The 60948-nt window shown below is 43.8% G+C and overlaps 1 protein-coding gene and 1 non-coding gene across 2 annotated transcripts; both read left to right on the top strand.

Annotated features, from left to right (window-relative positions):
• Positions 1 to 10655: 10655 nt before the first annotated feature.
• On the top strand, positions 10656 to 44515 carry ABHD5 (abhydrolase domain containing 5, lysophosphatidic acid acyltransferase). The gene is made up of 7 exons (XM_066350893.1): positions 10656 to 10803; positions 24611 to 24696; positions 28265 to 28637; positions 35606 to 35760; positions 38351 to 38462; positions 40698 to 40884; positions 42062 to 44515. The coding sequence occupies exons 1-7, from the start codon at positions 10772 to 10774 to the stop codon at positions 42149 to 42151; spliced, it is 1035 nt and encodes a 344-aa protein (XP_066206990.1). The 5' UTR covers positions 10656 to 10771; the 3' UTR covers positions 42152 to 44515.
• Positions 44516 to 57751: 13236 nt separating this feature from the next.
• Positions 57752 to 57827, top strand: TRNAS-GGA (transfer RNA serine (anticodon GGA)). Its single transcript has one exon. It is a non-coding gene; the product is annotated as a tRNA-Ser (tRNA).
• The last annotated feature ends 3121 nt before the right edge of the window (positions 57828 to 60948 follow it).

Raw genomic sequence — 60948 nt, 5'->3', positions numbered from 1 at the left:
AAGCTACCGCACTGCCAGTTGTATAAAAGTATAGCACATAGTTTTGTACTGCACATAGTACTTGATAATAATACTAAATGACTATGTTACTGGTTAATAGCTTCACCATACTTTTCATCATTACTTTAGAGCAAACTTTTTACACAGGGGGCCAGTTCACTGTCCCTCAGACCGTTGGAGGGCCGGACTATAAAAAAAAAACTATGAACAAATCCTTATGCACACTGCACATATCTTATTTTAAAGTAAAAAACAAAACGGGAACAAATACAATATTTAAAATAAAGAACAAGTAAATTTAAATCAACAAACTGACCAGTATTTCAATGGGAACTATGCTCCTCTCACTGACCACCAATGAAAGAGATGCCCTTTCCGGAAGTGCTGAGAGGGCCAGATAAATGGCCTCAGGGGGCCGCATGTGGCCCGCGGGCCGTAGTTTGGGGACCCCTGCTTTAGAGTGTACTCTAGTTATATTACGAAGGCAGCAGCCTCATACATCATGTGCTGTCTCTTGATTGCATCATTTTATCTTGTGCTTGATTTATTCTCGTGTTGCTCAGTTCATCATTAGCATACAAAATGCACCACTAATGTTGCCAGTAAGGCCACATTGAGTGATTGACCTGGAAACAAAATTAAAACTGATTAAGGACTACAATGTTGGAAAACCAGTGATGGTTATTGCTCACCACTCAAGTGTGTCCCATTCCGCCCCAGATCCACCCTTGAAGAACTAAGCTATGGGAGCTGTTAAAGGATCAGCTTCACTGAATCAATAAGGCTTCACTGAGGCAATAAGACTAACAGACATTTGAGAAGGGCCTGTATCAGACATGGAGATGATGACCTGGATTGAGGACCTGACTGGAACCGTGTCCCTCTCAGCGTCATGACGATCACAGCCACAGCAAAAAGTCTGTTTGCCATGCTGAACAAAAAGGCTGGACCCGACTATGAAGTTGGGGGTTTTAAACAGTTCAAGAATTGTTATTCATAACATCACGTGAAAGTGAGCGGTGAGTCTGTGAGAGCTGATGTGGAGGCAGCGGAATAATTTTTGGAAACTCTAGATGTTTGCCGATCAGGGAGGAAAATTACTTGCCGGAGCAAATGTTCATTATGGATGAGAACTCCCTGTTCTGGAAATGGATGCTGGGAAGGACTTGCATCCATGAGGAGGACAGGTCTGTGCCAGGTTTCAAGGCTTTTAAGGACAGGATGAGAGTTTTATTTGGGGTCAGTGTTGCAGCTCCAGATTGAAACCCTTTGTCACCTGGCGCAGTGAGAGTCCAGGGCCTCCAAGTGAATCAGTGGGCACACACTGCCAGGGTCCTGCAGGGGCAGTAAGAAGTCATGGGTGACCTGGCTGCTCTTCCAAGATGCCCTTCTGAACTGTTATGCCAACAAAATGGAGAAGTATTGTTTAGAGAACATGCCTTTCTAGATGTTGCACATTGTTGAAAAGACTTCCAGATAGCCTCCTTTTATTGGTGATCTTCATCCCATTATCGAAAGTGTGTTTCCCCTTCCAAACAGTACCTCTTGATCCAGCCAATGGATCAAAGCAGCTTTCAAGGGCTTCTACCTGGGGACAACCTTTGCCCAGGCTATTGCTGCCACGGAGGAAGACACTGATGCAATTCTGGAAGAATTATGACATCGATGGCTGCATCAAGAACCTTGCTTGTGCTTGGGGTGATGTCATCAAGGAAGGTATGAATGGCATCTGGAAGAAAACACTCAAGAAGTTTGTCCATGAGTTCAAAGGATTGGCCAAGGATGAGGAGGTTGCAAAAAACCAACAAGGCTGTGGTTGAGGCGGCAAACAACCCTAACCTGAGTGTGGATGATGGTGACATTGAGGAGTTCCTAGAGGTGGTTCCTGACGGACTGAATAATGAGAAGTTGTTGAAACTGGAATAGGAATGTGAAGAAAAGGCAAGAGAAAAGGAGACTACAACAGAAAAAGAAGACAAGAAGACACCTCGCCCCCCCCCCCCCGCAAGAAAATGCACAGTGAAGGATTTAGCAGGAGCTTTCGTAGACCTCAAGAATCTCCTTTAAAAGTTTGAAAACACGGACCCCAACACCGAAAGGTTTTCATGAATAAAGAGGAATGTGCATGGTGCACTAACTGCTGACAAGCAAGTCTACGATGGAAATAAGAAACAAACCAAGGAGACCACCATGGACATATTTCTGAAAAGAGGGACACCTCCTCTAGAAGAGCCCCAGGCAGGTTTTTCGGGAGGCGTTCCAGAAGAAGGCATTGTTGTCTTTGGCAATGACAGCTCCATGTGTGTTATTGCCCCTGGAGACCAGGGGGACAAGATGTGGAGGTGGAAGACAGAGATACTGAGATCCTGACCCTGAAAAATGTTTTAAAAAATAATAGGAAAGAAGCTTATAGAATAATATAACTAAGGAAAATAGTTTTGCACAGCTAAATAGTGTGTTTGTGTTTTAGGGTTAAGTGTTATTACAAGAGTTGAACGTTTAAAAAAATGTCAAGTTTATAGAATTTGGTATAGTAAGCTAAGGTTAATTTAATTATTGAAGAAAAACTCTATCAATTCAGTGCAGCCTATGTGTATAGTGTTTATAAAGTCTACAATAGGGAACAGCAATGGGAAACTGATTATGATATGTTTACTTTTATATTTTTAATTATACAGTTATAAAGAGGTACTAACATGTGCTTTTAATGTTAAATATTTTGGTTTTTGTTTTTTTTGTTTTTAATACATTGTTATTCTAACAACTCCAAAGAAGCAGGAGCATACATAGATGACAAAAAATTATATTAATGTAATTTAAGTCATCTACATGTTAAAAACATTTCAATTTAAAACAATACTATATTTCTGTCATAGCTCCAGGGTTTTTAATTCAAATCCTGATTTTTATGCTATTTGAAGTGCAAACATTAGTTTTGGAATTAAATCTATATTTCAAGTGCTAAAAAATAATTCAAAAGGAAGTATTTAATGTCTTATTGTTTTTCTCTCAAGAGAAAAAAAATATTCCACTTGAAAAAAGAATAAGATGCAGGAATAATTCACACAACTGGAAAAGAAGAAATTAAGAATTGCAGTTACGTGAAGAATAAAACATCTCATTCTAGATTCAGGGGCCTGAATTGTTAACTAAGCCTGGCAATCACTCTTCCATAAGTTATAAAATGGTTAAAAATTAATACGAGACCTTTATTTTCTCTTGCTTTGGAAGTCAACCCATATTCAATATCGTTTATCTAGAGTGACAATTGTTTTCTTTTCATTTGTTTTCAACAAAATAAGATAATTACAGTTATTTGGAAAATACTTGAAAGGAGAAAAAAAGAGGCTATACCTATGTATCTATTTATCATCTATCATAATCAAAGAAAATTTTGGTTTTTTTTTTAATTTTTATTTTTTTATTATTGATTTTAGAGAGAAAGAGAGAGAGAGAGAAAGGGGGGAGGAGCAGGAAGCATCAACTCCTACTAGTTGCTTCCCGTATGTGCCTTGACCAGACAAGCCCGGGGTTTTGAACCGGTGACCACAGCATTCAGGGCAACACTTTATCCACTGCACCACCATGGGTCAGGCTAGTTTATTTTTTTTAATTTTATTTATTTTTTCATTTTTCTGAAGCTGGAAACAGGGAGAGACAGTCAGACAGACTCCCGCATGCGCCCGACCGGGATCCACCCGGCACGCCCACCATGGGGCGACGCTCTGCCCACCAGGGGCGATGCTCTGCCCATCCTGGGCGTCGCCATGTTGCGACCAGAGCCACTCTAGCGCCTGGGGCAGAGGCCACAGAGCCATCCCCAGCGCCCGGGCCATCTTTGCTCCAATGGAGCCTTGGCTGCGGGAGGGGAAGAGAGAGACAGAGAGGGAAAGCGCGGCGGAGGGGTGAAGAAGCAAATGGGCACTTCTCCTGTGTGCCCTGGCCGGGAATCGAACCCGGGTCCTCCGCACGCTAGGCCGACGCTCTACCGCTGAGCCAACCGGCCAGGGCCAGGCTAGTTTATTTTTTAAACAAAATTCTATGGCCTAAATCTGAGATCATTCTTAATTTCCTAATAGGTTGGAAGATTTATGGCTAGGAGCCTAATTTTTTTTTTTTTTTTTTAGCAGATTTTGGTTTTACTTTTACATGTTTATATGACTGGACCAACTTGATTTCCAAGTTTCCAGTTAGGGTGAAAAAGAATCCATTGGCTCTGATCCTCAGAACTGAATGTGGGCAAAAAGAGTGGATGCAGCATTCTTACAATTAAAGGTCCCACGTGTATTTACAAACGTAAACGATAGCTGTGGTCTCAATTTTTCTAATTTACTGGTTACGACATTACTTGGAGGGGCTGACTGGCAATGGGATGAGAGTGCCTGGCTGGTGAGAGTCACATTATGGCTCCAAAGTATATGTTTGGCTGGTAGCCCAATGGTTATTGCTCCACATTAAGAAGGCTGAGGAAACTAGTCGTGTCATGTTCACAGTCACTTTGCTCACTCCTTTCAACTGCCCTGCAAAAGAGGCAAATCTGTCACCCTTGTTAGAAACACAATTCCAGGAGAGTGCTTTAGTTTATAGAACAAGAGCAGAGTGAACTTATTGGGACTTTTGACAATCCAATATAGAGTCACTGTCAGCCATGGCAGTTATGTCAAGTGCTATATCAAAACTAAGGTAATGAGGTGTAACAGGAATGCCCTTGGGAGGTGCCTGGAACACCCAAAACCACAAGTCTAGACACTCAGATAAGGACTCTATCTGGACCAATAGGAGTGGGACCTCCCCACCCATTATTGGCTATCAGAACTCAGAGCTCCAACCATTCCATGCTGGAGCTTGACTGTACCATGGGTCATGCCCAGAACCCTGCCCAGCTTCCGCTCCACCTGATGTGTGCAGCCACTCTAGCTACCTGGCTTGAAACCCACGCCGCCCCCTCCATCTGTGGACATTGCCAGTGACCAGGACTTCACACCAGATGTTGGTTCTGTTGGCTTCTATCACATAAGCTCCCCTCCTCTGTGTGTGAATTTATTGGCTTATTGGAGAAGTCTCCCCTAATAAACCTGGCATTGTAGAAAGACACAAACGTGTGTGAGTGACTCCCTTTGGATGCTCCCTTGATCCCGACACTTAGTAACGGGGATGTATAGTAGGATAGTCCTTTATCAACCCACTACCACCTCACGGGACAGCCACCACCATTCTAGGGCATAAAAGAAACAGAAATGTCTTCTAAGTTCTTGCTATCATCTCTCTTGTATAATTGTTGATAAGTAAGAGAACCTCTCTATTCTCTGATTTCCTATTTATATAATGAAAATAATATTAGCTGTTAAGAGTGATGAAAAGATCAATTGTCTTAATCAGATAGCATTTTTAATTCTTTGCAGGTATTAAACTTGAGCTATAACTCAATAAAAAGAGTTGATTTGGTCCCCACAGTATACAGATTACAATATAGTTCTAAGTACTTCTGGGATTTATAAAGGAAGTGGAGAACACATCTCTACTCTTAAGGAATTATTATATTTCAAGTGAGATAGGACCAACAACCCAGTCAAAGCTGGTAAGCATAGTAATTAAAGTATAACCAACTGCAGCCACTGACAAGGATGCTGATGTTTCTTCAATGGTCCATGACCAGATTCAGATGTAGTGATCTGTTAGATTGGCTGGACTCAAGGAAGGAACACTAGGTTTATAGACAAGTTCATTATTGAGAGTTTAATTATTTTGGTAAATCATTTTTGTGTAATCTCATGTTCGAAAGGTTTTACTATATTAAAAAATGAACTTTTAATACAAAAATATATTATAGCTACATGTGTTAGTTATGACTAAGATGATCACTTCTGTGTACAGATAACTTTCCCCCAGGACAAGAATGAACATGTGCACATAAATGATGGCCTAAATGAAACTGATGAGTTAGTTAATAGTACAAAAGTAGCATACATCAATACAGACACTGTACGTTATACTGAACCCAAGAGATAGTTAATAACAGTCTATTTCCCCGAGCTGCAGCTGAAAGGTTATATCAGAGACTACACTAAGAAGAGGGAAGGGTAGCTAAGTAACACCAGATGTACATTCATCAGCACAACTAAAAAAGTCTTCATAAACTGATTTGTAGCATCTATCAAAATAAAAGTGCAGAGCAAATTACGCTGTTCTACTGAATTTCTTGAAGCTCATCATTGTTACGGAGCTACAAGTCATTTTTTCTATTGCATTCCTGCCTGGGCTGCCCCTTCCATTACTTTCTACTAGAGTGTTCTCTTTTCTTTCAGAAAATTTGCTTAACACTGGATTGTGCTTATGTGGGTGTTTACTTTGTGATAACCACTGTGCTTTGTGCTATGTATTTAAAAGAGAACAAGCCTTATTTGAGACTCACTTTCATGAGTCATTACCTTACTGGCTTGTTCTAATAACCAGTATCTACCTTTCAAATGCTTAAATGTACTTATCTATACCTGGGTACTTTTACAGAAAGTCATTATACCTTTGTCATCTATTTCTTTGTGTTTTCAGTCTACATCTGTTTATTCACTTCTCCTTGTGAAACTTAACTTCCTTAGCCTGCCATCTCCTTTGTAGCTCCGCTACACTGAGGTAGAATAGGCAGTGGTGCAGGGGTCCCCAAACTTTTTACACAGGGGGCCAGTTCACTGTCCCTCAGACCGTTGGAGGGTCGGACTATAAAAAAAACTATGAACAAATCCCTATGCACACTGCACAGATCTTATTTTAAAGTAAAAAAACAAAACGGGAACAAATACAATATTTAAAATAAAGAACAAGTAGATTTAAATCAACAAACTGACCAGTATTTCAATGGGAACTATGCTCCTCTCACTGACCGCCAATAAAAGAGGTGCCCCTTCTGGAAGTGTGGTGGGGGCCGAATAAATGGCCTCAGGGGGCCGCATGTGGCCCACGGGCCGTAGTTTGGGGACCCCTGCAGTGGTGTGTTGGTGACCAGCTCTCAAAAAAAAAAAAAAAATTGAAGTAATTGCCAATTTCTGTGGTGTAAATACTCCTAATTTCAAAACTCCAAGGCTTAACATCTAGTTCACAAATAGTTCTTGACTATTTAACAATAGACTCTCACGAACTGACAAGAGCCAGCTCCGGTCACATAGGTAAGCAACAAGATCCCGGCTAGTTTTGCACTGACTTAGAACAGCATTTTCAGTAACTGCTCATCCACTCAGACCACCACAAAGTTCTTCCAGGTACGGGTATCAGCAATCATAACATATTTCAGTGTGGAATCGATGGTGGGTAAAAATTGTTCCTTCTGTGCATCCCTGCAGAGCTAAAGCCAAATAAGCCAATTTGCTGAGTTACTTAAACCAAGCATTTATTGCATCACAAACAGATATTTCCCACTTGTCATAAAATGTAATAGAGCCAAGACAACAATTGCTGTTTGTTTCCTGCCACAAGTGCAGACTAAACAGAATGGATATTCAATAAGCTGTATTAAACCGAAGGATGCATTTTCAAAATGGTGAGGCAACATTAATGTCAGAGAGAATTACGCGTATGAACACTCCCGCTACTTTATAAACCTGCCCCTGCTACAGTGTTTCGTGGCATAAATAATGACCACATAGACAGGTTTTGCTCTTGGAAGTTCAGATACAGAAAGGCAACTGACATTTTCAACATGAACATCTTGGAGGGTAACACTTTCCTGATTAACGAGGATGCCTATTATTTCAGCATGGACTGATCAGAAAGAAAACAACCAGAAGAAAAAATAAAAGCTGAAATATGGTAGGAAAAACTCCTTTTACAAAGCACTAATTCTACTGAAAATAAAAACCCAGAGCTCCTCATTTTAATCAGATGAAATAAAAGGTGGAGAAAAGGGTCACTGTTAAATTTCACTCCTCAAATCATGACGTCAAATTCCTGGGGCCGAGCGACAGGGCTGGAAACTGAACACTAGCCCCTCTGGTCCCTTCCTTGCCTCTCTCTTTTCTCCACTGGCATTTGAGCTTGAAACAGGACAAACACTTCTATGACTTTCTTCTCTAAGTCTGGTTTTCCTAAGGAGTCATGAGAAGTATTAGGAGGACATTAGAATGGGAGCTGGTACAAGCTTGGGGACGATTGCGGGGTCATGACTAGCTGATTTTTGATCAGGTGTTCATGGCAAAGATTTGGGCCCCGCTGTACTTCTAGATACTCACCCATACACCTCCCTTCTTAGAGTCGGAACCGCTACAAACTGTGGTCACAGAGGAGGACACAGCATCATGCAACTGTCACTCTATGTCACTGGGATCCCTTTCTCCCACAGGCACGCCTGTGCTCATCTAACCGCTCCTAACTATCCTTCCCCTACATTCCAGCAACTCTCCTCTTTTGCAGGGGTGTGCTGTGTGAGAGAGCACACTTTCCTATGAACGTTTGCCTGTTGTGACCGACCTAACAGTAATATATATACAAACCACAACTCATATATAACCTTTCCACCCTTCTCGGTACCTAAGCCCCATGGTGGTGCTGGTCATTAAATAAAAACGAGAAGGTGCGCCCCAGGTTGGAACCCGCAGGAAGCGGTCTCTGACACAGTGTCATGTTCAGGGAGTGCAGCTGTGGGAAGGAGGGAGAGGGTGGGATGGGGAAAGAGAAGTTGAGCTGCGACACAGGCTTGACAGCCTCAGCCACAGAGAGTTCTGGAGCAGAAACTGGCTCATCAGACTCGTTCTGATTTGAGTGGAAATAGTTGGTCCTTTCTATCCTAACCTAGTCCATGATTAGATGTGCGCCTTCTTCAGAAGGGCATGACCTTGGTGAGGCAGTTCTTCATGGCTGGTATGGTGCCGGGAAGGAGCTAAAGGCTGGAAGAACTTGTGACCATCTAACTCCATCACAGGGAGTAATTAATGAACTATTTGAGAAACAAAAAACAAAAATCTTTTCTTTGTGGGAATTGAAAAAAAATAGATATTGAGCTATTCACATTTTCTTTTTTATTGGCCAGTTTTGGCAAGTTATTTCCTTTAAATACTTTGTCTATTTTATCTAAGTTTTCAAATTTACTAGCATAAAGCTGTTTGTAATATTGCTTCACTACTATTTTAATGTTGGTAGGATCTGTAATCCTTTTTCAAACCTGATATCGTCCATTTGTGGCTTTCTGCAGGTCCACAAAGATCTCTGTCTTAAGGTGCTGCAAGAATTGCCACCACATCTTTGGGTTTTGTTACTGAACTCAGTACCACTGGGCTCAGACTGTACTCCAGGCAATAGTAACCCCAACAACCAGCCTATCCAACAGAGAAGAAGGTGCCCCTAATCTAGATACATTCTGAGAGGTGGAGATTGTAGAGGGTCAGTTTCTATAGCGCAGATACACTGTAAGTCTCTAGTAATACCATAAAAGTGTTTTTGTATGTCCTAATCTTCCCTAAGATATTTATAAATTTGATCAAATACCACAAAATATATGTTATGACTATGTGCTCAAGGATTATGAGTGGTTTATTTCTCTAAATCACAGAAAACACCATCTCTATCCTCAAAGAACTTGCAGTATAGCTGGGAGGATATTCACTAATGTCCATTAAAAAGTAGGTAGGAAGCTGAGAATCTAAGGGCAATAAAGAGAGTCTGAATTATGGGGACTCAGAGGAGAGAAAGGCTGTAGTGAGGGAGGAGAATTAGGGAAAGAGAGCAATGAACTGCGTGCGTTAAAAATAAAGGGTGTCCTGACCGGATAGCTCGGTAGGTTGAGCATCATCCTGATGCACAGAGGTTGCAAGTTCAATTCCTGGTTAGGGCACATATAGAAACAGATTGATATTTCTGTCTCTCCCTCTAAATTTTATAAGTAAAAATTAAAATAAAATAAAATAAAGGGTAATACATTAGCACTGGTTCCCTAAAAGCACAACCCCTATTTCAATACTTTCTCAGCACCTAGAATAGAGTGGGCACATAGCAGGCACACAGTAAATACAACAGATGAATGGTAAGGCGTGGTATAATTACAAAAGTAGGCACTGTGCGATGGCTCAGCGACTTGAAAACAGACCAAGAAATGTTGACGTTTACCTTAGTGATTCCCCTTCAAGAACTCTAGTGCCTAAGCATTCTTTACACCCCTCCGTGTTTACAGAGCACGGGAGGACAGGAGTTGGTTTTGACCACTCCTGTATCCTCAGCGTCTAGCGCAGTGGATGTGGACTGACTGAAGGGTCCTGTGAGTCTTCCTCCACCCCTTGGCTACCCACCTGCAGGGAAGGGCTGGCAAAGGCCGCTATCATTTCCATTTCAACATTTCCATTCGCCATTAAGCATCAATCGGATACTATCTTGGCTCTAACAGGGCAAGGTCGGGCCTCAGTCCCAGGGTAGGAGCAGATGCCTGCCTGGTGCCCAGTACCTGACAGTCAGTACCAGCGGATGATGCATTAATATAGTCATTATTGAAATTAGTTACTACATAACTGCCAGGTGAGTCCCACCAGAACCTCCGGTTGACTGGCCCACACCGCGCCCACAGCAGAGCGCGTAAGGCAGGATGACGCAGGCGTGGCAGGTGGTTGAGGGCAGGGGGAGGATGGCCAGGCACGCGCCTGCGCGCGGCCGCGCCGCTGGGGAGTGCGAGGGGCGGGGCGACGCATGCGTGGGCGGCGGCGGCGGCGTTAAGGGCGGCGGCGGTGGCCGGAGCGGCCCAGTCGGCCTGTGAGCCGGCTAGGAGACACGGTCCCGTGCTTGCGTAGCGACGGCGACAATGGCGGCGGAGGACGAGGACACTGGTGAAAGGTGAGTGCGGCCGGGACTGGTGGGGCTCGGGTCCTCCACGGGAGCCAGGGCTGCTGCCGGGCGGGCAGCGCCGAGGACTCGCTTGGCCGTCCCTCGCGCCGCCCGGGGGAGAAGCCCGGCCCGCTCGGCCGCTGGACCCCAGCGTGCAGGGGCCGCCGCCTGTTGCGTAAGCGTCTCCGCGGGACGGCGGCGAGGGTGGCCCGGGACCCAGGCCCGGGCTCGGCGCCCGCGGAGGCGCTCCTGCGGGGCACCGTGGCCCCGGACCCCGGCCCTGCCCCAGCGCGGCCGGCGGCCGGCCCTGCACCTGACTCGGTCACAGGAAACGGCCGAGTCGCGCTGTCCACCTCCGAGCGCGGCTTCCCTCTTCAGATAGTCGCTGTGCTCTGTCCCGCCCGGGCCGCCAGAAAGTGCCGCGTGGGCCGCGCCTGTCCCCCGCCTGGAGGAGCGCCGGCGTTCCCTGGGGGCCCCGGAGGATGGAGAACCGGGCTCAGCCTCGGAGCCGCGGGGCCGGAGCGGGGGCCCGGGAAGGCGGAGCCCGTCGTGAGGGAAAGGGCGTGAGGGGAGTGGATATATGCTTTGGGTTTCAGAAAACGTTTACTTTACAAATACGTCTTAGATTTAACACAAGGTGGATAGCAGGTTCAGAATTAATAATTTTTCAAATCGCTATCTCCCCTTTGCTTCCAAGTGTTCTGGCTTACTGGAGAACTGTGTGTGCGCGCGCGCCCCACAAATAGCAGAAAACTATATGAAAGTTGGAAGACATGTCAAATGTGAAGCTCTTGGCTATACAAATATACTGTTATTCTTTTCTACTTCGAACTAATTTCATGTAGACAAAATACACTGCTCACAAAAATTAGGGGATGGGGAACGGGCAGGTAGTACTTACAGGCTTTTGTCTAGTGCATTTTCACCAATGAAATAAAAGTTGGTTTTGCATCACATTTGCATAATTGAACAACTTTCTTTATCTTGTCATTTGCTTTTCTGATGTTCTTATTTAATAAAAAAAATCAAATGCTGCTTTTTTTATATTGCTTCATATTCATTTTGAAATATCCCCTAATTTTTGTGAGTGGTATAGTAGTAGCTAATCGGTGGAAAAAGTAAACTACCAAGAACATTAGTTCCTTATTTCTCAAGGCTAGTTGTTTATGTCAGAGAGTGAAATCTACTACTTCTGTGCTCCCCTATGTATAACATTTTGATAGCAATTTTACTGATATCTGGATAAATTTGCATATGAAACAATCTAAATGATAGAAAATAATGTGAAGTTCTGGGAAGAGAATGGTATTTAGAAAGATGTGTGGCCCTGGCAGGATTGCTCAGTGGGTTGTAGCATCGTGTCCAGGTGCAAAGGTTGTTGGTTTGATCCCTGGTCAGGGCACATACAGGAACAGATCTATATTCCTGTCTGTCTGTCTCTCTCTCTCTTCTCTCGCTAAAATCAATCAATAAATTTTTTTTTAAACATGTTTATGTGGGAGGGGGAGTTGTGAAATATTAGAAACTATGTAAGTTCTTCCCCTGCGTTTCAATTAATGTAAATAAGTCCACTGTTTTGGTTTGTTTTGAACTTCCTTATTCAGGTGAGCTACTGAATGTCACGTGGACACAAGTAGGGACCTAACTGGTTGCTTCTTTCCTTGTAGTTTGTCATACTGTTTTTAGCTGTTTTGAGACTGTTTTTATGTGGACTCTTGTCTCCTTGTTGTGGGGCTCAGGAGTCCAGGGTTCAACCATGAAAGGAATTTGTGGCTTTGGGTGATGGCTGGAGGTCACTGGGGACAGACTATAAAAACTTCTTAGCAGCTGACTAGTTAGAGTGCCACAACTCAAGTGAGCCTTCTTGGTACTCTTGGCAATGAATACACTTGAGCAGTGTGCAGTGTCCAAACTAGTATGGCCTTCTGAACTGTACCAAGAAGGACAGCAAGTATGTGCTCCTGCTGGGTGTTCCCTGAATGTGCTCATATTAAACCTAAGGTTGACCCTGTGTGCTAGGTATTGCTGTTCCCCTTTTTCAATTACACCTGCGACTGGGAGGCTATGAGCACCCTGCTCGTAAGTAGGAGGGCTGAATTGGAGCCTCTAGGTGTCTGGATTTAGTCTTTTTTTTTTTTTTTTCAGTGAGAGGGAGGCAGAGACAGACTCCTGCATACACTGCCACTGGGATCCACCCGGCAAGCCCATTAGGGGCCAATGCTCTGCCTATCTCGGGTGTTGCTCCATTGCTCAGCAACCAAGCTCTTCTTAGCTGGAAGACCGTGGAGTCATGCTCAGTGCCTGGGGCCAACTCCCTCCAATCGAGCCATGGCTGCAAGAGTTAGGAGAGAGAGAGAGAGAGAGGCAGAGGTGGTAGTGGGAAGGGTGGAGAAACAGATGGGCGCTTCTCCTGTGTGCCCTGATCTAGAATCAAACCCAGGACATCCCCACACCTGGCCAATGCTCTACCACCGAGCCAACTAGCCAGGGTTGGGTTTAGTCTGAAGGTGCTTTCCCCATATCTCTGCTGCCTCTCACTAGGATGGAATTCATTTGGGGTACTTGGTTCTTGTTTCTTCAGCTTACTCAATTGACACTTATATAACCCTTGCATTGACAGAACTCTCTTTTTAAAAGAAGTGTTTTGGTTAATCAACAATAGAACTATCCCAACAGGCAAGTGGATTGTGGAAAAACAGAAGTCTTGAATCAAGTTTCTTATCCCTAAGACATTTCAGGTTTAGATGGAAAGATGACACTAACAAAGAAAAAAATTATAAAAGTCTTAGGAAGGTCTTTTGGAGCCTATGATTCTTATTTTTTCCTTTGTGACTCACTTAGTGCAGACAGACATGCCTGGGAGCCATTGGCTTTCAACATCTGGTCCTTTTTAGTTGCAATACAGTTCAGAGAGCTAAATATAACGAGAGTAACGTAGACTTCTGTGAATTGCTGTACAGTTGTCCCAGAGAATGATTATCAGTTGAGTGTAGAGGAAAGCTGTCACACATTTGCTCAGTGGCAGAGTAGACGATAAAATAGGTGGTTTGCGGTGCTGTAGTTGGCTTGTACTGGCAGCCATTGCTAAATTTTCAGGAATTTTGACACCCATTGGCAGCTTGAAATCGGCCACGTGGTAATATTTACACCATGGGAATCATCAAGTAGTATAAATAAGGGATTTTTCCCCCTCTCTTCCCTTCCACTGGATTTACCAGTCCCCTACAGGATTTATGTTAGAATTTAACTGTAGTTCTTGGAGATAAGAGAGTGGATTTCTGTCTTTTAAAAGACTGCTAAATTTAGTGACTCTTCTCTGTTGCTATCTCCCAGACCTTCACTGTCTGTTTCTTTAAAAAATCACAGAACTACTATCCCAGTGGGCTTTTCTTTTTCTCTGTAGTTATCTTTCTCGGGTCCACGTCAGTGTTTGACACTCTAAAGATGGCTACTCCTTTTGAAACTCTTACCAGACTTCCCTAACTCTTATGACATTCTGCTTGTCGCTTTTATTAGGTTCTCTTTTTCTTATTCTTTAAAAGTAGGCATTTCCCAAGATTCTATCTTCATCTTTGTTCCCATTTTTTGTCTTGTTTATTCACACTCCTTGACTCATCCTCATTATGGAGCCCTCTTCAGTAGTCTAGTGACATTTCTAATTGTGTGCCAGATGTTTATACCTGGTTCCTGTAATGGATGTCCAGACCAGGATCTTATTTCCACCTTCCTTTCCCTGAACTAAACAATACAGAATGCTCAGTTCTTCCTTTTGACTTTCCTGTTTTCATTAGGACACTTTTATTAGGGTTCTTCTGGTCATACAGATTCAGAACTATGGCATGATCTTTCAGCCCCCCTCCCCCCATTGCACTGAGTGCCAAATCTATTACCAAGTCCAGTAGATTCTAAGTACAATATCACCTTTCCATTCCCACTGTCACCTGGGAGCCACCTCATTCAGACCCTCCTTAATCTCTTTCCTGGATTATTGCAGGCTTTAGCAACACATTCTGTTGGTATGCTCTGAACATGGTTTATCTCATTACATACTTTTAATCCCCAGGAGGCACAGCCTTGTCTGTAGCACAGCTACACACAGTGGCTTTATTCTATGCCCTTAGCCTGACTTCAGAACCTTTGCAGGCAGCGTGCCTCCTTCCTGTCTGTCTTTGGTGTCGTATTTCCTTCTGTGTACTGGGTTCCAGCCAAGCTATGTCTTTGTTTCCTAAAGTGTTCCTTGCTCGCCTCCACTCCTCATGGCTTAGTTCAAGTCAGTGTCTCGGATACGAAACAGATTGTGATCTCCCTTCTTTAAAGGTGCTTGGTATTTTCCTAAACTTTATTTATGGCACTTAGACCATATTTTCTTTCTTTTCTTTTTTTTTTTTTTTTTTGCATTTTTCCAAAGCTGGAAACGGGGAGGCAGTCAGACAGACTCTCGCATGCGCCTGACTAGGATCCACCCGGCATGCCCACCAGGGGGCGATGCTCTGCCCCTCTGGGTCATCTCTCTGTTGCATCCAGAGCCATTCTAGCACCTGAGGCAGAGGCCACAGAGCCATCCTCAGCACCCGGGCCATCTTTGCTCCAGTGGAGCCTCGGCTGCGGGAGGGGAAGAGAGAGACAGAGGGGGAGGGGTGGAGAAGCAGATGGGTGCTTCTCCTGTGTGCCCTGGCCGGGAATCGAACCTGGGACTCCTGCACACCAGGCCGACGCTCTACCACTGAGCCAACTGGCCAGGGCCTAGACCATATTTTCTAGTGTAGTTATTTGTGTAGTTTTTTGTTAGCTCATCGAGGACACAGCTTTTGTTTTACTCAAATGTCTGGTAGGAGCCTAAAGGGGCTTTATAAATATTAAAGTTCAATAAATTTTTATTGAATTAAATAAATTTGTGCTGGCACAAACATTAAGATAAAAAGCCTAGTAGTTGATTATATATTTTGCATCTGTGTGACTTAAATTATTTCATCCTAAGATTTTCAAAGAACATCAAATATATATTCATAAGAATTCAAAGTTTGAATTTGACTAGAACAACAGTTAGGATCATGAACTTAAATTATATTAGGGAGATTGGGAATATGATTCTATTCTTGACCTTGGATGAGCCAACCTGTGCTTCACTGTTTTGCCTGTTCTCCAAAATGCCAATCACAGACCAGCAAATACAGATTTCAGTCCTGTGACAAAGAACTTAACAAAAATTGTAAAGTCCCAGAGGTGGTCCGTTTAATAAAAAGAACCCTGGATAATGCATTTTAGAATTATATATCTCTTTGAACAAGTACTTAAAATGTGACTTGTATTATTTATTATTTATAATAACAGTTCAGAAACATTATATTATTAGGTTTTTAGTCTAGCCTCATGGTTCTATAATTCTCCACTCTTGATTGTGAATCATAAAAAATTGTGTGGAAAGATGATTTTATTAAGAAATATTACTCAATTTGAGACTTAGGATTTTAATTCTTTATCTAGTGGATGAACTTATTTTAGAACTAACAATGCCACTTGAATTTGTTAAGCAATTTAAATTACAGTGATAATCCACAGTTGCACGTGTAGCTTTTTAAATTTATTGCTTTTAGAGAGAGGATGGCAGAGAGAGAAACATTGATTTGTTGTTCCACTTATTTTTGCATTTATTTGTTGATTCTTGTATGTACCCAGACTGGGGATTGAATCTACAACCTTGGCGTATTGGGATGACGCTCTTACCAGCTGAGTTACCCTGCCAAGGCCTTGTAGTTATTTATGTTTGATGCTGTGTCTGATTCCAGAGGGCTCTGTTTACTGTGTGAGAAGAGGTTGGAAACAATTGGGAGAACGTATTACCAGCACAGGGCTATGTCTAAAGCACTGGTTCTCCAACTCTGGGTCTCTAAAAGTTACAGGTTAGAAATGAAAAAAAAAAGTTAAAAGAATATTAATGTGTTAAAATATATTAGAGTGCCTGTGTTGTCATAATCTAATGGTTAGTGTTAACTTAAGTCATTTAAGTATTTAAATTTAAGCATTTATGTAAAATAAAATGACATGTTCATCCCTTAAAGTGTGGTGATATGAGACATACTCTTTTTTCCCCCTCTCTTTTCCTAGAATGGGATTTAGAAAGTCAGTTCTCAGAAAAGGCTTTTATTTGTCTAAGTTTCATAATGTCCAATTTGGAAGTTTCAGTCATTCACTGGTTGAGGAATTATTTCAGAGGATTGTGTGTATATATACCTCTAATTTGAATATTTATATCAAAAAATCAAAACCTCATAGTTTTTCTAAATGAGAAAATATTGTGCTTAGAGTAGCTTACAGAGAGCAAGCATAAACCTAATTTTTCTCTCTTTACAGTGCCAGCATAGGGAGGGATACCATTTATAAAAGTGTGATATAATGAAACTCGCCTTACTTATAACCTAATTAGAAATGTTATTTTAAGTGGCCAAGAGTGTGTGGAAATGGGCCAGGTTTCTGTATATTTTCTTCAGAATACTTTGAAACCTCTTTCACGGTTTCACAATATTTCTAGATTGTGCAATTCAAGTTTAGTAATACTATAGATAGTCCAGTGTCTTAGAGAACAAAACAGGCATTACCAGGAAACTTAAATGTTGATGGCATAGGACATAAGTACAATGTTAATGTTATTTTTTTAAAAACAAAGATTAAATAGAAAGTTAAAAGAAGATTTCCATTGTCTCTCAAGGATACTTAAAATCATTCAAGTTAATATATTTTATGTTAAGCACTATTTGGCTTTCCTTAGAATTGCCACATCTAGTAGAGTTGTTTAAAACTTTTCTTACTCAGAAGTCTGCTCATTGGAAAGATTCTTTCACTGAGATTATAAAACAAGATTTCCTTTGTTTTTTTGATTAGATGCTTTAGGGCTTGAATGTTCAACTGTGCTAAGGTCAGTGCTCAATTCATGGGGTTGTGTAGAAAACCTTCCATGTACATTGGTGAGCCTTTCTGTTGTTATAGATAGGTATGGTCCCTATAGTGAATGGCTTTTTTTTAAAAAATTGAAGTATAATTGATATGCCACATACTAATTTCAGGTTTACACCATAATGATTTGACATTTATGTACATTGTAAAATGATCACACAAAGTCTGTTTATTATCTGTCACCATATACATAGTTACAAAATGTTTTTTCTTGTGATGAGAACTTTTAAGATTTAATTTCTGTGAAATAAGCCAGGCAGAGAAAGAAAAATATAATATGACCTCACTCATCTGAGGAATCCGACGAACAATATGAACTGAGGAGCGGAATAGAGACAGAGGAGGGATCAAAGGATCCAGAAGGAAAGCGGACAGAGGGAAAGGGGATGACAGGCTGACAGGATGGGATGAGAGCAGAAAAGCAAAGCCTGGAGGGAAGGGGGGCGTTATGGGGAGGGGGACAGAGGGAATGTACTGGGGAACACGGAGGAGAGGGGAGGATGTTTTCAGGGGACACTAGAATCTATGTAAACACAATACATTTTTAAAAAGATTTAATTTCTTAGCAACTTTCAAATTTACTATATGATTTTATTGACTATACTCATGCTGTACATTACATTCTCATGACTGACTTCTTTTATAATGGAAACTTGTACCTCTTGATCCCTTCACCCATTTCACCCAACTCCCCTCCCCTTTGGCAACCACCAACCTGTTCTCTGTATCTAAGAGATGGATTTGTTTTGTTTTTTAGATTCTACATATAAGTGAAACCATATGGTATTTGTCTTTCTCTGACTTACTTCACTTGGCATTATACTCTCAAGGTTCATCCATCTTGTCATGAATGGCAAGATTTAATGCTTTTTAATTTTTTTTATTATTATGGCTAAGCAGTATTGCATTGGCAGTATCTACTATATCTTTTTTATCCATTTATCCACCATTAGGCACTTAGCTTGTTTCCATATCTTGGCTATTGTAAATAATGTTGCAATGAGTATTTTTTCATGTGCTTGTTGGCCATTTGTATGTTTTCTTTGGAAAAATGTGTATCCAGATCCTCTGCCCATTTTGTAATTTGATTGGGGTTTTTTTTTTTTTGTTATTGAGTTATATCTGTTCTTTATATATTTCAGATATTAACCCCTTATTATATATATGATCTCCAAATGTCTTCTAATGAATGGCTTTTCTTTATATTGTGACTGATACTTGGGTCACTTCTGAAATTATGGTAGATCCTCAGCAGGAGATGATAGTGTTTATTGATATCTTCTGAAATAAAATAGAGAAGTTAAAATTTGCTTTTCTATTTATTTTCCAAAGCTGTAAAGCAGCATCTGTGTATTTTGTTCACTCTTATACGTGAGCCACATGAATTTAATTTTTACTTTGGGTTGTGTGATCTCAGAAGAATGACTGGCTGTATATCTGACAAGCTTCAGTCTTATGTCCTTAGTTACAACATCATGTCCTTAGTTGTAGTCTTCCTAGACTAGAAATGCAGAACAACTCTGAGTGACAGGAGAGATCATGTGGATGGGGCAAAATTGTTTTGAGGCTGAAGTTGTTTTGCCCTAAGGATAGATGAGGCTGTATGGGTGTTTTAGAGCATTAGAGGGAGCAAGCTAAGGGTGGGAACTTGTGAACAAAGGGTGATCAACTAAAAGATAGAGCCCTGACCCTTCTGAAATGTTCCTTTGAGCTAATAATGTGCATAGTGCTCAATTCTGGTGATTATCTAGAACAGTGGTCCCCAACCCCTGGGCTGCAGACCAACAGCAGTCCACAGAGAAAGAATAAATAACTTACATTATTTCTGTTTTATTTATATTTAAGTCTGAATGATGTTTTATTTTTTAAAAATGACCAGATTCCCTCTGTTACATCATCTAAGACTCACTCTTGACGCTTGTCTCGGTCACGTGACACATTTATCCATCCTACCCTAAAGTCTGGTCCGTGAAAATATTTTCTGACATTAAACCGGTCCGTGGCCCAAAAAAGGTTGGGGACCACTGACCTAGAAGAAAGAAGTAGGAGACAGTTTCTATAAAATTTGGTTAAGGCAAAGCTGATTAGACAGAAACGTCAGCACTTAGGGGAAGAAAGGTATATCTTTACAGTTCCATTATGGGTGAAAAGAAAATATTTTACTATATTTTATTAAATGTAAATTTTTTTTTTTAGTTTTAAATATACTTTTTAAAAATTCCACTTAAAAATTATCTATCTGCTTTGATGAATAGGTTGTGAAAACGTAAGAGGTTAGCGGTTCTTCTAGTTGAAAAGCCTTAATTTTTAATGTCATGCACTAGACTTGCAAACATAAAAACATTATTTTTCCCCGTCTCTTTGCCCATCAGTAGGAGATGAATGCATGGACAAGACATCCTGTCCTTTGAAAGCTGGCTTTATGACAAGAGGTAGACGTAAATCCTGTATTGCAGGCCGGCATATAGCATTTTAAATGCTAGTGCCTTGTACACTGTAGGTATTCAGAGAAGGTGATTTTTTCAAGACTGAAACAAAGATTTTATTTGTATTTTCTTTTCCCCAACATATCTATGATGTCAATTGGAGTAATAGTAGATTATAGTTTATTTCACCTTAATTTTCCCTCTTTTGTACTGACTTGATTCTGTCTGCCAAAAAAACTGTGGACGAGTTGAGGGATATTTCAGAAAATTGATGATAATGAGTTGTAACTAACTTCTTGGTACTAGTTCATGTTTGTGACTACACCGGGAACTTGATGACCATTCTGGGCAAGGACAAAAGAGCTTCATTTTAGTAATGGTTTACTTAAAAATTTTAAGCTCTAAAGATCATGAAATTGTTTTAACTGCTTGTTAACTGCTTTTTCCTACAATTGAAATATTGTTCAGTAAATTGACCAATTCATTGCTGAAGCCTTAAATTGTCTTTCCTTGATAATTTGTAAATAGATTTATATATTTATAAATAGGCTAATACTAATAAATTTTTTATTCATTTATATTTTGATAATAAATTATATGGAACATTTTGGGGGATGCGAGAGGTCTTATCTTTTCCTGTTAATGCAGAAGGTTTGAAACTAGCAGCAGAGAACGTTAGAGTAGAGCCTCATTATAATACAGGCTATCAGGTCATCTTCCACCCCATCCAGGTCTAAGGAATGTGACTTGATCCTGTAGGTAATGAGAAGTCCTCATATATTTAAGTAAGGTAGTCACCTGAGATAAAAGGGGCTTTGAACTCAAATCTCTACTTGTGTCACTTAACTGACAGCTGTATCCTCTTGGACCTGCCTGGGGCTTACCATTTCTGAACCTCAGTTTTCATATCTGTGAAATAGGGGTAAATTGGACTGAGAAGACCCTGGATTGGGAGTGACTTAATTGTTCAGCAAACATTTATTGATTGCCTGTTATACATAACGCCCAGAGGAGTTCTACAGGGAGGGAGATGTGAAAGGATGAGCTAGAGCTGAGAAAAAGCTGGGTTCTGGATCAGCCCGTCCAAAACTCGGCACATTTCTCTTCCCACACCCGTTCTTACTCTGTTCTGTGATGTGAGTAGTGGCACCTCAGAAAGCTAGGAAGCCTCTATTGTACATTTATACCCAACCAATAATCAAATCCAGCCTGTTTTATCTTTTTTTTTGGTATAAAATTTTAATGTTGAATTGCTTATTAAATATTAAGTGTTTGTGTGTTGAATTTTTGCATATGCATGCATCTGTCATTCAGTCACCTTTTAAAATAGAGAAATTCATTATCATTCCAGAAAATTCTGTTACTGCTCAAGTGATCCACTTGTAATTCATTGTAACCAGTTAATTTTAGATGAAACAGTAATTTTTTCCATTCATGCCATCAGTGAAAATATGCCAGGTACTGGAATAAAAACTGAAAATACAGTCATGAGCACAAAGTCCTTTCCTTCAAGGATATTACAGTTGGGTAAGGAAACTGATGAATAAATGAGAACTTTATAACAACTTGAGAAGAAAATAAAGTTTGAGTACAGGGTGCCATCCTGCGACCTTGATCTAATCCTGTTTGGGGAAGTGAAATCTAATCTGAGGTTGGTGAGAGTATAATCATGAAAGGAAGGGGAGATGCATATTCCAAGGATATTCAGAAGCAAGAAGCAAGAGAACAGGGTATACTGTATGGCTAGAGAGTAGACAGAGAATAAGAACTGACAAAAATGATACCGAGTGTCAAGTAAAAGGCTGAGTTACCCATTGTAAGTCAACTCAAAGTAGCCTTAGCTTTTTGAGGCAAGGACACAATGACAATTCTTTGTTAATTCCTATCTTTGAAGCCCCTCTAAACCTTAGCTAAAACTCTTATTTTAGGAATTACTTCATAATTAATGCTGCACAATTTTAGTGAATTATTGTTGTCATCTGTAAAATGTCAACTACCATTTATTGAAAGTTTCTGCATATTTTATCTTGGCACACACTCCATGCTTTCCATTTGTGGTAGTTGTCCCCAAAGATAATGGTTTCCAAAGGTCTGATCTTGTTCTAATACTTGGAACCTGTGAATGTTACTTTACGTGGCAAAGGCTTTGCAGAATTTTAACTGATTGAGTTAGAAATTGTGAGATGGCCCTGGCCTCTTGGCTCAGTGGCAGAGCGACAGGCCGGTGTGCGGAAGTCCCGGGTTCAGTTCCTGGCCAGGCACATCTCCACCCCTCCACCATCTCTCTCTCTCCCTCCCCCACAAGCCATGGCTCAGTTAGGTTGAGCACATTGGCCCTGGTGCTGAGGGTGGCTCCATGGAGCCTCTGCCTCAGGAGCTAACACTAGCTCAGTTGCGAGTATGGCCCCAGAAGGGGATTGCTGGTTGGATCCTGCTCAGGGCGCATACGGGAGTCTATCTCCCCTCCTCTCACTCGGAAAAGAAGAAAAAAATAAATAAATAGATGATCCTGGATAATCTGGGTGGGCGCTGCATGCATTCTCTAGTGTTCTTTCAAGTGATAGGCAGAGGGAGATTACAGGCAGGAAGAGAAGACACACAGGAAAGAAAAGGCAGTGTGGTAACAGAGACAGATAATTGGAGTGACCCTTCCACAGGCTAAGGGGTACCAGCCACTAGCACTCAGAAGAGGCAAGGGATAGATGTTCCCCTGGAGCCTCCGTTGGGAGCATGACCCTTAATTTTAGCCTGATGATACTGATTTCAGACTTCTGGTCTCCAGAACTAGGATAGACTGTATCTCTCCTCTGTTTGGTAGCTGGTATGTCCCAAGTGATTAGAATTGTTCCTTGCAAATAGTAAGTTCTCAGTAAATACTTGTGGAGTGAATTAATCCTATCATGTGTTATAGTTGTTGAATAACTTGTTTTCCCTATTAGATTTTTTCTTTTGTTTTCTTAATTGAGATACAATTGACTTAACATTGTGTAAGTCTAAGGTGTGCAGCATGCTGATTTAATACATTTATGTGTTGCAGAATGATGACCACCTATAGCTTTAGCTAACATCTCTATCATGTCGCATAATTATAGTGGGCTTTTTATAATGGAGAGAATACTTAAGATCTACTCTCTTAGCAGTTTTGAAGTATAGAATATGGTATTGACTATACAACTGTGTTGTGCATTAGATCTCTAGAACTTATTGATCTTCTAGCTGTAAGTTTGCACCCTTTGCCTGTTTTGTTTTAAATAATCCTTGGCCTCATCTTGTCTCCATTTCTGTTGTCACAGCCTTGGTTCAGGCCCATTCCTCTCATCTGGAATTTGCAATAGTTAGTCTCTTCCTCCTTTAATCCATTTTCTCTTTCATCAGAAAGTGCTCACTTTAAATAATACTGGTCTTGTGTCCTTGCTAGCGCTCAGCCGACTGCTGCAGCTCTGCATGGCCTCAGATGGTTGTAATAAGCCTGCGGTCTGCTCACTCCTGGGCAGGAGTTGAAGGCTCACCCTCTCCTTGGCTGGCTACTAGCAAAGCCTGTCTGTTCCAGCCTGCCCACACCTTTCCTCACCTGTTGCCTCAGGCCTGCTTCCTTTTTCTCTTTGTTCAGCTGTCTTCTGCCAGATGTGTGGGTCATTCTTTTCATCTACTGTTTACTGGAACCCAAAGCCTTTCCTTGAACAGTTCACCCCAGGCACATTGTATATGGGCCAATCCCTGGGAAGGGCAGAGAACAGAGGAGTACAGAGAAATGGAGCCAGAGCCACCAGACATGGTCAGTCCTGAAGTCCCCTTCTTCTGGACTTAAAGCTCTGAGCCTGTAACTTTCATTATCGTGTCAGCTGCATTGAAAGGGGTTTTCTGGAAATTGCCACCTAGGGCACCTGTAGGTTTACTCTACCTCTCCCCCCCATCCCTGCAAAAATGGGGGAAGTACAAAAAGAAAATGACTTTTATGTTCTACTGGTAACTATGAGATTCAAAGCCTTTTTATAAAAGCAAGCTCATAGTAATAAGATTTCTCTCGAGCCTCATAGCAGGTCTGTTTTGTACCTGCTGCGACTCTGCCGTCGCAATGCCCTCGGTCTCTGGCTGTTCTGCACTTCCACCCTGTACGGGGCTGTCTTGCAGTGAGGCAGGGGAATGCCTTTTTTGTATTTTTCTTATTCTGCCCATTTTAAATCTGTGCTTGATTATTTGGAACCTGACTATAAAGATAAGATGGATTTTGATATCTACTTTTAGGTTTACAGGCTGCAGTTGAATGTCTGTATCCCAGCAATTGACCGCAATGCTTTGTACCTGTTAGGTGAATTTCTCACCTAAATAGTGTCGCACAGACAGTAAGTCTCCCAGCCTGCTTTCTTCTCTGTGTGTAACAGGTGGGAGTTGAGAAGGACATTACCTCACCTCTTTGTATTTTGTTTTCGATGCTCTAGGTCAGGATGGCTAACTGCTTGGCTTCCCACGTGGTGCCCTACGTCTACATCACACCTTAAAGAAGCTGAAGAGAAAATATTAAAATGTAAGGTTTTCTTCTTATAAGTTAACTGAGTTCTTTGCTAAAGTAGGTCCAGTATTCACAGTGTCCTGAAACTGAACATAAGATTTTGTGGTGTGTTAGTGGTTGTGGTTGGCCAAAGAACTTTCCTCCTTCCTGTGTCATCAGCAAGTGCCTCGACTGTGGGGGCAGGGGTTCTCAAATGTTTTGGTCTTGGGTGTCTGTTACACTCTTAAATTAGTAAGGACCCTAAAGGAGCTTTGTTTATAGGTAATAGCCATCATTTACAGTATTTGAATTTAAAACTGAATAATTTAAAATATGTTAATTTATTAATTTTAAAATAATAGTTATAAACTCATTACCGGTTAAAATAAATAACAAATTTTCTAAAAATATGTTTTCAAACAGAATTGTAGTAAGAAGTCTAGCATTGTCTGCATGCCCAGCTCTTTACTCTCTGGCTTAATATAAGGCCTCTGGAGTCTCGTAACTGCTTCTGTGTTCAGACTGTTGATCACCACTTCTTTTGTGATCTCTGGAAAACTCCATTATATATCCATCAAAATAAGAGTGAAAAGGCAAATAAAGTCTTAGAATTATTATGAAAATAGTTTTGACCTCGTAGATCTCCTAAAAGGGCCTCAGGGGTCCCTCAGAGAGAAGCTCTAGGCAGTCCAGAGCAGGGAGTCTTGTAGAGGGGAGCACATCCGGATCAGAACAATGTGAGCTGGTCTAGGCCCAGATCTGCAGTCAGGGCGCAGGGTCTTGGGCAAGTGACTTTTCTCAGCTTCCTGATTTTCTACCCGTGAAACAAGGGGGTAGGATGAGCCTTAAAATTCCTTTTGGTTCCAGTATTCTGGGATTCTTCTTTAATTTTACTATAGATTTGAGAGAGAGAGGAAGGAACAGGGGCAGGGTTAAGGGAGAGAGAGAAGCATCTACTTGTTTCACTTAGTTGTTCCATTTAGTTGTGTACTCATTGATTACTTCTCATGGGTGCCCTGATTGGGGGTGAACCCGTGACCTTTGACACACCAAGACAACGCTTGATCCACTGAACCACCTCCAGGGCCTCTGGAGTCCTTTAATTCTACATTTATACTGGTGTGGAAACTGTTTGTTTCTTATGGACACTGAAGTTCCAGTATCTGTGAGTACCCTTATGAGCGATAGCACCTGTTACAGTTTTGTTCTGCTGATACAATTCAGAGGCATGGGTAGAGCAGTGCAGTTCACTTAGGTGATCATTGTGTATGTGTGTAATGTTTGTGGTGTATGTTTTTTATCCCTACCACAGATGAATTTTCTCTTTTGTGCATTTGAATGACTCAGAAGTAAGTGATCATTACTGGATATATCCAAAGCAAGAAACAATTAGTCATCTTGTATGGATTTTTAGCATGAAAATAAATTTCTACTTACTCTGTTTGCTTGAGTAATCTCGGTTCTCTACAAAGCTGGGAAAGTCATTGTGGTTTACTCAAATAAAAAAAATTCTTAGAAGCTGCTGAGCGCACACGGGAGGGCGTGGCCTCCCCAGTGCCTTCAGGCTGCCTAGGCCCTCATCACCCTGTGGGGTTCAGCTCGGACCCTGTGTTCTTGGCACTTCAAGGTGACTGATAGCCTTGCATCTGGTCGAGGTACCGAAAGGGCCGACTCGGGTATGAGTGGGGTGAGAGGTTTCTGAGGAAGGTGTGCCAGGTGCTGCAGGAAGTAGATGTGTTGGTGGTCACCCCGCAGTGTCCAGAGTCTGGACATTGTTTGCCATAGCTCGGACTTCCCAGCATGCTGCTGACTGTGAGTGAGGACAGCGAGACCTAGTGGTGCTGGGCGTTGGCTCTTTATTCTGTAGCTGTGTGCATCTTTGTATATGCATGTCCTGTCATGTGTCCTCATACCTTGACCCAGTGACACAGTAAACACACTGTTATTGAGCTCAGTATTAAATTTATTTTCCTCATTAAAAGTTCAGAAGTAAAACAGAATGAAAATCTTTGTCAGGAGATGAGTAAGGGTAGTCGATGTTCAATTCATACATGTCACAAACACCGATTCCCTGCTGCTAGGTACTAGGGATGCAAACATGAGTGAGAATCGGCCCCTGGTCCAATATCAGACGTAAAGCAAGTGCCTGCTGCAGGGGTTGAGCTCTGCAGTGAGGGCACAGGTAGATTTGTGCGAGTCTGCAGGCATTGTGTTCACAAAGCTGACGTGGTCTGATTGGCACTATAATGCTGGGCCATCTCCTCTTCTAAATGGGTGGCATTTCCCCCCACTTGGGGCCATGGACTCTGTTACATTCTGAATGAATGCTGCATTTCCTCTTGACTGCCACTATGTGGGTACAAAACCTGAGGTTCTTTCTTTAGTTAAAGGGCAGGAACCCCTGGCTCTCCAGCCTAGTCCACTGCAGAGGACTAGTACAGACAACTAAGGGGTGTGTCTTAGGTGTATCGCTATGCAGTTGATAATTTAATATAAATCCATTCCAGATTAGCTTCATCCTTAGTCTGGGGGAGAGTTAAAGTATTTAGTCCCACGGCATTGAAGGAAAGTAGAAGTTTTTTTCTACAAAATGATGATGACTTGATTGCTTGCACTTTCTAGAGAGATGTAGTGGAGGCCCCACCATAACCTGTCCCCTTTCTCTGCTGGCTCTGAAATGACTTCACATCTCAGTTGTGTGTTATACAGATACTGTCAATCCTTCCTAATTTATGATTTACTTTTTAGGGAAAAAGTTTTTGAATCTGAACTTTTAGTCTTCAATATTTTTTAAAATATTTTAAAAAACATTCATTTTAGAGAGGCGAGTGAGAGGGAAACAGAGAGAGAGGGAGAAGGAGTGGGGGGCAGGAGCAGGAGCTGTGCCTTGACCAGGCAAACCCAGGGGTTTCAAACTGGCAACCTCCCCGTTCCGGGCCGATGCTTTATCCACTCTGCCACTACAGGTCAGGCTGAACTTTAGTCTTCAAAGCTTAATTTTTAAGTGTTGGGTAAATTCAAGGTGGCATTCTTTTGTTTTGTTTGCAAACATAGAGACCTCCAAGTAATGGATTCTGTGAACACTGAGTTCCTCTCCAGTTCTCGGGGTGTAACACCCTCTCTGATAGTTGTGGCAAGAACTCCAAAGAGCAACATGACTTAGAAGACCTTGACCATGGGAACTTGAGACTTGTGTGAGATGGATTGTCCCACTTAGATGTAAAAAATATGATTTGTTTTGCTTCAGGGAAATGTATACTTTGTTTTAAAATTTATTGATTTTAGAGAGAAGTGTGGGGAGGAGAGACAGAGGGATTCATCAGTTTGTTGTTCCACTTATTTATGCATTCATTGGTTGATTCTTGTGTGTGCCCTGACTAGGGATTGAACTCACAGCCTTGGCATATCAGGGTCTTGCTCTACGCAGTTGAGCTACAGCCAGGGCTGAAATGTATACATGTTTTAGTGATGACATAATAAAGGCTAAGATCGTATGAATGGATACCAGGTGATTTCTAGATTATTAATTTCAGATTGCTCTGAGAATACTCCTCTTCTAAGAGGTAGTGAAGTTAAGCAGAATTTCTCTTTTATGTTTTTTTAGGTGTCCCCTGCACGTACAAAAAAGAATCTGTTCGTATATCCAATGGAAATAAAATATGGACACTGAAATTATCTCATAATGTTTCAAATAAGACTCCACTTGTCCTGCTCCATGGTTTTGGAGGAGGTCTTGGACTCTGGGCACTGAATTTTGAAGACCTTTGCACCAATAGACCCGTCTATGCTTTTGACCTGCTGGGCTTTGGACGAAGTAGTAGACCCGTGTTTGACAGCGAAGCAGAGGAAGCCGAGAATCAGTTCGTGGACTCCATTGAGGAGTGGAGGTGTGCCCTCGGACTGGACAAAATGATCTTGCTTGGACACAACCTGGGTGGGTTCCTGGCTGCTGCTTACTCCCTGAAGTACCCATCAAGGTAAGCAATGGTGACAGAAGAGAGGCACCCGAGCCCTAGTCTCTAGTTCCCATCTTTGGTGGTGGCTGGTATCAGAGCCTTACAAGACAGATTCTCTTCAAGGACCCCATAGACCAGTCGTCACAACTAGTGGCCAGTTTAGTAGCTGAAATGTCGATTTTTCTGTTACACATGCTACACATTTATAGAAGAGAAAGGACTTTCTATTTGTTAAACTTAGAATGTATAGAACTGAAGCCACAAGTAAAAATTGTGGTATTGCTTACTGTTGTTATTATCATTAGACCTTTGGATCGAATAGGTTTTTCTTAACCTTTTCCAGGTTATGATAAGCTGTATTGGAAACCAGAGGTAGAAATTAGAAGACCTAGTGCTATCTCTGACTTAGAGTAAAGTCACTTAACCTGTAAGCTTTAGTTTCCTCTACGCTACAGAAAATAGACCTGCATAGTGTATCATACAGGGGTTTTAATATACTGTGCCCTAGCCTTTATTGTTATAGAACTATTTTTTATAGTCATCAAATTAATGAATGTTTGCTTCAAGATCTTTATAGCATCTCCTTTTTCCTTTGCTATGATTTTCTTATGCTGTTTCCTATTATTTGTTACTTCTCTGAGGGAAGATCACATTAGAGTGCTAAAAAAATTAGAAGAAAAGCTCATTTTTGTTCATCTTTTGGAAAGAAAAAAGATCAGCATTTTTGTCTTGCCAATGTACTTTTTCCATTGGACTCCTTTTTAAATCCAAAATTGCAGCCAACTGTAACATGGAGGTTGGTGAATGAGACAGTGGATGGTGGTCATTTCCAGAGTGCATTCCTGTACCTGTGAGTCTGCCCATTACGTCACTCCAGGTGTGCTGTTGACATGGAATTTGACATCAGCCCTTTTGTACCTGAGGATTTCTTCCTCTGGAAGAGCCAAATTTTCCTCTGCAGATTCTTTATTTAGCATTTACATTGGATCTCTGGGGAGAGGCATAGTCCTGTGTGTGCTAGGCTGTAATTGTCAACTAGCAGACCTGTTCTTTCAAAAGAAATTCAGATTTTCCTTTCCTGGTCGGCTGTTTGGGATAGGCTTTGATTGTGTCTCTTCTCAGTGACAAACATTTGTTGCGAAAGTAAGAGACAAAAGCAGATACTTTTCTGGTATAAGACAATAGGGCTATTTGTGAGGGTTGGACTTCCTGTGTTTTGTAACAGATATTTATTATGTCTATTCTGTGGTATTTATCCCTTGGAGATATGACATGGGTCTCTGGGCCTCGCTCTGGTTTTGAAACCCTTAAGTCTTAGAATCCTGACCCTTCATGGCAATCTGCTATTTAGGTTAGTTGGGAAGATTTTAATTTGCAGTTGTGAAATATTTGAAGAAATATGGGATTTCATTGATTGAGAAGGGAATGAACACTTTAAAATTACCTATGAAAGAGAATAGCAACATGTTTTGAATGACATGTAGACAGAACGAGTATCTAAAACAAAATCAGTGATCCCTGCCTTGGCCTGACTACATTTCTAGAAAATGAATTTTGAATGTTTGTGCCTAATACTAGAAATAAAACTGAAATACAATACTTAAGGTGTCAGGACCAAGAACCACCAAATATTAACAATAAAAGAATATGAGAATGCTTGAAAAATAGCATGTTTAAATTGACTGATCGCTACCAGATATTAAGTGGAACTTTACAGAATGTAGAGTGTTGGATAGTCAAGCCTATGTTCTTAAGCACTTAACTTAAATTATTAAATACAAATTAATTTCAAATTAGCGAGGTTCTCTGGATTTCCAGATATCCCAAATTATAAATGAAGTTCAGTCAGAACTCTGTGCTTGGCACATTACAGGTGCCCAATGTTAAATGAATGAAACAAGGAGGCCACTAGACTGATGTGGCTCTAATGCCATGACCGATGTAAGCAACCATAATCTAAACCTATAAGCACCTCACGGTTATGAAATCAAAACCTACGGGTGGCCCTCGCTGGCTGGCCCAGTGGTAGAGCTTCGGCCCAGCGTGTGCAAGTCCTGGGTTTGATTCCTGGTCAGGGCACTCAGGAGAAGCGCCCGTCTGCTTCTTCACTTCTCCCCCTCTCCCTTCTCTCTCTCTAGCTCTTCCCACAGCCATGGCTCGATTGGTTCGAGCCCATAGGCCCCGGGTGTTAAAAATAGCTCTGTTGAGGCTTGGCCCTAGATGGTGGTTGCTGTATGGATCCCGGGTGGGTCACATTCGGAAGTCTGTCTCTGTCTCCTCTCGTCTCACTTGGAAAAGAACAAAAACGTAAGGACAACAAATCACACAGAACCAATATTTCATCTGGCTTAGTGGAGTACTCCTAACTACTTCTGGTTTGATGCTGCCTGATTAAAATAGATTTTTGCTCAAATAAATGCTTAAAAAGTTTAATGTGCTTCATTTTATCTTTTACCAGTATCAACTAAGCAAGTATGGAACTATCTACTCTGTATGTCTCTTATCCAACTTTCAGGTATTTGTTAAAAATGAAAGAAAAGAACTTTTATTACTTAGAAAGTGTTTAGCAAAGAGATCCATTTCATCCAAGTTAAACAGAGTAGGTTACAACTGGTCTTTGCTTCTCCATTAAAAGGGTTTTCAGGTCATCTGACCTTTGACCTTGCCTGGCTCTATCTTCTAACTGCAGAGCTGGGCTGAGCACTTCTTCTGCCTTTCTTGAGAAGGGCTGTTTGACTTGATCTGAAGTTGGAGGTATTTAGTTTGTGCTCTGGACCTGCCCCATTCCCCCAGTGGCTTGCACATCATGGGAAGTACCTGTGGCTAGCTCCATCTTGAGAGTTCCTCGTTTGTGCATTGACTCGAGTTCTTTCTGGTCCTTTTGTTTCTGTCCTTGTTCCATAAGTAGGTCCTGCAGACTCCCTTGTGCATTTTAGTTCTAACGGAATGTTCTCCTTGTTATGTCTGGTTGGTGGCTAAACTTAACACTGATGAAAGTCAGGTTAGACACCCCTGTTAGTGCTTAGACCCGGTGGTCCCGTGGTCGAGTTTGAGTGTTGTCCACCACTTTGTCCTTTATACTGGAGTCTGCTCACCTTCTTCCAGCTCCAGACCTGTCTAGTGACTAACCTGGAGAGGAATGCCTCTCTCTGTTTTGAAACTGATGGGCTGTTTTCTTGTACCTGCTCTGCTGGTTATTTGTTTTTCCTGTAATTTGAATCAGTCTTTGATTCTTAACAAAGATGCCTGGTAGAGTGATTCACATATGGTGTCTTGGCAGACCCATTAAGATCCTGTATATGAGCTAACAACCCATCAGTGCTGTCGGCTGTGGAATATTAGAGGGTAGGGTCTGGATTAATATACTAATTTACATACACTTTAAAACCAAATAACTCCTATCAAATGAGATAATTTTTTCGTTGGAAAAGAAGGTGAGAAGATAGCCTGGGAACTTGGTCTCCTGCAAAGTTATAATAACCTGAGACAAATCTGTGATCTGGCCTTCATAAAGAATGGGAGTCAGATGACTCACTGCTCACATGGTTCTGGCCGCTGCCTTCCCACGTTCCCTGGAATGAGTTCTCTGCTAGTCTCTCTATTTTGCCTACTGTGGCTAGCTAACCTTGATGGCATATTTATTACTTAATAGTTTTACATAGTCTATCTCATTTAAAAGCCGTACAACCAAAAATAGGGAACAATTATTTTCTGAGACTTTTTTTGCATGTAGTAGAAGCAGATATTGTTGCAGAACATTTGAAAAATGATTTTCAAGCTTTTTTTACTATAACCCTCAGAATTATATGTCTATATGTGTGTCTGAAACAAAGTTTGTGGAATGATACACTTGTTACATATTTTTCTATTCCACATTATATAATTTTATTAAAAAACAATCAGACTGGCTCTGAGTCTCTAAATGGATTTTACTACCAAGTATTGAGTAATGACCTGCTAGATTAATGTAGGAAATTGCGGTGATGTTCTGATGTCATCTTGGGGACCAGAAAAATCCAGACTGGACTAACTCCTTTGCTTACTATTTGATTATACTTTATAAAATTTGTGTATCCTTATAGATAAGAACCAAACAGAAATGTGGAAAAACAATATTCCAAATGTTTACCGATCACCGTATGCTAAGCACCATACTAGGCTGGTGATTTAGGATTAAACAATTATTGGAACAATTTACTCTTTCAAAACAAAAAAAGGTCATGTACTCCAGTATACATACTTTGCATAATTTGCTAAGGTGACCTTTTTACCTGGAGATGATATTTTGCAGATCCCTATTAAACAAGGCATGCCAAAACTAAGGCACAAATAGAATAGTCACTCAACTAGACTAACTAGACTTTCCTTCCCTCAAGTTTTCTTTTGTCCTCCTCCTGCGTGAGTTAGCAAGTCAGCAAGAGCCTGGAGCAGACTGGGCAAGATCCCATTACAGATTTATAACAATAATTTAGTCATCTTTGAGTGTACAGTATGTTTTAATAGAGTTAATTTTTCTCTTTAAGAGGTAAGTCAATAGTAAATAATATTCTTTTCTAACGTGAATTTTTGCTACTTTCAACACAGTGGCTGTATCATAAATTCTACTCATACCTCTAACATACTTCCCCCTTTCTCAGATTTCAAAGTGGGCTGTGTAAGAGGAATTTAAGGAGGAAGTCAAGAGCATCAGAGATAGTCTGCCATTAAAAGAAACTCTTTTTTACATTAAAAAAAAAACCCCTTATTTTCATTCCTGTTCTATACACTATTAGAAAGTAAGAGTCTCATAAAACTTCTGTGAGCAAAGACACTCAGAGTCTATGGAAATCTCACATGTCACATATTTCTACACAGATTTGTGGTTACAGTCTACAAATCTTGATGCTATAAAATCTAGAGTATAGTGGCCCAGAGTTGATAAAAGTCAGGTGCTTTGTCATTATATTTCTTATATGTTACTTAGCCTGTCCTTAGGAGAGACTACCTTCTCTGCCAGTCGCTCATTGGCATCTGCTTGTATACTGGACTCAGGAAATGTGGGTTTTACTCCTAGTTCTACATTATCTATCTTTATCCTGGAGCAGATCACATAGTACATCTCAGCTCCCTTCTCGTCTGTGAAGAAAGATTGGGCTGAGTTCTCCAAGGGCCCTTGGAGCTCTATGCTCCGGGTCTGTGCCGGGCACTTTCTGCTAGAGAAAATGCAAACAAATGGCTGATTAATAATGCATCGTGGCCCTGGCCAGTTGGCTCAGTGGTAGAGTGTCGGCCTGGCGTGCGGGGGACCCGGGTTCGATTCCCGGCCAGGGCACATAGGAGAAGCGCCCATTTGCTTCTCCACACACCCCCCCTCCTTCCTCTCTGTCTCTCTATTCCCCTCCCGCAGCCAAGGCTCCATTGGAGCAAAGATGGCCCAGGCGCTGGGGATGGCTCCATGGCCTCTGCTCCAGGCGCTAGAGTGGCTCTGGTCGTGGCAGAGTGACGCCCCGGGGGGGCAGAGCATCGCCCCCTGGTGGGCAGAGCGTCGCCCCTGGTGGGCGTGCCGGGTGGATCCCGGTCGGGCGCATGCGGGAGTCTGTCTGACTGTCTCTCCCCGTTTCCAGCTTCAGAAAAATACACACACACACAAAAATAATAATGCACCGTACTGGCAAAACTAGTAAGACATTTTCTATTGGGAATAATAGCCATCTTTACCCATGTTCTGGTTTTTTTCTATTTCAGTTATGACTTAGGAAAAGGACTTTAGAATCATTGTCACTTTCTCCTTGGGAGATTTCTGCTGGCATTTGTTGGCTGTTCACAGTTGACAGTCGTCTTCTGTCCGGAGGCGCCTTTTGCTGTGCTGGGTTCTGCAGGCTGTGTAACCTCGTGGCCACACAGGAGGAAGCACTGCGGATAGTTGCCACTTCCCCTCAGCAGAAGCAGTTTTGAAGGATGGAAAAATAAACATTGACTCCTTTTAACCAATGGTAGTCAACCTGGTCCCTTCCGCCCACTAGTGGGCGTTCCAGCTTTCATGGTGGACGGTAGCGGAGCAACCAAAGTATAAATAAAAAGATAGGTTTAACTGTAGTAAGTTGTTTTATAAAGATTTATTCTGCCAAACTTAGCGAAAATCTGACATAAAGTACTTGGTAAGTAATTATCATTATATGCTTTAACTTGCTGTAACTTTGCTTTGTAAATTTTATAAAGTAAAGTTACTTCCCTACTTGATAAATCACCATTACTGTGGAACCGGTGGGCGGTTAGAAAATTTTACTACTAACAGAGATACAAAAGTGGGCGGTAGGTATAAAAAGGTTGACTCCCCCTGCCTTTTAACCCTCTAGCTGGCCTCAGGACTGCAGGATATGTGATATGAGACAATTTTATATGCGGTTGGGCTGAAGGTTTTCTACCTCTTATCTGTAAGGAAGAAAATGAGGAAAGGATAGAGTCCAAGGCCACTTGAGTGTGACGTCATGGGTAGAGGTCAGTGTGCTCATGTTCACCAAGCTGGAACCCAAAACTAATGGGTATCTTTTCAGCCCATATTATTACATTATCCTTATATTTGTGAGAAGTTCTTTTATACCCACTTAAAGCCCTAATGCCTTTTAAATTGTTAGAATGATTGGTTCATAGGAGATAACTATTGTTGGTGAAACTATTTTGTGTCATTTCTGCAGTTTTAGCTCTGAGTTAGATGGAACCATTGGATTTTCTGAATGGTTGTCTGCCAGAGTGTAGCTTAAAAAACAAAGTTGTGAGGAGGAGTCACACAGTTACCACATACACAGATACATACACACCTCGCAGATCCTGCCGCATCCCAAGTTTACATGTGAGGAGAACGTGGTGTGACCTGTCCAGCCATTAGTCTTGTCTTCAGTGTGAAGGTTTTAGAAGGTGTTTCATTTTGTCTTTACTTTATAAATTGTCTAATTCTTCACAATCCTAGGGTGAATTTGCCAAATGAACTGAAGTCTGTTGTCTCCCAACAGGGTGAGTCACCTCATCTTAGTGGAGCCCTGGGGCTTCCCTGAGCGGCCGGACCTTGCTGATCAGGACAGACCAATCCCAGTGTGGATCCGGGCCTTGGGAGCAGCACTGACTCCATTTAACCCTTTAGCTGGCCTCAGGATTGCAGGACCCTTCGGTGAGTGCTTAGCTCTGTGCCCCAGGAAAGCAATGTGCTTATAGATAGTGGTAGCGGAGTACTTACTATCACCATTGCTAGTCGGAATCTTAAAACAAGCAGAAAAACTGAACCTTCCTTTTTCTTTTCCTCTGAAAAGTACCAGTCCATGCCGAAAAATGAATGAAACCAGACCCTTCTCCTCAAAGAGGAGTCTTTATAGTGTCAACGTTACAGGTAATTAGCAAAGCCGAGAAGGTGGAAATACTGAGGATGAGGTTAGTCAGCCCAGGTCCCGGGAGAAGCGCCGTGTGCACCTGCTGGTGAGCGTGGGGCAGCGCTTGTCGGGTTGGTGCCATCCAGCCGCAGACCACAAGCCTGACCTGACCGTGGCGACAGTGGGCACCTCACACTCGGATTCCTTTCTTGTCCCATAACGTCATTGTTAAGAACATGAAGCCATTCTTTTCCGCAAAGATTTTAGGGACTCCTGATTTGTGTTTCTGGTCATATATTTAGGCCAGTGTTTAATCTTCTCTGATTTAAGTTCATTTGACTCAGCTCCTCTGTTTCAGTCCTCAAGCCAAGGGAGTTTTCTTCCCTTGTCACAGTTGTTGATGGTCTGGACCAAACTTTTTACATAGGGGGCCAGTTCACTGTCCCTCAGACCGTTGGGGGGCCGCCACATACAGTGCTCCTCTCACTGACCACCAGTGAAAGAGGTGCCCCTTTCCGGAAGTGCGGCGGAGCTGTATAAATGGTTTCAGGTGGCCACATGCGGCCCGCGGGCCGTAGTTTGGGGATGCCTGGTCTGGACCCTTGTCTTACCCTCTTATAACATGTATCCGTTAAGAGTGCTTTCAGCTGCAAGTCGGTGAATACCTAAGTGGTTTGAACTGGAAGGCCTTTCCTTATTTCCTTAGCAAGCAGTCTGGAGGCAGGTGGTCTTAGCATTTGTTCTGGTAGCCAGCTCGTTGGTGTTGGGCTTCGGCCTGCAACTGGGATTCTCCTGACGTTTCCTCACGGTTGTTGGATGGCTACAATAGCATGAAGCACCGTCTCACTCTGAGCAGGAAGGGGAAACACGAAAATGGCCTTTCTCCACAGTGCTTTGTGTCAGGGAAGAAGCCTTCCTAGGAAGGTCCCAGCAGACCTCCCCTATGTGTCTGCCCACCTCTGATTCTTTCACCAGCAAAAAGAAACATTTCTGGGACGATCAACCATGATACATTGTCAGGCTGGAGTGAGGGGCCTGCTTTCTTGGGCACGTTGCCACCTAATCAATGTACAAGAATCAGGGTCCGCTCGCAAGAAAAGAGAGGCTTGGGGGTGGGTGAGGGATGGAAATACGTGCTGCGTCGGGGACTGCAGATTCTGCTCCCCTCTGCTGGTCTGGCCCTCCCTGCCCTGGGGCCGTCCCTGTGGGGTGAGAGAGCAGTGGGCCTGCAGGAACCGGGGCGCAGGGAACGGACTGCCCACACTGTAGCCTCCTGCTCTCACAGACAGCCTTTGCCCACCCCCAGTCTTTCACACACACCCCCAGGGGAGCCCCCCTCCTCAGGGGTGTGGTCTTCCCCGGACCGAACCACTGAAGAGTCTGTGCAGTAACGGATTTGACTTGATCACAGTTACACAAGTAGCAATTGTGGTAAGAAGAAAGCACGAAAAGAAATGAGACATGGTAGAGGAAGTGTGCCTCTCGTTATTGCTTGCACATGGTGCTGGTGCTGGTGGAGAGCAGTGTAGACTGTCAGCTGCTTCATAAAAGATTCTTTTAAAGATTTATTGATTTTACAGAGGGAGGAGGGTAGACGAGAAGTATCAACTCATAGTTGCTTCACTTTAGTTGTTCATCGGTTGCTTGTTGTCTGTGCGTTAACTGGCAAGCCCAGGGTTTTGAACTGGCGACCTTAGTGCTCAGGTCTACACTTTTAACACTGTGCCACCACAGGCCAGGCGATGGAGCTGTGTGATTCCCTCAGAAATAGGAAGGAAGCCCACTAAGGAAGCCAGGCCTTGCTGGGATCGTAGGCAGTGACAGCAGAAGGGGAACCGGCTAGTCCCGGACGTCAGTGACTGGCAGTGACTGGCCAGGGCCTGGCTGCTCTGCCCTGCAGCCTCTTTCCTCGGGCTGCCTGGCCCCGCCCTCTCCTGGCCCCAGGATGGCGCGCGGGAGCCATTGGGTGCCTGAGCAGGGAGTATGCTAGTGTGCCAAACAGAAACCCGGAATTTGTTTTTTTATAGAAATATATGTAATGTGGGAGACGTACAAGTTAATAAATTAATCTTCTGGACCAGCTGCTCTGTTCATCTACCATGTTCAATAGAATTTATTTTCCTACAAAAACAAGTCTTAGAAAACTGACATGTTTTTAAACCAAAGCACATCTGTAAGTCAGTGTGTGAGACCTTGAGTTTCGCACTTGAAGCTCTTCTTAGGGAATTTGAGAGACGCTTCTAGAGAGGTGGTTTCTTCCACCTAAAGTATTTATTTCAATGTATAGTATATGTTGTAAGCACACAGTACTCATTACATAAGCAGAGACTAAAACTTTCTGTATTAGTCAACACGTCAGTTATCATTTAAAGCACGCATTTTCTATTTTCCTAGGTTTGAGCCTAGTGCAGCGTTTGAGGCCCGATTTCAAGCGGAAGTATTCCTCCATGTTTGAGGACGACACCGTGACGGAGTACATCTACCACTGCAACGTGCAGACCCCCAGGTAAGGGCTCTCGGGCCTCGTGCGCTCTGCTTCTGTGTCAGACGTTTCTGCTTTGAAAATATGTGAATAAGAGACTATCAGCAATTAAATGACTAATTCTTAATTTACTCATCTATTCATGGAGCAGCTTCTGTGTCAAACACTGTCCTGGGCCTGATGGGAGATTAAAACGGAAAAAGGCATATTTTCTCCCCTACAGTGCTGATGGGTCACTGAAGGAAGTCTAGTCTCAGGCGTCTCTAGGAGGTGGTTTGGGTTCAGAGAGAGAGATTTCAGATAAATCAGCATTCCCAAACTGAGGAGGAGTGCTCTCCCCGAAAGGGGGTGCTGGCTGACACATGTGAGTGGCTTCTGCACCTGCGTCTTCTCAGACCGTGTGCTCTGCCGGGAGGACTAGGTCTCCCAGGAGCAGGAGGTGCTGTGCTTCGAGTTTCCAGGTCATCTGCTGATTGCACCTCTCATGACTCAGCAGCAGCTCTTAATGCCTGCCCTGGGTGAGGAGTTAGTGCAGGCAGGCGGTGGGGAGGGGTCTGCAAGTATCTGACAGTAATTAGAAGGAGAGATGGTGTAGTAGCCAGAGGAAGCAAGAGAGCCAAAGGTATTATTTTTTTTTAAAATATGACTTAAAATATATGTATATGTAAGGAGCCAGGAAGCAAACAGAGCCTGAAGGAGGAGCCTGCAAGCTGGGAGGGAGAGGCTCAGGGCGGAGTGTGAGGGCGGAGCTGCAGCTCGCTGCTTTCCAGTGCACAGACCGGACTGGAACTCCTGGGGAGCTTGTAGGAGCTGACTCAGGAGCCCCGGGTCCCGTCTGACTTAGCAGTCCTGGGCTGCATCCTCGACAGATGCTTCAGGGGACTCTGGAGTGGGTGGACCGCGTCTACACCCAGCACAGAAGTGGGGCCTCATCCCTTCTCAGATGGAGACTTGGGGAAAGACCCAGAGATGAGAGGCAGAGACGGCCTCCCTCGCTTCTGGCAGAGTAGACGCACTTACTTCATTCAAGAGTGGGGCCCTGGGAGCTATTGAGCTGTAGTTGCAGCCTCAGTCTTTTCAGCAAAGTAGGTTAAGAGGGAGGCAGGAGAGGTTTGGGGTCCTCAAGAGGTTTTGTGACTCAGAGGCAGTTGGATCTGGTGGATTGGGTCTCATGCTTTACTGACTTATTCCAATAGTTTCTTCTAGTGTCTGTTCCAGGTATAGCATGTATAAATATTTTCCCTTATTCTTCACTTACTTACACTTTGTGATTATTTGTGTTGTCTTCATAAAAGGTAGTTTAAAATTATGCCTAGGACTGTACGGGAAGCAGAAATGACAGCAAAGTGGAGTTGTGATGATCACTCAGTCAGGCATGGCTACAAGAGAAGACACAGGAAAGGCTCAAGAAAACGAAGTTTATTATATTCACACAGGTCCTAGAGAGGGGGTCACCGAATGCCAGAGAGTCACAGAAAAAGCAGAGTTTGGTCAGGTGACAGAAGACAGGAACAGAGGGAAAGACAGGGAAGGGCGAGCAGTTCGGGATTGGCTGCTGAGTGATTTCGGGCTCGAAGATCCCGGGAGAGTCTCCGGCTGCCTGGGCCAGGTGCTGGGGTGATGGAGGCAGAGGAGGGTTGTCTCCTGGGTGCTGGGGCCCGCAGAGGAGGCCGGCTCCACACTGGTTCGTCTGCATATCAAAGGCATGTCCCCTATTGAGTCCTCTGCCATCTCTAAGAAATGAGGAGCTCCAGAAGGCACAGTCTTCAGCCAGAAAGGTTTTAAGATGTCAAATGTCTAACATGCAGAAAATTAAAAATATAAACAATACACGAAGAATACTTAATTTGAATTTTTTCTTATCTTGGTACAGTCTTTGCCATTGTTCTATAAAAACTGGTGCCCTGAACTTGTGGAAAAGCTATCTTCTACATTTGAAATGAATTAGAGTGAAAAGATACATTTTAACCATCTCCATAGGAAATTTAAACGTTTAGTGATAGGGAGTTAGGGTAGCATGTTTCAATTTAGGTGATGACTTTTTAAAAATTAACTAGACTTTGAACATACTTTTTTATCTAACAAAGTATGTATCTTCTCTGGGGTTTGTTCCTTGTACTTCCTGATAAATTGTTTTGTGTTTAAGCTGAGGTTTTCCGTAAGTGGTGCAGAAGCTTAATGAGTCTGTTCTGACGGGTGGTGTGTGATGCACGCTGGTCCCCAGAAGTCATTCATGTGCTTTTCTTCTTGTCCTTAAAGTGGGGAGACGGCATTCAAAAACATGACTATTCCTTATGGGTGGGCAAAGCGGCCAATGCTGCAGCGAATCGGGAAAATGGACCCTGACATTCCAGTTTCGGTGATCTACGGTGCGCGGTCCTGCATCGACGGCAATTCTGGCACCAGCATCCAGTCCCTGCGACCACATTCGTACGTGAAGACGATAGTAAGTGTGTGGCTGTTATTTTCGGTTGTGGGTCGGGTCTGTCCCTTTGCCTTAGCGAGATGCGGGCCCTGCCCGGGCCTTCACACCTGCTGCACACTGCAGCCCCACCAGAGGCTGGGGGTCACTTGTGGTGGTGTAGGGCTGGGCCCACACAGGTCTTCCTGTCCAGGCAGTGCGTTGCCTTTCTCACGAGCCCCACCTGGCCCTGGAGCATAGTGTTTCAAGGTGGGGGAGCCTGGGAGGGGGGCTGCGTCGGGCTCCCACCTCACGGGGCAGCACCTTCTCACTGCGGTCAGTTTGCAGTGGGTTATTTTTTTGCATGTTAGGATTTCAATAAAGTTTGCCTGACCAGGAGGTGGTACAGTGGATAGAGCGTTGGACTGGGACACGGAGGACCCAGGTTCAAAACCCCGAGGTTGCCGGCTTGAGTGCAGGCTCATCCGACTTGAGCGGGGGCTCACCAGTTTGAGCGCAGGGTCACCGGCTTGAGCATGGGATCATAGACATTACCCCATGGTCGTTGGCTTGAAGCCCAAGGTCACTGGCTTGAGCCCAAGATCTCTGGCTTGAGCAAGGGGTCACTCACTCTGCTGTAGCCCCTTGGTCAAGGAACATATGAGAAAGCACTCAATGAACAACTAAGGAGCCTCAGTGAATAATTGATGCTTCTCATCTCTCCCTTCCTATCTGTATGTCTTTATCTGTCCCTCTCTCTGTCTCTGTCAAAAAAATTTTTAATAAAGTTTAATGGATTTTTCTCTTTATTCCCAGATTATTTTATAGAAATATATAATAGCTAGTTGCCACAGAAGAGTGTTGCTCATTCTTTTATGCGTTATTTATATGTAGCACTTCTCACTTTCATTGCTCAGTGTCTTTGCTTATGTCATTGCTTTAGTAAATGCTTTTTTTCCACATTGATTTGAGAGAAGGGTGGTGGAGAGAGAGAGAGAGATGGGGTTGGTGTGGGGGCAGGGAGGGAAGCATCAGCTCGTTTCACCCAGTTCCATTTAGTTGTGCACTCATTGATTGCTTCTCGTAGGTTCCTTACCCTTAACAGTGGTCAAACTCGGGGCCAGTGGCACAGCTGGGGCGACACTTAATACCCTAAGTCACCAGTCCAAGGAGTAAATGCTTTTACCCGCAACGGACCATCTGATTGCTTTTCCTTTCCCAGGCCATCCTCGGGGCGGGGCATTATGTGTACGCAGATCAGCCGGAAGACTTCAACCACAAGGTGACGGAGATCTGTGACACTGTGGACTGAGCCTCGGCGGGCCCCAGGAGCCTGCCAGCTGACTCTGCTGGCTCCTGCAGCAGCGCCCCCCGCGGTGAAGGTGCAGAGTCCGCACAGCCGGGCGGTCTTCTCGACTGTCCTCGCCCGTGTTTTCTCTATGGAGCTGCTTGCACACTTAGACCAGTTAGTGCCTTCTAGACTACCTTTCCTGCCTCCTACACAGTCAGAATATGCAGGAGTCTCCCAGTCCAATAGCTTTAATAAAAGGTTGTTTGTTCCTCTGCTGTACTGAAAATGGTAATTTTTCAACGGAAATGGTTTTCATTTCTAACTTTGCTATGTCAGGTGTTTTTTATATTGGTCTGTATTGCCTATTTTCAAAAGTGACTTCTGAGTCTATCTTTTATATACTGTAAAGGTGCACTTTATTTTCTCTGCTTGTATTTACCATGTCTAATAACTGATACAGTGCATCAGAGAATTCAGTGTTCTTATGTAAAAATTTGTCACCTCTTTAGAATACTTCACTTTTCAAATGGAGTGATGAGACAGCACTTTGGTTAAAAAGATAGGAATTGCTTACTAGCATTAATTTTTCTTATTTTCCTATGTTCTCCACTTAAGGCTGCAAAGCCATGGTCAGCATTTTAAACGTGATCTATCCTGACATATCTGTAAAGTTCCTGGGACTCTTCTGTGTGTGATACAATTCTACACTTCAGCAGAACACTGCATTAACACTTAAGTGATCCGAGTGCTGGGAAGCCTCAAGTGAAAGCCTGTCTTTTCCCCTCGCATCAGCCCTGGTCTCTCCTGTGAGCCAGGATCAGCACAGCGGATTTCCACGCTGAGGGAGTGCCGAGACTTACCTTCCAGTCAGCCACAGCATGTGTCTTCATTCACCTCTAACTGCTAGATGGGTGCTAGGACTCCATTGTATCTTTACCACTAAAAGACATAAAGAGCTAGTGCTGGTACGTCTCAGGGCACCAGAGATGAGCTAGCACTTGGGATAGTTTTTTTTTTTTTAAGAGTTTTATGTTGATTAAATAATTTACATGCTTGAAGTTATATTAAAATTCTATAAGGTTGATTGATCTATTTAACAATAACTACCATCAACTGTCATTCTTTTTTTGCCGTTTTAAAATGAAGAAAACCTCTTTGAAACTGAAAAAGCAGCCCTCACTGGGTAGCTCTGTTAGTTGGAGCATTGCCCCGACACGCCAAGGCTGTGGGTTCTATTCCCGGTCAGGGCACATACAAGAATCAGCCAATGAATAAAGAAATGGAACAACAAAATTGATGTCTCTCTCCCTCACCATCACCCTCTCCCTCTATCTCTCTCCTTCTTCCTCCTTCCCTCCATCTCTCTCCCTCTTTCCCTCCCCCTTTCTCTCCCTTTTTCTCCTCTAAAAATCAATAAATTTTTTAAAAAAGTGGCTGGGGAACGGTGGGCTGCTGAGAACAGCCTCCGAAAAAGAAAACAGATTGTCACCAACAAGGCATTTTTAACTTATGTTTTGGTAATGTTGCTTGTCTAGGAGAAAGGTGGTTATGTAAATAAAAACAAGTAACCTAGAGCAAATAATGGTTTAATGGTTTTGACTGTTGCATTTTTAACCCAATTAATTAGGAAATTTCTAGTTGTTAGAAGAAAGGTTGTATCACTGTTGGTTAACTGCCAAAAACTCCGAATGTCCTGTTTTCAACATTATCCCCTCCACAGAAGAATGGGTAGTATATACATACTGAACTACAACAGGTGGATTCCCAGTGAACTGGTCTTACTGGTCAGATTAAGTAGCTTAGTGCAAAAGGCAACACGCGAGCCAAGATGCCACATTTCTCTACCTTGAGAACAAAAATAGCCTTTACTTTTTAGTTAAGTCTTTCTGATGGCCAGGTTCAAAACTATATGTGGTACAAATAATTTGGGCACTATTTTTGTATTTGTGTTTGCTTTTATTTTCTGCTGGACAAATGAACAGCTTTCATTGACAGGAGGGTTTCTGTGCAGGAAACTTGGTCTCAGTCCTTGGAGGGAAGTTTCTGGGTCCACTTAGTGAATGGGGTATCTGACCACAAATGTGCCAATTGATTCAGGAAAAAGATGTGCCCAGATGTCAGGCGGAACTCATTTTCCTACTGACTGACTTGGCTTTATTAGAAAAATATTGTCATAATTCTTTTTTTAAAAGTTAAAGTTACCTCGGCTGTAGCATATGTAATTTTCTGAAGGTGAGCTAGCACAAAGTCACAGTCCTCAAATTCCTGGAAATAGAGCGGGTGCTAAATGTCTTTTTGAATCTATTACAGTATTTGATCTTTGCGAACTCATGCACAATGTACTTCAACGTTATTTTATAGAATAAATTTTACTGATAGTCACAACTGTTGTATGTTTTCTTGAGTTTTCAGGACGGCCTGGTCTGTTTCTAGTGTGGGAACAGGACTGTGGGTGTGGTGAGTGTGCAGCACTGCTCGCTGGAGTTCGGAGGGCGGGCGGCCCTGCGGCGCTGTGAGGCTGCACCTGGCTACACCTGTGTCCACACGTCCCATAGTATAGTTTCTGTTCTCTTCTAAAACTAATGTTCCTTTTATTAAACTTGTCTAGAATTGGTTTCAGAATATTATCTAGCAAACATTTGGGGACATCTTCATTTATATATATCTTTTTTTTTTTTTTGTATTTTTCTGAAGCTGGAAACGGGGAGAGATAGTCAGACAGACTCCCGCATGCGCCCGACCGGGATCCACCCGGCACGCCCACCAGGGGCGACGCTCTGCCCACCAGGGGGCGATGCTCTGCCCCTCCGGGGCGTCGCTCTGCCGCGACCAGAGCCACCCCAGCGCCTGGGGCAGAGGACAAGGAGCCATCCCCAGCGCCCGGGCCATCTTTGCTCCAATGGAGCCTTGGCTGCGGGAGGGGAAGAGAGAGACAGAGAGGAAGGAGGGGTGGGGGTGGAGAAGCAAATGGGCGCCTCTCCTATGTGCCCTGGCCAGGAATCGAACCCGGGTCCCCCGCACGCCAGGCCGATGCTCTACCACTGAGCCAACCGGCCAGGGCCTATATATATTTTTATATGTAGTATTCTTTATATTTGAAGGGCATACTAGATCCAATAAAACATAAAAAGGTATTGGAAAAAATAATAATACTAGAAGAACCCTAGAAAAGAACAGTGGGGAGGGAAGGATGACGTATAAACAATATAAAGAAAGTCCAGAAACGTGTATGAAAAAGGAAGTATCTTACTGATGGAGAAAAAGACTTAAAAAATGAAATTCAGACAAGTGTGGTTTGAGACAAATGTGGTTAACTAGATGGAAGAAAATAAAATTAAAACCATTTCTTATGCCGTACACACAGACTCTGAATGGATCAGACACCCAACCGTAAAAATGCAACCTTCTGAGTAATAAAGCACGGGGGGGCTCCTTTATAATCAAAGTAGGGACAGCTTCCCTGTGACTGAAAATTCAGAAGTAATAAAAGTTTATATCTTTAACTGAAAATGGAGTTTTGGATGGCCATAAAAAGCAAAAAGTATTAAACTGACAAAAAGTGCAGCATTTATCACAAAAGGCAAATAGAACCCAACTGAAGGAAGAATTTCTAAACTGAGAAGAACCCGAGAGAAGAATGGGGATAAAGATATGGACAGTTCACAGAAAATAAAATGCAAATGGCCCTTAAATATTTGCAAATGTGCATAATAAGAGAAATAGAAGTTGAAACTCCTGAGACTGTTTCGAAAAATTCAACTCCCACCATGCATTCTATTGTTGGTGAGATAGTGGGAAAACAGGCACTCTAAACCACAAATTTCTGTGGATGAAATTTGTTAATAACTAGCAAAATTAAATACGAGTTTATCCTTCCACAGCAGTCTCACTGAGAATCTGAGATGCACTGGCAAAACTATGAAATGGTGTGTGCACAGAGAACGTAACAGCACTGTTTATAACGGCTAGAGATTGGGAGCCACCCAAGTCCCCATTGAGAAGGGGCTGGTGGAGGAAACTGGTACATCCATACAATGGAATACTGCCCAGGTGTAAAAAGAAATGAGGACTCTGTATACTATTCTGAGTTATCTCCAGAGTCAAAGTACAGAAGAGGCTGTGTGTAAGGAAGGAAATAAGCAAGTGAAAATAGTATGTATTTGTGGCCCTGGCTGGCTGGCTCAGCGGTAGAGCGTTGGCCTGGCATGTGAAAGTCCCGGGTTTGATTCCAGGCCAGGGCACACAGGAGAAGTGCCTATCTGCTTCTCTATCCTTCCCCCTCTCCTTTCTCTTTATCTCTCTCTTCCCCTCCCTCAGCCAAAGCTCCATTGGAGCAAAGTTAGCCCAGGCCTGAGGATGACTTCATTGCCTTTGCCTCAGGCGCTAGAATGGCTCCGGTTGCAATGGAGCAACGCCCCAGATGGGCAGAGCATTGCCCCCTGGTGGGATGCCAGGTGGATCCTGGTCCGGGCACATGTGGGAGTCTGTCTCTCTGCCTCCCTGCTTCTCACTTCAGAAAAATACAGAAAAAAAAAGTATGCATTTGCTCCTGGGTTTGTTTGTTTTTTAATGCAATGAAAGGATTATTTATATCGGTAACTAATAAATCGCTTCCCTTGAGAGTGGGGGTAGGGGGCAGGACAGGGATGGCAACTAGATCTGAATCTTGTTTTATACTTTGCTGTGGGACCTGGCCAGTGTTTTCCACTTAAAAAAATAAAAGCAACTAGTAAAGCTAAAATAAATGTATCTCTCATGTTGGAGGTATAGCCACACTTAGAAGAATTACAAGTGCCTCTAAAGCCTATTTCCTAATGGAGTGTATGTACCCTACAGACCAAAAAATTATAAAGGAATCTTAAACTCCATATTTTTATTTTTAGCAGTGGTATTGGTAACTGAAACTGTGTGTTTATAAATTATTAAGTGAGTATTGAGTCAATGGAATTCAGATCCAAGATTTTTAGCACGAGAAGAAATACAAGAATAAAATCAAGTAAAAATCCTATCGTATATTTCAATTGGAAATACTAGTAAAATACGGTGATCTAGTTTTCTCTTTCTAAAAGACACATATTGCGTAGTTTTGTCCATGGAAAGGGCCTTAGAAGCAATCACAACCTGGCAGTGTGGCCCACCCTAGCACCCAGACTGTCCCACCAGAAGGAGCAGGGTAAGGACAACATGAGGCTGGATGTCTTGTGTCTGAAAGCAAGGAAGCAATCAGTCAGGTCATGTCAAACAGACCCAGGAGCCAACTTGAAGGGACCCCCCCCCCCACCTCATTCACCAAAGATAGAACAGTTTGAGCACCGGAAAGAATAGTAGGCTGAAACGTGAAATAGGCAAAAATCCATGAGGTCATAATGATAGTTACACACACACACACACATATAAATTATTGGTCACCTTTGGAGATTACTAAGCAACAATCCATTATTTTGAAAATTTCTAACTGAAAACCCTTTACTCTGACTTTGTTTGTCAGGATAACCTGATAAGGGAAAGTTTACTTGAGAATCATAGCTAAATGCCAGAGAAACAACAGGACTAAGAAATGACCATCTTGTCAGTTCCTGTGAAATAATTGAACCTGAATCTATCTCATCAGGCCTCTATATCAGTTTTTGAAAATGTGGGATATATTTTTTTTATTTTAATTTTTATTTTTTTCACAGAGACAAGAGAGAGTGAGGGATAGACAGACAGGAACGGAGAGATGAGAAGCATCAATCATTAGTTTTTCGTTATGCATTATGACACCTTAGTTGTTCATTGATTGCTTTCTCATATGTGCCTTGACCGTGGGCCTTCAGCAGACCGAATAACCCCTTGCTCGAGCCAGCAACCTTGGGTCCAAGCTGGCGAGCTTTTTTTTTTTTTTTTTGCTCAAGCCAGATGAGCCCGCGCTCAAACTGGCAACCTCAGGGTCTTGAACCTGGGTCTTCCACATCCCAGTCTGACGCTCTATCCACTGCGCCACCGCCTGGTCAGGCAATGTGAGATATTGAGGAATATGTTCACATGCTAAATTCCGAGTGTGGGAAATTCCATAGGACAAATAATTCAATTTCTTCAACAAATTGAAGGTGTCAAATAAAGATGGTGATGGTGGGACCTAAAAATTAGACAAAAGTAAAGGGTTTGTTTGGATCCTGACTTGACCAAAACCAAGTTGGGCATTTTTTGAGACAATTAGAGAAAAAATTAAAGAAGAACTGGATGTCAGATGATATTAAGAAATTAATCATTTTGTTTATTGAGAAATAATGGTGTACGGACTCCATTTCTTTTTCTAAAGCCCTTAGCAGAGATACATACTAAAAATATTTGTGGTTGAAATTATGACTGGTGTTTACCTGAAAATATTCCAGGGTAAAACGTAGGGGCAGGAAATAGATAAAATGAGCGGAATGTTAGGTTGAGGTTGAATGACAGAGAATAGGGGCTCAGTATTCTATTTCCTCTGTCTGCGTGCTTGGGCATTTCCACAATAGGAATTTAGAGATGAAAGAATATGGAGAAAGACTGGAGACTGCTAGTATGGACAACTTGGGTGGGGGGACTAGTAAAGAAGGAGCACACAAGGGGCAACAGCTAGAGGGGGAACCTCCTGAGTAGAGAACGGTTGGGGTGACGTATTCACAAGGCTACGGGCAAATAGGGACTCTTATGTGGTGTTGGTGGGACAGGTATGTGGACAAGTCCTGCCGGGGGTGAGGGCAACGGAGACACAGAGACCCGACTCCGGGGACCAGGTTCAGTGACGCAGATCCACTTTATTCAGGAAGTAAAACTAGCTTATATATAATACATGGGTTCAGCCAATAGGATGCTATACTAGGACAAATGGCCAAAAAAGGTCAGGAGACTGCCTGGCTAGTGCCGAGTCATTTCCGTATAGCGGGCGAGCTCCCTCCGGGGTGTGACGGGGAGGGTTTATCCTTACTGGAGTGTTCTCACAGCATAGCATCGGCTACAGCTGCCAGGTAAATGCTCTGTGCTCTCCCTACACAGGTATTACCCCTTTGACAAGTAATTTACAATCTATGGAAAAATCAGTGCTCCATACCCCTGGACACAGCAGTTCTGTTTCTAGGTTTCAGTCCCATGAATACATCTGCACCAATGTGCAAAGGCATCTACAAGAGGTTCACTGCAACACGATAATACTAAAAGTCTGGCATTCAAAATGAGTGAATGCCAGTCATTCATACACTGGAATATTAGGCAGCTTTAAAAATGAGGTAGATTTCAATATATATGTGTATCAAGTCATCATATTTTACACCTTAAACTTACTTATATATCAATCATATCTCAATAAATCTGGAAAGAAATGAGCCAGTCTGTGCTTAAAACTGGTTAAATTTATTTGTTTTATGGCTGTAACCTGGCTTTCAGATCACTTAATTAGATTAGACCCATATTTAAAATTGGAAAAAAATCGTTCTTAGCAAGTGACAATATGGAAAACTTCCAAAATACCTTTAATGAAAATAAAAAAGATACCAGAATAGTATTTCCTATATAGTTATATATCTGTACTCACACATATATAAATATATACAAACAGAATAGTGTGTGTGTGTGTGTGTGTGTCTCTGCGGTTATATAAAGATACCCACGTGCTCATATAAATAGACATTTGAGGGAGTAGGAACATGTACGTGAATTTGTTAACAGCAGTTCGTTTTGAAGAGAGACAATGCCGTTGTATATGCTTTTGTAAATTTTGGTTTCTTGTGCATTCATTATGTTTGAATGGAAACCATATAAAATATAGGGGAAAAGATCTTGGTTAATACGCAATAGGTAAGAAAATGACTGATGGGGCGTGCCGGCCGTGGTGTCACCTGTGTAGCTGTACAGACCGGACTAGGAGAAGAGGGACAGGTGTTCAGACACGGAGGGCTGGAAGCCTCAGGAATTTAGTTATTGGAAATTATACTACGAAGTTATAACTGGTCTGTCCCTGTTCTCTCTAAGATAGAAACCCAGTCCCAACACAAAACCACCCTCTTCATTTGCCTTCTTTTGCTTAAACTTGTTAAAAGGGGCACCTGAATTAGAATATGTATTTCCCCGGATCTATTAAGCTCTTCCACTATTTCTACCTCCCCCATCTCAGGAGAGATTGTATCACCATGTATCTCCTGCTAGTTCCTCTGAAAACTCTCCTTAGGAAAAAAACAAAGCAAAACAAAACAATGTAATGTTACATTAAATTAGAACTGGTTACTGTATATTTATTTGTGTTTTCTGGCTGTAAACTGACATTAGGATCCATTAATTAGATCAGGCCCAGGTTTGAGATTGGAAAATCATTCTTAGCAGGTTGTTATCTAAATGAATGGGCAAGAAGTTTGACCGCACCATATATTTTAACCCTTAAGGAAGTTTCTATATCCTCCCTTAAGTTTAAAGGTTTCCATGAAGTGCCCATTAATTGTTTGAAAATTTGGAATAACCCAAGCCTACTTTTTCCTTATTAAACATTGCAAGCACTTGGAGAGAGGGGTCACTTGGCTCACAGACGGGAAGGCCGAGAGTTCTGATTCCAGTTTGCCACATTATATGAACACTTGTCGCAAGACAGGTACGACTGTGGGCTTATTTGCTCCTTGGTGATGGGAGGAGACTTAGAGCCACAGTGACCAGGGCAGGGGCAGAAAGGCATTACAAACATTGCTGCTGTGTTTGTCATGTTCATTAAGAGCTGTTCCCTAGTGTTTACCTATGACTGTTTTTATAATTGATGGATGTTTTTATAATTGGAAGTTACAGCGAAAGAAACAAAGGTTGAGACCAAGATGCCAGACACAATGACGTAGGTCACCGTCCTGTGCCAACCAGCTTGCTGTATTTCTGCTGATTTGTGGAAACCCCGGCAGATCTCTGACGTGTATCTGTTTGAGACTTGAAACTGCTCTTTTCCATGGGGTGGCGGGGGCAGTGTGGCTAGGGGACATGGAGAATGAGATGGCAGGGGAAGGCCTCCGGCTGACCTACAGGAGATGACTGACAGCTGTCCAGTCTCCACACAGCCTCCCTTACTAGCAAGCAGTTTTCAGTGGCGATCTTAAAGAGCGGAGCTCATCCTCCGCGCGTCTGAGTGACCTCTCAGCTGCACGTGGCCAGCACCAGAGATGCAGGCAGCTGACACATGTTCCTTGGTGGACAGCGACAGGCGGCCTGTTTCGGCAAAACGTGAGCATGGGATGTGGACGACACAACTTTCCGAGCAGCACGCCTCAAACGCTAGTGTGCCCGAGTCATCGAGGCCGCCTGTCACAAATGCAGAGTTGAGGCCCTACACCAAGAGACCTGATGCTGCAGGTCTGTGAGCCGGCAGGGCCTGGGAATCTACATTTTCAACAAGCATCCCAACTCCCCCCACCCCCCATACATCTGACGTGGGAGTGTCAGTTGTTTGTTTGGTTTGTCTGACAGTTCATTTGGTTGGGCTCAGGCTACAAATGCTGTTTCTCTGTGGCAGCTGAAATCTCAGTTCAAGTATTTTATCCTGAGCTAGAGTCCGTCCCATACAGATAGTCAGAAATGTGGGCAGAAACTAGATCTAGACGTGGAGGCTCCTGGCTCTCTCCTTTCCAAGACGCTGCCTCATTTCTCAGTGGCTGTGCTTGTCCTGAACTCTGTCCTCTGGTTCTTGAAGCCAGAAAGATCGCTGGTCTTTTACCGGAGTTCAGGTCCCCTTCCTACCTTGTGGCCTTGATCTGTGACCTTCTCTCAGGCTAAGAGCTGTGAAAACGTTCTAACACTTGAATTAGAACACAGTCCCTCCCTGATTCTGCTTGCTTTTGTTCATTCTCTAGTGCCTTTATGTGTTCGTTCTTGAGTTGTCCACTTTATGATTGTCATCAGTGGGTGGGTGGCCCCCCCCCGGGTGGGTGGCCTCCCCCCCCCCCCCCCGGTTGGGTTGCCCCCACCTCCAACCATGTGATCCTGCCTGGCTGTCCTAGAAATGGAACTCCTGGGTCGGACTTCGAGATCAATGTTTTCTAGCGTTCTTTTTTGTACAAGCTTGAGACTTGGCTGGGTGGAGGCTTGTCTCGCTCAAAGGCGTGCTTGCATCGTATTTCTGTACCTACACTTCGTATTAGCAGTGGTGGTCACATACAGCAATCTGTGGATAGTTCACTTTCCTGCGGAAATGTAAACAGGGATTAATTAGCCATTTGCATTGCTCCTAGAGAACGCAGCCCCCAACTTCGCTGACATGAAAACCAAATATAGCTTGCAGTCGATACCCTGCCTGGAAACCCTTTCTGTCTCATCTCTGGAAAGCCGCTTCCTCTGAAGCTCTCCTCTCTTTAGCTTTTGCCGGCCTCGCTGGCCGCTTGCAGCACGGTGTCGGTCCGCGGTGCCTGAGGCCTCTGCCCCGTCTGGAATTGTATTTCCCATCCAACTGGAGCCAGGCTGCCTCACTGTAATCTAATAGCCTTACTGCTGTAGATTTTTACTAGGTCAACCAAAGCAAAGTGACTACATTCTTGAGAAATGCCTAATGCCCATAACTCAGGAGGGTTCCAACAACTTTAGATAGTCCAGGACCTCGATATTCTGCATTACTCAGAACCCCACGGCACCGACTCTCAGATATGATTAGTGATGTGTGAGTAGTCCGAAATCAGCAAAGACCTTGAGGGATACGTGCTTTTAAACGTGTGTGTTGCTGATGGAAACTTCATGATTCCCTAAAATGAACCCATAAAATCCCTACGAGGGGATGCTCCTGATATATATTTCCTTCATGTCCCCACTCCCCGACACGGATGACGAAGGAATTTGAGAATCATCGGCTGACTCTAATACGGGGTTTGTTTACTACGCTGAGGCTGAGGACGTGGGATCTGGAATTCTGAGAGTCACAGCCCTGTGACCTGAAAATTGGCAGTTTGACATCTGTCTCATCATCCATTCATCTTTGGCCCGTGGAGACGGCAGCCAGCCATTAAGTAAGCCAGGTGTCACACACGCACATCCCCACTGGGCAACCTCCACTATTGAGAACACAGCTGAGAACCAAAGAGGAGGAATACGGCCTGAGCCCTCCAGTGGACACCCCGAGCCTTGCCCATAAAGCCCGGGGCGCAGGAAGTCGTGGGGACCCTCTCTCAGCATTCAAGCAACGGGCGTTCTCACCACACTTCCAAATTGCTCTTTTTAACCTGCTGGGTGGCTTCAAATTGCCATGTAACATCAAAGGTCCCCCGGTTTCTAACGTGCTGGCTGGGAGAGAGACTGCACAGCAAAGAGCAGCAGAGACAAGCTGGCTCTTCTTGAAACAGGAGCTTTCTGAAGCTTTCATGGCTACTAACTATAATATAATGGGCCCTGGCCAGAGCTCCCAAGAGATCGTCTTTCATCCTTCCGGTTACCGCGGTCTGTGTACTTGAAGATTTTGAAGTTTATCCCAAGGGCAACATGCAAACATGAAAGTGCATAAGGGGAGGGTGGGGGATGGGACAGGCACCCTGGAAAGGGTACCTCCCCAAACCATCTACATTTGACAAAGGAAGAAAATGAAGACGACAGAGGCCAAGTGACCTACGCAAGATCACCCCGCTCCTGAGGGGTCAGCCAGGACCTTGGAGCCGAAGTCCGCCCATCCCGTTCAGTCATTTTCATTCGGTCTTCCTCCTGCATGGTTTCGACAAACATTATAAATAACAGTGTAGGGTCGGCCCGCCACGTGGTGGGAAATGGAGGCGTGGGGTCCCTGGCCGTATCCTCATGCAGCGCACGCGAGGATGGTAAGCTGGGGCGAGGGGAAGGAGAGGAGAAGGAGGCAGAGGAAGGAAACTAAGCAAATTAGCACCGAGCGAGAGACACAGAGTGAGTGACAGCTGTAGGCCACGTGTGCTTCCACGACCCGTCGTGCGCCTGCCCTTCTCAACCTCGGTGAGAAATCACCTCTCAGACCTCAGTTTCGTCACATACGACATGTGCTTAATAAACCAGGTGAAGGTCTCGTAGGTCAGTCCCCTGATCCTCCCAGCACCCATGCGGGGGCTGCTGTCACCATCCTCACGAGGAGACAGAGTCCTGAGAGCTGAAGTGACTTGCAAGGTGAGATGTAATCAGAGCCTAAGGACAAAGTTAAGTGTCTGAGCTCCCTGGTGACCGGGGAGCACTGGGGAGGTCGGCAGGGGCCTCGGGACGCCCGGGTGAGAGAACGAAGACACCGGTCCCCTGCATTTATGTGTGCCAGGGGCTGGCACACATTCTCTGTAATGAGCCAGAGAATAATTTCTTTAAAAAAAAATAAAAAAACTGTAAGGGCCACACAGTCTCTGCTGGAATGACTCAACTCCGCCCTTTTAGTGCAAAAGTAGCCATAGACAATATGTGAATGAGTGGGTGTGGCCACCTGCCAGCACAACTTGACAAAACCAGGTGGCAGGTCTGTGTGCCATTGTGTGCCAAACCCTGATTTAGAGTCACATGGCACAGATGGATCAGGAGGGACCCGGCTGAGACAGAAGCGTGAAGGCCTGGGCTTAGCTGGGCCTTCAGTCTGTGTAAACGGCAGCCCGGGGGTGGCATCGTGCACAGACCACACATCCATACGTGGAAGCCCCGAGGTTGAGCCAACCCCGAGAATGGCCAAGTGCTGGGCCCTGCACAGCACCCGTCTCCTCAGCCAGATGGGTGACAGCTTGTGAAAGGGCCTTGGAGAGCAAAATGGAAGGGCCACTTAGCTGCCCAAAGGTGATGCCATCCCGAGAAAAGCATGTGATATCCTGTATCCCTGGGGCTGAGGAGGGCAGACAGACACACCTGGTGACCTGGGCTCAGGGAATTTGGCTGCCCTGCTTCGTGGGGCTTGGCCAGCACTGTGCCACCGTGGCAGCTGGGTGTGGCTGGGTCTGGTGACAGAAGGAAAACCCTTGTGAGGCAGAACCACACGTCTAAGAATAGACTAGGAAGGTCGTGAGTTTCACTTTCTCGGAACTCCGTTCCTGGGTTGCCAGGGCAGCTGGCTGGCAGCTGGGCCGTGAACCCGGTTCACCTTTGGCTGCCCTGGGCTCTGACTGCTCGGGCAGATTGAAAGTGGGACAAAGGGCAGGAGCGAGAGGGAAGCAGGTGCTGCCTTGAGCAGATCTGATCCGGACTGCTCAGACTAGGGGACATGGCAAACCCACTTGTCTGACAAGCTCCAGGCTGCTGGCAAACACCAACTCGAGGAGTTCTGCTCTAGGTGGGAGGTTGCCCAGCAAATGCCGGGACAGGGTGCCATTCTCAGGAGTTGGGCGTTAACTAGACAAGGCTGAACAAATGGCCTAGGAGCCAGAAAGGCAGGTCCTAGTGGGAGATAGAAAGGCCACAGCTTTGTGAGAGAGGAAGGACAAGAGAGAGAGAAAGAGACATCCATTTGTTCCACTTAGTTACGTATTTGCTGGTTGACTCTTGTGTGTGCCCTGACTGGGGATCAAACCCGCAACCTTGGTATACAGGGATGATGCTCTGTCTAAACTAACTGAGCCACCTGGCTAGGACCTCTCAAGCGAATGTTTCATCTCTTACGTTGACCCAAGGTCCCATTGGTGTCCGTAGAGCGGAGCTGAAGGGACTGTTCCAAATGGTGCTCATGCCGCCCCCTGCTCCTGGCCTTTTTGCCTGACTGTGCTACCCCCAGTCTACAAGAGGGAGACCAGGTACTCAGGATTAGGACGTCCCGACTCCTGGCGCCCCCAGTGCAATGTTTCAATCATGGCACCAGGAACATGCCCTTCCACAGCCACCAAGAGCAAGTTAGGGAAACCCACCCTTGAATGGAGTAAACATGGTGAAGCAGTCCCGTGGTTAAGAGTTATCCTGCTGACCTCTTTTTATTTTTATTTTTTAATTGATGCTGGTGAAAATCCAAAGGGGCCACGTCACACCACTCATTCATTTGTATCTTCACGGGTATAAAAGTCTAAAAGCAAAGTCCTGGTGTATAACAGAGAAAGAGAAAGGAAATTAAGCTTCCAATGGAAGATTCAGAAAATATGTTAAACTGTGAAGGGAACGTGGTGATTGGTTTAAGAAGTGGGCCAGGCTAAAATAATCACCGCCCCCGTCCCAGCGGTCAACACTGAGGCCATCAAGAAATACATTACTAGACCTACAAACGAGAAATTCATTTTAGGTAAAAATGAAAATTTGTGGTAATGGAAAAAGAGGATTAGATCTACAAAACCATTCAGGCAGAGCATTTAAAAAAAGTTACAAAACTATTCAATGTTTGGGAGACTTCTCTAGTGCAGTCATGTAGGCCTGGAGTTTCTTTTTGGGAGATTTTTAATTACACATTCAGCTTCTTTAATGGTTGAATAGTCCTAAAACCATTCGAGAAATTGAGTTCAGAATTTAAATGCTCCTGAAAAAAATAAATCTCTTCTGGTTTCATCTCTGACATGCAAAGAACTTGCAAGTTATTACTTTCATCCTTAACCAAGAAAAAGTGTGTGTGGGGAAGGGGATCAGAAAATCAGTGACTTCTCTTGGGCCCATCACTAAGAACTGAGGTCCCAGAACCAACTGCCACCCCCAAATCCGGAAAGATAGGCAAACCCAAAGAATCACAGTCCAGATCTGTTTACCTCAATGCAGAAGCAGAAGGTAAACTGAGGCAAAAGGACTTTCACAGATGAATTAGACAAAGGGACGCCGTTCTGGGTTGATAAAGAGCTTCCACCTGTGACTCAGGACACAGCTCAGTCTCTAGAGATCGCGTGGGCAGACCACGAACAAGCAAAAGCAGGAGCACTCGAAATCTTTCTCCCGGTATATGTTGTCAGTTTGGCCCAGGTAAACCCTTACAGAAATTCTCTATGTGTTTGGACGGTTTTTACGTTGCCAACAATATGCAAAGTCAAACTCCCCTTCGGCCTTTCCAACGTGGCTTCTCCTCCTGACTCTCCGTGTTGATTCCGCGTTTCCATCGACATCAGAGCGAGATCCCCCAACAGCAAAAACCCCTGACTCGCTAAAGACTCAGATGATGGGGAACACTTTTTAGTGTTTTTAACCAATACAGTGTTTTTAACCAAAACAAAACAAAACAAAAAAACATGCAAAAATAGACAAAAATGCTCAAGACAGTTGGGGGAAAAAAATGTTCAAATTCACTAATGAGCTACGAAAAGCAAATTCGACCCATGACGTAGATTTCCAAAATTCTTGCCAAAAAATAAAATAAATAACTAACTAAACAGAGCTGACTGGAGCGCAGATACTCTCTGGTGGCCACATTACGCTGTTACATTCTTTCTAGAAGGCAATTTGGCCTCTGGTATGAAGACCTTCAGCCCTGGGACACCCTTTCGCCTGGTAACTCCAATTCTAGGAAACTGCCCGAGGAAATAAACACTGATGGGGTCAAAGATTCACACTGACGGATGTTGGCCTCAGCACAATAGCAATGGGCATGCGAACAGTTCATGGTATACTTATTAAGCTGAATATTGAGGAGCCCTTAAGATTACACTTAAAAAGAATTCCTAATGATAGGATAACACGCTTATGGTGCAATGTGAAGTGGGGGGGGGGAGGGGAGAATACAAATTTGTATAGATCACATATTTTCACCTGTATTTAAATGCAATAAAGGCCCTGGCTGGTTGGCTCAGTGGTAGAGCGTCGGCCTGGAATGCAGGAGTCCCGGGTTCGATTCCCGGCCAGGGCACACAGGAGAAGCGCCCATCTGCTTCTCCACCCTTCCTCCTCTCCTTCCTCCCTTTCTCTCTCTTCCCCTTTCACAGCCAAGGCTCCACTGGAGCAAAATTTGCCCAGGTGCTGAGGATGGCTCTGTGGCCTCTGCCTCAGGCGCTAGAATGGCTCTGATTGTGGCAGAGCGACGCCCCAAGATGGGCAGAGCATCGCCCTCTGGTGGGCATACCGGGTGGATCCCGGTCAGGTGCATGCGGGAGTCTGTCTGACTGCCTCCCCGTTTCCAACTTCAGAAAAATACAAAAAAACAAAATAATAAATAAATAAAAGCAATAAAAAGGAAATATGCAAAATATTAAAAAATTTATGTCTGGGGAGTGGCTGGTAAGGTGATTGGAAAAGACAGATAAATATCTTTTTAAGCTGGAATTTCAATAATAAGCGTGCTTTTTTTTCCTGTTGACTTTTAAAAAATCTTTTTTGTTGTTGAGCTTAAAAACCTTTTTTTTTTCATGGGAAAAGTAAATCAACTTAAGGAAAGTTAATTAACTGGAACAATGTGTTGAAATAATTAAATTGATAAGAAAACTCATTGAGTTTTTAAAAAACAGGATGACTACTTACTGTAATCATATAAATTCTACACACAGAGAAAATCATTTAGCAATGGCAGAGAAGGGAGGAAGGGGCGGGCTGTTAGCCTCTGTAGAAACCAGTGTGTCAATTCTCTGCTCTCCAAACCTGGGAGAAGGTGCTGGCAAAATTCAGGCCGTGAGCTCTATTCATTGGTGCTTCCAATATGGTGGGGGGGTGGTGGTGCAGGGGCGCCCCCACCTCCAGCCCATTTATGAGGGGAACCTCAACCTGGCCAGGTGCCTCCCCGTGACCATGTACTTCAAGGGCGCCCCCACAGGGGAGCCTTCCCCTGCTCCGATGCCATAACTGTGTGACCTGGGTAAGTCTTCACCTGCAGGACAGCCTCCTCCTTGGAGCCAGAGGAACCTGGGCTGTGAGCTGTGGTCCCTTCCGCCTGAAGAGAAGTAAGATAGGTAGCATCTCTGGGTCCCTGCCAACAGTGCACCTGTTTTCCTAATTTTCCGTTGTTTGTGTTTTTCATGCTAACTCTGACAGGCGGTTTGCCCCCACTTCCTCCTCCGGGCACTGGGAGTGTCACAGAAGCACAGACACGTGAAAGGGCCAGGGGCTGTGACAGCCTGACTGCTGGGTGTTCTGTTCCTGAGTGCCTGCTGGGTGTGCTCATTCGTCAGAGATTTGTGGAGCCTCTGCTCTGTAGGGAGCCCTGTTCTGGGCTGGGGCTGTACCGTGCTGAGCAGACACAGAATCAGCTCCTGCCTGGATTGGTTGTCTCTTCCTCTTGTAACAAACTGTCACAGACTTGGGTCTTAAAACAACACACATTTACTGTCTGATCATTCTGGAGGTCAGAAATCTAAAATCAAGGTGTCTCAGGGCTGATCCCTTCTGTGGGCCTCTGGGGAGAGTCTGTGTCTAGAAAGAGCCTGGGAAGAGTGTCTTCCTTGGCTTGGGGCCCCTTCCCCCGTCCTCAAAGCGCATCACTCCAAACGCCAAACTCCGGTTCTGGCCTCACCTTTCCTTTTTCGATCTCTGACTCTCCTGCCTTCCTCGCATAAGGGTCCTTGTGATGGGTAATCCAGGCCAATCTCCTCATCGCAAGAGCCTTAACTTGAACACATCTGCAAAGCCCCTTTGTCATTAAGGTGACATGGTCACAGGTTCAGGGGATTGAGATGTGGGCATTTGTCGGGGAGGGGCGCATCATTCTGCTTGCCACACTGTCCCCAAAAGCAGTTTTCCACTAGTGATCAGTAGTTAAAGAAATTGTGGCAAATGCAAGGTGGAGGGCCTCGTGAGGAAGGTCAGGGCCGTCCCTGAGGAAATGACCCTGCGCCAGGACCCGGAGGCTGAGGAAGACGCAACAGGTGGAGGGGAACAGGCGGCAGGATGGGGCCAGGTGAGGAGCGGGGACTGGCTGGGGCTCGGAGGTCAGCAGGAGGGAGAGGAGAGAGTGGCGCGAGATGTGGCCAGAGGGACAGGCAGAGGCTAGAGAGTCCACACCTGGGCGATTTGGCTAAAGGTCTTTTTCTCAGTATCAGTGGAGGGGTGTAACGTGGGGACAACTGACAGACTCAGCTCCTGAAAGCTCCCTCTGGCTGTGTGTGTGTGGAGAAGCCCCCAGGGAGGACATCCTGACCTTGGCCTGTGTGACAGACAGAACCAGAGTTCCCTCGGAGACGTCCACGTCTTAATCCCTAAAACCTGGGAATGTTTTGCATTACATGGCAATGGGGACTTAAAGGGACAGGTGGAATTGGGCCCAGTGGCTCTTTCAATGTGGAAGAGGAAGATGAGAGCATCAACGTCACAAGGATGGGATGAGAGAGACCAGACCTGCCGTTGCCGACTCGGAGGATGGGAGGGACCGTGAACCGAGGAAAGCAGGTGGCCCCCCACAAACTGAAAAGGTCAAAGAAATGGATTCTCCCTTGAGCCGTCACCTTGGGGACACCTTGATCTTAGTCCAGAGAGATCCATCTTGGACTTCTGAACTCCAGCACTAGAAGATAATGAATTGGTGTAATTTTAAGCCACTGACTTTGTGGCCATTTGTACAGTAGCCAGAGGGGAGCTAACAGAGCCTATGAGTTCTAGGGCTCCGTTGAGGAGTGAAGTGGGGAGTGGGGAGGAGCAGAGGTAGGGGGCTTCGTCAATTGTTCTTCTAAAGATCTTGACCAGGGGTCTCCAAACTTTTTACACAGGGGTCCAGTTCACTGTCCCTCAGACCGTTGGAGGGCCAGACTATAAAAAACTATGAACAAATCCCTATGCACACGCACATATCTTATTTTAAAGTAAAAAAACAAAACAGGAACAAATACAATATTTAGAATAAAGAAAAGTAAATTTAAATTAACAAACTGACCAGTATTTCAATGGGAACTATGGGCCTGCTTTTGGCTAATGAGATGGTCAATGTGCTCCTCTCACTGACCACCAATGAAAGAGGTGCTGCTTCCGGAAGTGCGGCGGGGGCCGGATAAATGGCCTCAGGGGGCCGCATGTGGCCCACAGGCCGTAGTTTGGGGACCCCTGATCTT

Source organism: Saccopteryx leptura, chromosome 10 (genome assembly GCF_036850995.1).
Source record: "Saccopteryx leptura isolate mSacLep1 chromosome 10, mSacLep1_pri_phased_curated, whole genome shotgun sequence".
NCBI lineage: Eukaryota > Metazoa > Chordata > Mammalia > Chiroptera > Emballonuridae > Saccopteryx > Saccopteryx leptura.
This window is presented reverse-complemented; position numbering and strand designations above follow the sequence as displayed.

Bases quoted from the DNA above. Each gene is read 5' to 3' on its own strand.
- ABHD5 (XM_066350893.1), top strand. From the start codon at position 10,772: ATGGCGGCGGAGGACGAGGACACTGGTGAAAG. The intron at 24,697-28,264 runs GTAAGGTTTTCT...ATGTTTTTTTAG, and splicing joins TGAAGAGAAAATATTAAAAT to GTGTCCCCTGCACGTACAAA. The intron at 28,638-35,605 runs GTAAGCAATGGT...GTCTCCCAACAG, and splicing joins TCCCTGAAGTACCCATCAAG to GGTGAGTCACCTCATCTTAG.